Here is a 72,089-nt window from a genome sequence, read left to right as displayed (position 1 = left end):
AATCTTATGTCGGGGCTGGAAGAAAAACAGAATAATACCGTTAAATTGACCTTAAATGAGCTGCTTTGTGGCTTTCTTGGAGAATCCCTTCTAACTTTTCATTGCTAGTCCAAACAAGTCTTGTCTACCAATTTGATTTATTGGCTAGACAGCGCTGACATTGAACTTTGTGCGTGTTTGAAATAAAGCTAATGTTATAGAGCTTTTAAGAATTTAGCTGCATCCTTTTCAAATACTCTTTTGACTGATCTGAAACTCTGCCTTCCCCTCTCGTAAAATATCCTTTTGCACAGCAACCTGTTGTTTGCTACTATTTTTAAGGAGGAACTAGAACAGCACTTAAATAGGATTCAGAATGTCTGCTGAAGGGTCTTTTTGGGACCTAATGTGATCGTGCTGACTTTTTTGGAATGACTCCCGTGAATATCAGTGTTTTGAGTTCTGGATTTTTACGTTGAGGGGAGGAAACAACATATATCTTGAGACCCCTAAGTCAATTATGGAGAAGAAGAAAATGTCAGATGCTGACTTGCCTTTTCTTGCTTTATCAACTCCTTCCACTAAAGTTCTTGAGAACTGTTCCGCTGAGCTCTGTAGCTGGCCTTTTTCTTAACTCATAGTTATTTCCTTTATGGAATGACTAATTGTTTTAAACTTTTTTTTTTTTGCAGAGAATGCATCAGCCCAAACGCTTGTTTTTATAATGCTGATGAGATTTGTCTTTTAAAAAAACCACCCAACTTTTTCTAACCCCCCTCATATTTTGATTACTTATTTAAAAAACACTGAGAAATTAAACTGGCATTTATATTGCCGGCACTTCAAGTGAACAGAAATTGTTACAAAACAGCATTTGTAGGTCTTACTGGTTAGTCCTGGGATTTGAGATATTTATGTATTTGAAGCCAATGTAAATATTACCATATACACATTATATCACTGATACCAAAGATAACCCCCTGTGCTATGCCTGAACATTTATGTGTTATATGCAAAAATACATGATGTAAAAGAAGCAGGTAATTAAACACTTTAAATTTAAATTTTTTGAAACAGCTGGATGCCTCATTGATAATTTGACTGCCTTGAACAAATCAGTATTAATATTTTAAAATAAAGAGAGTAAAGGTTTTTAAAAAAAAAAAGTCCAAGAAATGCTCTTGTATATCTTGGTTTTTAGGTTTTAGGACCTCACTGTGCTGCCTGGATGGGATGAGAAATTTACCTTCTTATCTTGTACTGAGATTGCTGGATGGAGGAGCAGGGAGCAGAAAACAAGGAAATGATGAGCCTGGAACTACAGAGTGGTGTTAGTGCCAGCAGCATAAGTGCTATTTAGTTTTTGTAGGCAAATGATCAAGATATGAGATAAAAGCCTGGACATGACTATTAATCTCATAGAAATTTATTAGAGAGTGTTTAAAAAAAGGTGTCTGGAAGATGGTGATGTTACAGGTTAACCTGCAATGAAAGGTGAGGCCAAGGGCAAGGAATGGCCAACAGGTGAAGAGTGTCAATATGAATCAAGAAAGAAGATAAGAGAGGACTTAGGGTTTATTAAGACCTTGAACTGTCACTGCCACAAAGTGTTTTCTCAGTGAGATTGACCTGGAGTAGGCAGGGAAAATGTGAGGTGAGATTATTTGTAAATGAAAGGGATGAAAGTGGGGCAAGGGTGAGAGCAGGGAGTGTTTCTGACTTATCCTGGGAAACGTGTTCCCAGATTGTGATGGCAAAGAGCAAGAGCTAAGGTAGAATAATGAGATTGGAACTGAAATAGCAGATCTCTCGTTGGCATTTCAGAGCTGTACCACTGTATCATTGCTTGAACATTGTGCAGTGTCTTTGAGGGAACTGGAATCAAGAAGAGCAACCAGAGTGTGTTTGCGCTGGAGAAGATGGGGGCTTGGAAGAGGACAGGAGGTTGAAGAGACAAGGACGCAGGGGGAGAGCGGGCTGGGTTCCCTAGAGCAGGGGTGGGAGGAAGAGTTGCTGAGCAACTTTTAGGGCAGAAAATTAGCAAGGGAGAGAAGAATTAATTTTACAGTTGTCAGTTTTGAGCTGGTGTAGAGGAGAGAGTTTGAGGAGCTGCGCAACAGTGACATGCATGTGCTGGGAGCTGTGAAAATGGGAAGAATAGGGTCTCGTGGGTGATTGTGAGGAAGATCTGAGTGTGGGTGTCAGAAGGAGCTCTGCGGACAGAGCGAAGTGATTGGCAGACTGGTTCCCTAGAGCAGGGGTGGGAGGAAGAGTTGCTGAGCAACTTTTAGGGCAGAAAATTAGCAAGGGAGAGAAGAATTAATTTTACAGTTGTCAGTTTTGAGCTGGTGTAGAGGAGAGAGTTTGAGGAGCTGCGCAACAGTGACATGCATGTGCTGGGAGCTGTGAAAATGGGAAGAATAGGGTCTCGTGGGTGATTGTGAGGAAGATCTGAGTGTAGGTGTCAGAAGGAGCTCTGCGGACAGAGCGAAGTGATTGGCAGAGGGCGAAGTGATACAGGCAGAGGGTTTGTCAACAGTGTGGAAACTGAGTTTGCTGAGTAAAAAGGACTGGGGAAGGGGAGGGAGAGGCAGCAGCTGAAACTGGAAATCCAGCCACCAGCTTGCTTAGTTTGGAGGCCAAGGTCTGCTTTGTCTTCAAGTTGCTGAATAATAATGCCCTTGAAGGGCATCCAGAGATTTTAGATATACGAAATACAGAGATATAAGAATGAGGCATTTAAGCTGCCGCACTGTACCTGGTTTTTGGGCCTGTGCCACAGTTCAGCAGTAGGTGTTCTCTTACTTCTTGCAGTAGCTGGTCAACAGAACAGGCAGGGATTGTAGAAGGTCACACCATGAAACCTCTGTGTCGGACTTCTCTGGTTAGACAGAACTAGAGGGTTCTTGACTAAGCCTCTTCTTGAAAAGTAGTTGAAGAGTCTCAAAAACACACCTGGAGTTTAAAGCCACAAGTGTTAATGTGATGCTTCCTAAATCTGAATTGTCCCAGTGTGTCATCCAGTCCTGTAGTTGGTCTCATTCAAAATAAAATACTGTTTTCTCTTTTTAAAAGGTGTATCTTCCATGGTGGAACAGCAGGCAGTAGAGTTAGAACGGGAGCTTGAAAAAGTGAAAAGCAAGAAAACAAATCTAGGTAATAAATTATTTTTTTTTTCTACTGTTTGATGTGGGTTGCAGTTTAATAAATGACCTTAAGATGCCGTGTTTAGCTTGTAGCAGTCACTTGATTGATTCCAGTTTGTTCTTAACCAAATGTGTGCATTTGCAGTCCTTTCAAATTGTCATAGTTTCTACAGATTCATCACAAGGAATCACGTCTCTAACAAACAAATTTAAGTAGGGAGTCTGGTTTGGAGCTTATTTTTAACATAATTTTAGAGCAAGTGTAAAAGCAGCTTACTTGCATGGAGCTTTTCATATATAATGAAAATATATAAGCACAGGCTTTTCATATATAATGATATGCTTACAATTATTTGGGATAATCTAAGGTGTTACTTTCATCTCTGTTTCTGAATTATTTCTATAGAAGTCAAATTGTGTTTAAGAACAGTAAAATAATTCTTAGCAGCTTTGTGTCTTTTAAAACTGGAAAGTGATACTTTCGGTAATGGCAGGCACTCAGGAGGACTCTTCCTACTTATTCGCAGGCTTGCAGGATTCTTCGTTTATCACCCTGTTATGTGCAAAACTAAGACTGTGGTGAAAAACAGTTGTTGAGTTTTCATTTTAGACACACTAGTGATGTCCAGTGTGTTGGTCTTGCCTTTCTTGCCTTATAAGAAGAAAATACTGTTTAAAGTTGAAATTCCCTCCTGTTCCTTTAGGTCATACTAAAATATTCATGTAAACAGCGTATTTTTAAATTCAGTTTTAAACTTCACAGAACTTCTGTGAAGGGGAAAGAACATGTTATGGTGTGAAACATACCTGTAAACAAGAGAGAAAAATCTACTTCTGTGTTTCTCCCCAGCCTTTCTCTTAAGAGGCTTCATGGCTTTGGAATAGCTTTGTACAGCTCTGCAGGGTGGATATTTTTATGAACTGGTTGGTGTTGGTCCAAGATAAGATTGGTTGTTACCTGTAGTTATAAGGAGCTTATAGATACCTGAATGATTTTTATTTGTTTTATTTTAAGATGATGTATGGTACTAAGCTTCTGTTTTTCTATTCTGAACAGAACGGCGGAAAAAAGCTTCTGCTTGGGAAAGGAATTTAGTCTATCCAGCTGTTATGATATTGCTACTGATCGAGACAGTAAGAATTTGTGCCTTCCCCTTCTCCCCTCCCCAGCAAAGAGTATGAATTCTTTGGTTATTTTTTGGTCATTTGAGTTTCAATATTTTTGAGTGATGTCTTTAAACAATAAACTTCATATTCCTTTCGTAACCATTTTAAAAGAACATTATGAAATCTGGTGAAGATAAATGTATACATTTTTTAAAACATGGAATAATTCTAAATAACAAGGCTGTTTTCTACTTCTTTATAGTCCATCTCAGTCCTCTTAGTTGCTCTCAACATTCTTTACCTGTTGGTTGATGAGACTGCAATGCCAAAGGGATCTGGGGTAAAGTAAACCTCTCTTATGATTTTTATAACTCTAGAAATGTTTTGGAGCCCTTACAAAAGTGCAAGTGAGAACTTCTGCTTTAAGAACATTGAAATTAATGAGCCTCAGCCTTCTAGGTTTTGGTCTTGTGCAGACATAAAGATTTATTATATGTCATGTAATAGTAAGTTCTCAATAAAACTAGTCCAGAACCTTTATGAAGATGCAGTGATTCAGTAAAGTCAGTCAGTTGTCTGGAATTTGCATTTTGCTGATGTCTCCTACTTTTACGTGGTCTAGAAATGTTCGATTCAAGCAACTATGTTAAAAAGCACTATGAAAAGCCTGTCTTCTTACTGTGTTCCTCTTACAAAACATGACAATTTTTCCTCCTTTATGATAAAAATGCTTCAAGAAAGTAAAGAACAGCAGAGTAGTAGTGTCTTTAATTGTGAGGGGTTTTTTCATTAACTTGTTAATGCTTCCTCCTGCGTAGAGGTGTGTATGAGCTCGCAGAGCTCGGAGAGGTTTGGGTGGTGATGGCTGCTCTGCCTGTGGTATTGCAAACAACTAGAAGTGTTTTCCTTTGAGACCTCTTACTTTAGTTCCCCACTAAGGGAGTCTGTATAAAACGCAGCGTGGTGTGCATGGAACAGGAGTGGTGATACCTTCTGTCTCAGCAGCGCCTGGTCTCAGGTTTGGAAGCTGCTGGTGCGACTGTGTAGGGTCGGGGGGACTCATGGGTTAGACCATCAGATGCCCCTTAAATACTGAACTGAGAAGAGGCTGTATTTCATGTAAGATGTTAGGTTTTTTTGGTCCTGGTAGAACTTAACTTTATGAACAATTGCATATATCTTATTAAATGACGCAAAGTGTTTTTCCTCCTTGTAGGGGCCTGGAATAGGAAATGCCTCCCTCTCCACCTTTGGTTTTGTGGGAGCAGCACTTGAAATCATCTTGATTTTGTATCCTTTCTTGAAGAATTCTGTCTGTTAACAAGTATTCTGTCCAGTTTTCTGGGACACTGGTAATTTACTAAGACGCTTGCCCGCAAAGAAGAAAGAGATAGGTCAGTCTTTCTCAAGCACTCGGAGTGTTTTTGTTTTGTTTCTTTGGTTCTTAAGACTTTTAGGACGCTGCTGAGAACTTGAGTGAAACTTGCATTCCTCGGAGGTTCCTTTTTCCTTGATTCTCACAGCTATCTCATGGTGTCCTCTGTCGTCGGCTTCTACAGTCTTCGGTTTTTTGAGAATTTCACTCCCAGGAAGGATGACACAACTATGACAAAGGTGAGGTGAAGGCTGTGACGGTGATGGCCCCCTCCTCTCTTTCTTGCCACCCAAGACAAACCGACTCCTTTAGTTAGTAATTGCCCTGAATGGCTCATTTGCAGTGATCAGTATTTGTTTGTAAGCTGCGTAAACACAAACTGGAAGATTTTCAAAATGCTGAATGAGTGGGAAAAAGGATGTGCTGTGTTTAGTTTGGATGGCATCCATTCACTTGTAAAAAGCCGGGAATAGCAGAGCTTGTTAACCAGCTATAGAAAAGCCAGTGAAAGAACTTTTTTCAAAGGAAACGTATTGCTAATGAGTAACTTTGATTGTGCTAACTGTACTTCAGGGAGCTTGTTTGAAATCTGAAGAACTTGGTTGCTAGAAGTAATACAGAGAAAGTAATTCAAATTTGAATAATTAAACTAAGACTGAGGAGGTCTATTCAGCAACGTTTTGCAGTCTGAGGCTAATTTGACTTTCCACAATTTAGCGCTGGCTTCAGAATAACAAACGCTGGTACCTAATGCAGAGAGAGGAACATGCTCAGGGTTTGGTGAAATATTCCCACAGCTGACAAGGGGAGGTGATCAGTAACCAAGGAACAGATGTTGAATTTAATTATTTTTTTCAATGTGTTTCATTGTTTGGTTATCTTTGTGTTTTATGTGTGTTTTTGTTTTTTGAAGTAATGGATAAAGACATTTTACCATAAATTTTTGCAAGTGAGAAAGTAGGTAAAGGCCTAGGATGGTCATAGTAGATAGATAGTAGGGAGTTGGAATGTTCTTAATGTTTTCTGTTGTTTGTTTACAGTACACCAGGAACAGTGTAGAAATAAATAGTGAATGCACAAATGTCTACCTACTTTGAAGAAGTTTTCTGTTGTTTTCTTTTGGACTTTGATAGAATTAGAGCTGAAGAAAGTGATCCCTTGTGAGAGAAAGTTTCAATTACTCTTTATAAAGGCTTTACAAAAACGAGAGTAAAATCTAACAGCTGTGAATTTTTTCGTACTATTTAAAGTAGTCAACAGGCATTCAATTGAAAGGAAGCTCTTTGTTGTAATTTTTTAAATAATGCTAATCCTGCAAGCAGTTACATACAAAGCTTAAGCTGATGTATCAGTCGTCTGTTCTAAGTCCATGGAATGGTTCTTTTGTAAAAAGTTTGCAGGAATTAAGTAAACAGTCCACACTCTGCAACACGGTAGTTTTGAATTATTTTGAGTCTAAGCATACCTAACACTTGGACTAAAAGCAAATGATTACATATTTGATTTTTTTTAAACTCTTCTCTTGAATCATCATCTTGTGTAATATCATATGGATAAGTGTGACAGATGTAAGCAAGTCTAAATAAAATATGTTGCTGTAAATTACTTTAGGTTCACTATGAAGAAAGTAATTTTCAGGAACTTTTAAATCTTGAGCACTGTTTTTTGGTTGTTTGTTTTTTTTAAGAATCCCATTTCTAATTTAAATGCTGTTTGTCATTTTCAAACAGATCATTGGAAACTGTGTCTCAATCTTGGTGCTAAGCTCTGCGTTGCCAGTGATGTCAAGGACACTGGGTAAGTGAAATGGAAGTATAAAATATTGTAATAAAGGATGTTTAGTTGAGTTTAAGAAAAAAAACCAAACCCACGACAAAACCAAACAGCCTGTAGCTGTACCTTTCATAGGATGCATTTAATTTGCCATCACTTTCAATAGAAAGAGCATGGATGTCTGGTCACCTTTTCTGCACCAACATGAGCGGTGGAATATACATTTTATGTACATAAACTGCAGAACATACATTCTAAAAAAAAGCTAAGAATTTTCTAGAGAACATATTCTTCTAAAAAGGTAGGTCAGATGCTAAACTTCTTAAACCAGGAGATGGTGAGAATAGACATGGAGACTGCTTGTTCAGGGTAGTATAAAATAGTTCCATGTTCACTGTGAAATTAGTGCTCAGTTTTCGTGAAAAAAATACATTTGGAGATTTCAGGTATAAAGTTGGAGGTAATGTTGAGTGCAGATATCTTTAAAAATGGTTAATGACTCTTCATTTAGTAATTTTTTTTATCAGCAATGATATCAGGCTGCTTTCATTTTCCCTAAAATAATCTGCTTGTGTTCAAATATAAAAGTTTTCAAATATAACAATTTGGAATCCAGGATAGTAGAACTGAAGAAGTTCTGATTTTGTTGTTAAGAACTGGCAGTAGCATTTGAGTCGGAAAAACTATTTTAACCAGTTGGAAAGAGAAGATGTTTTGGATCTTCACTTTGTTTAATTAGGAAATCTTCAGCTTGAATTGCTGAGGTGGGATTGCAGAGCCGTTACACGTTGAAGTAGTGCAGAGTATTTGCGGCCAATGGGAATTTCATTGGGAACATCAAACAGAACAAAACAAAAATCTTCACCTCGGGCTGTACAAGTCTTAGGACAAGTTTAGGAGTTTAAGCTGAGGCCCACAGAGCAGTAACCTGTACCCAACAGTTCTGTAGCTGTTGTTCTTTTCAGCCAAAAAACTGTCAAATCAAGAGTAGTTACTGTTTTCCAGCAAACTAGACTGTATTTTCATGCTGTGTGTATCCATAGATGATGAGTTTTATTAGATCACTTCTGTAACAAACAAAACCAACACCTGTAATGCATTTTGGAGGGTTGAATCTTAAGATAGACATTCTAGAGCTTATGTTTTAAAAATCGGTAGTAAAACTTCCCAAAAATGCAAAAGAATAATTCAAGTATTTAAAGTAGTGCAATTTTAAAATATAATGGTATGATAAAGACCGAAGTAAACCAGTTCTAGCACTTAGGAGCAAGATGTTATGTTGAAAAGTTGGTGTGTTAGAATAGAATTTGAACATTAGTATTTTGTCCACTAAGTCACTGCATTCGTCACTTAAAAAAAAAATACAATAAAATCATTGTTAATGATCTGTGAGATTAACAGTTGATACTAAACAGATTCCGTGGAAGCGAGTATACATGCTGGGCGCATTGTCTCATAGGAAACAGATTAATGGTAAAACTCACTTAAAAAAAGACTAACAAATGAAATTCCTGAATAGTTTGCCATAGAGATAAATAAAAGAAGAAAAAAGATGGAACAATTAACACCCAGCTAACAAATGCCCCGTCACAGCTGTCCAAACAGGATTAATAGAGTGTATTAGAGTACAGTGAGTCATGTGGTGCTTTGCAAAAATATCAACATGTGTCGCGCTCCACGCTCCCGCCCTGTGGCACTGAATAGATGAAAAGAAATAAATATGTTAAGCAGATTCATAGTCTTTTCACTTCATTAAAAAAGCAAGTTTCTGGATTACACAGAAGAGACTAGACTTCTTCATTATGGGAAAGGTAAAAAAGCAAAAGTTATCTAATACTGACCCTTTTCAAGTTTTAAAAATGGAAATATGAGAAATTTTCTGTGTGTTTCATAGGTGTTTCATAGCATTCTCATAAGATACAGAGATTTTGGATGTCTCTAACATGTCCTTCTTTTAGAACTCCAGGAAAGTTTTTATTAAACTAAGTTAACTCACCTTTCCAGAATGTTTTAGCCTTGTAACAGTCCTCCTTGGACAAACTTTCCCGCCAGCGCCATACGCCAACCACTGTGAAACAAATTGGGAACAAAGCACTTAATAGCCAGGAATAGGGAAACAAACAGCATTGAGTTTTCTAATGTACAAACATATTTTTAGAATTCTTCCCTTGATTATAATAAAGTAAATAGTGACTTAAAACTTCTTTGTATGTATAGTATAAAAACAGAGTATTTCTTTTTTTTTTTACTCCTGAACAATTCTTTAATATCTGATTTGGTAAACTGTCACCAGTTTTATTGGCTATATGTTTGTGTTCAGTAGTGATGTAGCTTTCTGTTCAGTTACTGAGTAATCTTTCAAATTGCAGTCTTGGGAACTTTTTTTGTGGGCCAAGTAGAATTTTCTGTAAGAAAGTCAGCAAAAGCTTTTTAACCTTTTTCTCCCACAAACTTAAAATCTGACACAGTATCATTTTGGTTTTTTTTTCTGATGAGCAGTGATTTTTTAATTTATTTTTAAGAGGAAAATGAATGTAACTTGTGGACAAGATTTTTCTCCACCTGCTCTAACAGAAGTGTCAGGCTTCATTTTGAGTTTGTCCCCATAAGGCTTGCTCTGTGCCAGCTATTCTTCTGCATCCCTTTGTGGCACGGAGTATTTCTTCCTTTTCCAGAGAACTCTTTACTCCGCGCTCTCGCTGTTTGTTTTATTTCCTTTAAAGGTCTGGAAGCCCATGCGTTGGGACTTGACTTTCTCAATTTCCTTGTAGCTCTGCAGTCCGACCAAAACACTCTCTGCTGCTTTGAAAATATCCTTAAGGACACTGTCTGTTTGGCTTCAAGTGTGAAAGCAGCTCTGTGGTTATTGTCCTTCTCATGTTTGCTGGTTGATTCAGGCAGCTGGTTTCTTCTTGTGTTACCAACTTCTGTGCTTCGTTGGTATCTCTCCCTGCCTCTCTTGCTGTTTTGATCAGCTTCAGTAATTTTTTTCCTTTTTTTTACTTTATCCTTTGAAAATTCTCATTTTCTTTGTTTTGGCATGTTATTCTTAGACGCTACATTAGATTTCCCTATTTTTTTTAACTTTAATTGACTGATTCTAAGCGTGTGTACCTTTTAACACTGTGGCAGCTGGCTGTGAGTCTTGGCTGTCAAGGTACAATGAGATTCCCAAGTGCCAGGTTTACCCTTGAAAGGAAGGAAACTGGCCCTTAAGTCTGTTCTGTCGCTCCTCATTCATTCTCACTGTTGAAGTCACAGTTCGTAAAAGCCCCCAAAACCTTTTAGAATAAGATGATAGAAAACTTGCTTCAGTGGCCTGGGGTGTGCTGTGAAGGAGACCTGTCAGCGCTGTCTTTCAGCCAAACTCTTTCCCCCAGTGGAAACACTCTGTGGCTGCAGTGATGGGTAGGGCTGGGACAAAAAACTGCTGCTGGAAAGATGTGTGAAACTTCCGTTTGAAAAGCAGAGGCTCTGAAAAAAACCACTTACAAAAGCTTAATGTTTGCTGTAAGTTGTTGTGGCTCTCGTGGAAAGGCTTTCTGCTACCTGTTTTTTTGAATAGAGAAGCCATGGTGCGTTTCATCCTTTTCCAGAATAGATAAGGATTTTGTAGAAAATGAGATTTCAAGCAGCTTTCATACCAATACTGATGTTTTTCCTCCTTATATTTATTGAAAGTATACAAGCAGAATTCTCATCTAGAAAAGACGATTTACTTCAGCTCATGTTATTCAACCATTTTACTAGGAAACTTGTGTCTTACAGTTTGAGTAGTCCATGAAGGGGAAAAAGACCTTTAGAATATACAAGCAGAATTCTCATCTAGAAAAGACAGTTTACTTCAGCTCATTTTATTCAACCATTTTACTAGGAAACTTAAGAAACATTTTGATAACTGTGTCTTACAGTTTTAGAGTAGTCCATGAAGGGGAAAAAGACCTCGGGATCATCTTGTGTCTTTAACCATGTGTCTTATAGTGTGTTGTCTGAAAGAATATTGCTTCCATACATAAAAAGAATGAAATTTTTGTGTTTCTTAAATGTAATCAAGGTTTTTGATGTAAATCTTAACTGCAACTTTAATTTAGAACTCCAGGAAAGTTTTTATTAAACTAAGTTAACTCACCTTTCCAGAATGTTTTAGCCTTGTAACAGTCCTCCTTGGACAAACTTTCCCGCCAGCGCCATACGCCAACCACTGTGAAACAAATTGGGAACAAAGCACTTAATAACCAGGAATAGGGAAACAAACAGCATTGAGTTTTCTAATGTACAAACATATTTTTAGAATTCTTCCCTTGATTATAATAAAGTAAATAGTGACTTAAAACTTCTTTGTATGTATAGTATAAAAACAGAGTATTTCTTTTTTTTTTTACTCCTGAACAATTCTTTAATATCTGATTTGGTAAACTGTCACCAGTTTTATTGGCTATATGTTTGTGTTCAGTAGTGATGTAGCTTTCTGTTCAGTTACTGAGTAATCTTTCAAATTGCAGTCTTGGGAACTTTTTTTGTGGGCCAAGTAGAATTTTCTGTAAGAAAGTCAGCAAAAGCTTTTTAACCTTTTTCTCCCACAAACTTAAAATCTGACACAGTATCATTTTGGTTTTTTTTTCTGATGAGCAGTGATTTTTTAATTTATTTTTAAGAGGAAAATGAATGTAACTTGTGGACAAGATTTTTCTCCACCTGCTCTAACAGAAGTGTCAGGCTTCATTTTGAGTTTGTCCCCATAAGGCTTGCTCTGTGCCAGCTATTCTTCTGCATCCCTTTGTGGCACGGAGTATTTCTTCCTTTTCCAGAGAACTCTTTACTCCGCGCTCTCGCTGTTTGTTTTATTTCCTTTAAAGGTCTGGAAGCCCATGCGTTGGGACTTGACTTTCTCAATTTCCTTGTAGCTCTGCAGTCCGACCAAAACACTCTCTGCTGCTTTGAAAATATCCTTAAGGACACTGTCTGTTTGGCTTCAAGTGTGAAAGCAGCTCTGTGGTTATTGTCCTTCTCATGTTTGCTGGTTGATTCAGGCAGCTGGTTTCTTCTTGTGTTACCAACTTCTGTGCTTCGTTGGTATCTCTCCCTGCCTCTCTTGCTGTTTTGATCAGCTTCAGTAATTTTTTTCCTTTTTTTTACTTTATCCTTTGAAAATTCTCATTTTCTTTGTTTTGGCATGTTATTCTTAGACGCTACATTAGATTTCCCTATTTTTTTTAACTTTAATTGACTGATTCTAAGCGTGTGTACCTTTTAACACTGTGGCAGCTGGCTGTGAGTCTTGGCTGTCAAGGTACAATGAGATTCCCAAGTGCCAGGTTTACCCTTGAAAGGAAGGAAACTGGCCCTTAAGTCTGTTCTGTCGCTCCTCATTCATTCTCACTGTTGAAGTCACAGTTCGTAAAAGCCCCCAAAACCTTTTAGAATAAGATGATAGAAAACTTGCTTCAGTGGCCTGGGGTGTGCTGTGAAGGAGACCTGTCAGCGCTGTCTTTCAGCCAAACTCTTTCCCCCAGTGGAAACACTCTGTGGCTGCAGTGATGGGTAGGGCTGGGACAAAAAACTGCTGCTGGAAAGATGTGTGAAACTTCCGTTTGAAAAGCAGAGGCTCTGAAAAAAACCACTTACAAAAGCTTAATGTTTGCTGTAAGTTGTTGTGGCTCTCGTGGAAAGGCTTTCTGCTACCTGTTTTTTTGAATAGAGAAGCCATGGTGCGTTTCATCCTTTTCCAGAATAGATAAGGATTTTGTAGAAAATGAGATTTCAAGCAGCTTTCATACCAATACTGATGTTTTTCCTCCTTATATTTATTGAAAGTATACAAGCAGAATTCTCATCTAGAAAAGACAGTTTACTTCAGCTCATTTTATTCAACCATTTTACTAGGAAACTTAAGAAACATTTTGATAACTGTGTCTTACAGTTTTAGAGTAGTCCATGAAGGGGAAAAAGACCTCGGGATCATCTTGTGTCTTTAACCATGTGTCTTATAGTGTGTTGTCTGAAAGAATATTGCTTCCATACGTAAAAAGTAAAAGAATGAAATTTTTGTGTTTCTTAAATGTAATCAAGGTTTTTCATGTAAATCTTAAATGCAGGAATCACCAGATTTGATCTTCTTGGAGACTTCGGAAGGTTTAACTGGCTGGGAAACTTCTATATCGTATTATCCTACAACTTGCTCTTCGCCATCGTGACGACGTTGTGTCTGGTCAGAAAGTTCACTTCCGCCGTGCGAGAAGAGCTCCTGAAGGCATTGGGTAAGAGAGCACTGACAGTTCCGTTGGTGCTTCAACCTTCCCTTTCTCCAGCCTTGAGACCTTGATGTGCTGCTGCTGAAGTTCTTACAACTCACAGAAACCTTTTCTTGGTGGAAGTTTCTGTGAGTTGAGGCGAGAAGGCATCACTTTGTGTTACTTTGTTCTGGAGAATTGAGAGTGAAGGTACAATGTTAATCATGATACGTCCGTGTCCTTACTGACCCACCGCTAGATTTTCAACCTTTAGAGAGCAGAGAAACACTCCCATTGCTCAGCAGTGATTCCAAAATAAAACTTCAACTTCTGTGTGGGTTGGCCTTTTTTTTTTTTCAAAATAAAACTTCAACTTCTGTGTGGGTTGCCCCTTTTTTTTGTTTGTTTAAAGCAATTTATTAATTCCCTAAAAATAGTTTAGAAGAAGTCTTAGCTGCTTTGTTGTGATGCTTTTTTTTGTTTTTGAGCACCACGTGGTCAGAAAACGTTTGTACAGAACATGCAGGATCCTAGTAAGTGGCTGAGTAAAACCTACACTTGATATAATCAAGATTTTAATCAAATTGTTCACTCATGTTTCTTAGCCATAGAAGAAAGGCTTGAAACATATTTGATACTAAGAGGATAAAATGTATGTATTTAGTAATTGAGTTGTTACTACATCTTATCTTTCCTGATTAAGGAAGCTCCTACCTATTTAGAACCCTAGAGTAGTACTTGCCTAAATTGAGGGGACTAATGGGGACACTTCAGTGTTTACAGTTTTAGCCATAGAAGAAAGGCTTGAAACATATTTGATACTAAGAGGATAAAATGTATGTATTTAGTAATTGAGTTGTTACTACATCTTATCTTTCCTGATTAAGGAAGCTCCTACCTATTTAGAACCCTAGAGTAGTACTTGCCTAACTTGAGGGGACTAATGGGGACACTTCAGTGTTTACAGCTGCGGATTCAGGTTGTGGTGTTGGTTACTGCTGATCAGTGCCTGCCAGGGGTGTGACCGTGGTAAACAAAGTCCAAGCACTTCCTGAAGTGGACTCTGCTGGTGGAGATTACGTTAAAATCAGACCGATTTTAATCAAATAGGGAAGTACAAAATGACTGATAGTGTAGGATTACGATGAGCTATTCTGTGATTTTTAATGTTGAGTTTTGAAGCTCCGGGGAACAGATGAGTGCAGGGGGTGTAAATCTGTCGATTTTTATGCTGAAAATATTTTCAGAGAAGTTCCATTGTTGATTGAGGCAGATGATGCAAGTCTGATGGAGTAGACATTCTCCCCCAGCTTTTTGTTAAGGTCATTTTATGAGAAGATCTTGATTCATCTCTTTAACTTGACTTGCATAATCCTTTTTTTATTTTTTTTTGCAAGTGTTTTGACTGTAAAGGTATTACTTTTCATAACGTAATGGTTGTTGCAGAGCTCTGAAGGAAATAAATTAACACCAGTCTGCATGGGCTCATAGCAACAGGTCTGGTAAAACTAAAGTTTCTGTTTCAAGGCAAATGATGTAAAAATTTATCTTGCTAATTCATGGCACTTTACTGTATTAAACACATAGAGTTTAATAAAAAATTCTATATGTTGAAAGCAGATTAACAAACTTCAAAATGCAGGTGTAGTCACTGGATGGCATCATTCTAGCGGATTTTTTAGGGAGGTTTTTTTTTCCTTTTGCCATCACATATTGTCTGATTTTTGTGTAAATATTGTGATTAAAATGGAGAAGCAAAGTTAATTGGTAAAAGGTTTGCATTTGACACAAAAAGGGAGTTAGAAATCTTGAAGAGCAGAGGTTCCTGACACAACCTGGGTTTGTTTTCAACACCAGCGTCTGTCAAACTGGTGGAAATATTGTGATTAAAATGGAGAAGCAAAGTTAATTGGTAAAAGGTTTGCATTTGACACAAAAAGGGAGTTAGAAATCTTGAAGAGCAGAGGTTCCTGACACAACCTGGGTTTGTTTGCAACACCAGTGTCTGTTGATCTCTTTAACTTGACTTGCATAATCCTTTTTAAAATTTTATTTATTTTGCAAGCGTTTTGACTGTAAAGGTATTACTTTCCATAACGTAACGGCTGTTGCAGAGCTCTGAAGGAAATAAATTAACACCAGTCTGCATGGGCTCATAGCAACAGGTCTGGTAAAACTAAAGTTTCTGTTTCAAGGCAAATGATGTAAAAATTTATCTTGCTAATTCATGGCACTTTACTGTATTAAACACATAGAGTTTAATAAAAAATTCTATATGTTGACATAGCAACAGGTCTGGTAAAACTAAAGTTTGTCTCAAGGCAAATGATGTTAAAATTTATCTTGATAATTCATGGCAACTTTACTGTATTAAACATATAGAATTTAATAAATTCTATATGTTGTAAGCAGATTAACAAACTTCAAAATGCAGGTGTAGTCACTGGATGGCATCATTCTAGCGGATTTTTTAGGGAGGTTTTTTTTTCCTTTTGCCATCACATATTGTCTGATTTTTGTGTAAATATTGTGATTAAAATGGAGAAGCAAAGTTAATTGGTAAAAGGTTTGCATTTGACACAAAAAGGGAGTTAGAAATCTTGAAGAGCAGAGGTTCCTGACACAACCTGGGTTTGTTTGCAACACCAGTGTCTGTTGAAACTCCCAAGAATGGTAACCAAAGCTTGTGTGCTCATTTCTGCCCCATTTTTGTAGGTTGACAGAGTAAAGGATTGTGGGTCTTCCTTGGTTCTTAACATCTAAGTGTGTGATGGTGAAGTCAGGCTGCTCTCACTCCAACATTCATCCTTTGTCATGGGCATTTCTCACTTAAAATGCAACTGAGGGAATTTCACAGTATTAACTCTGTAAGCAGATTAACAAACTTCAAAATGCAGGTGTAGTCACTGGATGGCATCATTCTAGCGGATTTTTTAGGGAGGTTTTTTTTTCCTTTTGCCATCACATATTGTCTGATTTTTGTGTAAATATTGTGATTAAAATGGAGAAGCAAAGTTAATTGGTAAAAGGTTTGCATTTGACACAAAAAGGGAGTTAGAAATCTTGAAGAGCAGAGGTTCCTGACACAACCTGGGTTTGTTTGCAACACCAGTGTCTGTTGAAACTCCCAAGAATGGTAACCAAAGCTTGTGTGCTCATTTCTGCCCCATTTTTGTAGGTTGACAGAGTAAAGGATTGTGGGTCTTCCTTGGTTCTTAACATCTAAGTGTGTGATGGTGAAGTCAGGCTGCTCTCACTCCAACATTCATCCTTTGTCATGGGCATTTCTCACTTAAAATGCAACTGAGGGAATTTCACAGTATTAACTCTGAGCCAGAACTGAATGTCAGTTCGGGCCTTCAGCAAACGGGAAGGCCTGGATCACAAAGTAGAATTTGGTTTGTATGGATTCTTTTGAATACCTGTGTGTGAGAGACGGGGGGAGTCTCAGTTTTTCTGTATTTATTAAACATATAGAATTTAATAAATTCTATATGTTGTAAGCAGATTAACAAACTTCAAAATGCAGGTGTAGTCACTGGATGGCATCATTCTAGCGGATTTTTTAGGGAGGTTTTTTTTTCCTTTTGCCATTGCATATTGTCTGATTTTTGTGTAAATATTGTGATCAAAATGGAGAAACAAAGTTAATTGGTAAAAAGGTTTGCATTTGGCACAAAAAGGGAGTTAGAAATCTTGAAGAGCAGAGGTTCCTGACACAACCTGGGTTTGTTTGCAACACCAGTGTCTGTTGAAACTCCCAAGAATGGTAACCAAAGCTTGTGTGCTCATTTCTGCCCCATTTTTGTAGGTTGACAGAGTAAAGGATTGTGGGTCTTCCTTGGTTCTTAACATCTAAGTGTGTGATGGTGAAGTCAGGCTGCTCTCACTCCAACATTCATCCTTTGTCATGGGCATTTCTCACTTAAAATGCAACTGAGGGAATTTCACAGTATTAACTCTGAGCCAGAACTGAATGTCAGTTCGGGCCTTCAGCAAACGGGAAGGCCTGGATCACAAAGTAGAATTTGGTTTGTGTGGGTTTTTTTTGAATACCTGTGTGTGTGAGACAGGGGGGAGTCTCAGTTTTTCTGTATCGCTTAATGTTTTGCAGGATTAGATAAACTTCATCTGTCGAACAATCCAAGAGACTCGGAGACAAAGCCGTCTGCAAACGGGCATCAGAAAACACTGTGATTAACAATCACCTCCAATCAACAGAGCTGAGAACATCAACCTCATGGCATTCCTGTCATCTCGTTTTTATAATGATTTTTATTTGTTGATAATTTGGGTCCAACCTTGTCTCATTTTTTGATGCTGTGTGCTTCGGAGGAAGTTAGGTATATCCCATTGTTCTCTTTCCAGTGAACTTTTGGTCTGCTTGTTTGTTTCCCAGTGTGTTCATGCAGGAGGTGCCTTGAAGCCTGGAAGCTGAGGAGAATAATGCATTCCTTTTTATTTGTTGACGGTCTCACATCTTCAGATCTACACCTGCTCCCGTTTGAACGCACAGTACCTCCTGTGTCACAGCCACAGCGACACACAACAACTTTGGGACTTGGTTAAAAAAAAAGATACACTTGAAGCCCTATATGACCCTTACTGGAAACGTAAACTACCTGGAGTAGGTGTCCTTGGTGGTAGATAACCAGTTCCACGGGGACTGTGTTAAAAATGGCAGTAACAGGTAGAGATGAGAGCTGGCTCCGTGCTGGAGGCAGCGGGCTGTTGGCAGCGCGATGGCACGAGGCGTTGGCGGAAGCCGGTGTTTTCAGTGTCCTGTTCTCAGCCACAACCACCAGGCTGCGTGACTGGCAGCCAGACAGTGTCTTACTGAATAGAGCAAAGTACAAGATGAAGATTAACTTCAGTGTTAAATCTGAGCCTCGTATGCTTTGTAAAAAGCTGTGTAGACCCCCCCGTCACAGCTCTTACAGTTCTGTAAGCTATTGTGCCACGGAGGTCACTTCCCCTACCGCGTACGTCCCTGTAAAATCCTTTATGAACTACTGTGTATAAGCAGTACTTGTAATCAATGCAAGTAGCACAGGCCGAGGAGGCTGCAATTGCAGTTTTTTTTACATTCTTCTTTAATTTGAAGTAAATTATTTCTCTGAATTTATACTATAGTTACCAGGATTTCTGTTTGGTGGCGTAATCCAGTATCTTTCACTAGCCTGTTTTTTAATGTACACATGAACATGTATATAGGCCTATATGTGTAGATATTATAAATTAAATTCTAAGCTTATAGAGATGACATAGGTGGTTTGGCAAGTAAAACGTGTGTTTTCAATCTTTGTAGTATGAATTTCTGCGCTGTTAAGAGTTTAACTGCTCAGAGGCCTTAGATTCAGGATGGCACAGGTGGGTGGTAACGGCCTTCTCCTCAGCGTTACTGCAGCCTTAGGAGTCCTTTACACAGTTCATAGTAAAGAAAAAAAAACCACCAACAAACCCCCAAGTAAGTATTTGAAATCTGGTCGTGTTTTTGTCCTGCTCTGCCACAAGTGATCTTCAAACAGATGGGAAAGGGGAGACCTTCAGCGTGTTACGAAGTGAGTCAGATGATGTTCCTGTTTGTTTCCAGTTTCTGTACAAGAAGTCTGTCTGTCTGTAGTTCGAGGTCTCACCTGAGATCAGGCAGTGACAGCTAATTAGCTCTCCAGTGTGGTTCCGAAATAAGATAAACCTCGTGTCAGAAACTCTTTGGCTGTTCTCCTGAGGTGCCCGCTCTGGGCTGTAGACCTGCTCTCTCTGTGAATGTCAGCTTTTATTTTTCTTTTTTTTTTTTTTCCTGGAGTGCTTCAAAAATCAACCTTCAGAACTCATGAGGATTTCTTAGTTTCTTTTGCAGCTGCCTCTTCTGACTTGAACTGGGGTGTAATGTAAATACTGCTGGAGTAACTATGATGCTAGGGAGTTACCCTCTTTTTTTTGGTGTGTGATTAGTATAAATTCAGGGTTTATGAAACGTGACTCTTGATGTGTTGTATTGAGTCTTGGAAGACTTCAAGTAAAATTGCTCGATTTCACTAAGATCTACAAGTATCTTTTCTGTTGTTTAATGCTGACATTTTAGTGAGAAATCTTTATATGAGTCCAAGTTCTGCAACCAGGAACAGAGAGCTGTAATTAGAAGTTGTTTTAAAATGTGTTTACATTTAAAATACTGGGAGATTTATTATTAGGGGTATCATTCAGGTATTCTCAGAGCTTGTAGCCTTATGTATTGGCATTAGAGTTAAAAATAACTGAGAAGTATCCACTTTTCCATGCAAGTAATTGTGTGACCAAAATTGTCCTCTTGTCTTAATGTGGCGGGGAATTGCAGCGTGTGAGGCTAATTACCTTTGCTAGAATACTTCTATTGCAGTGTTAGTCATTTAGATACACTCACTCTGTGAATCTGAGGAAATGAATTTAAGGAATCAGCGCAGGGATGTGAGCCAGGACAGGCCTTGCTCTTCGTGCTTTTGGAGAGATGTTTGTCCTGGCACCAGTTGACCCAGGGTCTTAGAAGAAGATGGGTTTATAACGTGTCCATGGCTTCTGAAAGGGAGTCAGGCCATCACTTCAACTGAGCAGAGGCGGTTCCTGCTGATGAGCAGGTGGGTTTCAGGCAGGACTTCACAACTCTCTTTCCAAACCAGTGTTAGAGGCATGACTGGTCCCAGCCTCCTGCAGCCGGGTGCTGGGGTTAAGCTGCCTCGGTGAAGATTTTATGCTGAAACACAGAGGGTGGGGAAAATGCTGTGTGGCTTCTGAGGTGGATGAGAAATTCAGAACTACCCTGTGCAGTCACTGACTGTTCTGGTTCAAAATCAGCTGTTTATATTGTGACACTTGTCCATGTTAAAATACGCTTTGCCTTTGAAAATGACACGCTTACGCAGAACTTCTTTAGAGATACAGTGCTACAGATGTACTCCGTGTAAGATACAGGTCGCTATGTACTTTTCACAGAAACATATGGTCACTTAAATACAAGCAACTGGTAATTCATTAATGGATATTGACGATACATTCCTAGTATTTTGACTCATGTAGAGTCAGGTGGTCTATACCTTCAAGGTATATACAGCTGATCTTAGTAACATTAACATCTGCCTCACTTCTTATGAGGCAAAAAGCACATAAATGCTTCCATCTTCAACTAGATACCACACAAGACCAAAAATTAGATGTAAACTGAGTGTTTTAAGTTAGCCGTTTCTTGGCTTTATTCGGTGTTGGTAGCACAATATTAAATGCAGTGGGAGAACTGTAATATTGTGGGGTTTCTAAGCGTAAAGCACAGATACTTATCACTTTAAGCTAAAAGACAATAGTATTGGTTACTGTACAGGTAACAGGTTTTGCATTCATAGGAAGCTTTGTTTACTGTCTGTAATGTGATGTTTATCTTTGGCCCTGTTCCTCCCCTACCCCTTACCCTGTGACTGTTTTAGTGTCATAGAAATTAAAGGATTTGACAAGTTGTTTTCCTTGTCTGCTTCCCGAGTACCACGGGTGGCACCAGAGGCTGGTGCTGAGGCCGGGAGCTCCACGGGATGGACACACTGGCGGGTGCTGCAGTGAGGCTTTCTCCATGTGTCACCAGGAGTGACCAGTGTGAAGGGGGCTGCAGCCCCCCTCTGTCCCTCCGGGTCTCTCCTGCTCCCCTGTACCTCTCTGCCGCAGCTGATGTCACTTCAGGTGCTCACATGTGCCCACTGCTGCCTAGTTCAGATGAGATGGCCCTTTTCTTAAAGAATTTATGATCTAAATTAGAGACAAATAAGGTAGAAACACAGAGCAATTGGCTGCTTCATGCATCTGACTTTTCTTTGAGTTTTGAGAGAACATTCTAGGTTATTTTCCTTTCTTGTTCTTTTCCTCCTCTTGCAGAAGCGGGATGGGCTCAGGTGATGTACGTGCAACAGCTGAACCTTGTGCTTAGTGGACTGGCACCTACCATTTTGAAATCACAAATACGGGAAGACAGCTAAATCCTGTTATTTTAAAATCAGAGTATATGGAAACCAGCAATTTCTTAAAATTTAGGTAAACTCATTTAAGCAGAAACAGTAGAATAAGGCCATGGCAATAATCTTTTTAAAAAGCAACGTGCTTAGTTTTGTTTAAAAAAGACTTGATGTGAACTGTGAACCTTTAAATGTTTTAGGGAAATAAGATCCACTACCCCCTAGTGTGTGAGTATTTTTGTTATTTTAGTGCTAACTGGAGACAACATTGCAAATACTGATTTCCCTCCCCAGCCCCTGAATTTCAGGCTCTGCAATCTTGAGCTGAATATTGAATGTACTGTTGGTGAACAGGCGGGTTATTTCGGACACATTCACAGTGCTGGAATGTGACAAAAATGCCACTTTGGAATTCATCCCATTCGGGGAGAACAATCAAAGCCAAGGGCCATCACCCAGATGGTGACAACCTCCGTCACCACCTTCTGCCTTGCCCAGTGCCCTCACCTCAGTCAGTCTCTGGCACTGCCACAGGAAGGGGTAGGGGTGATGCTCTGTTTCTGTCCAAGATCAGCCCGAGGTTTGTCCATCTGCCACACGCAGTTCTGCCTGCTGGATTGGGTACTCTCAACTGGGATCACAGACTCCCAGTGTCCCAGGTGATGGCTGTGCATGTTCTGCAACTGTAGCTCTTCACTTCCAGCTCTTGTTTCCTTGGGTCTCAGAAGCCCTTCAGGATTTCCTGGTGGTGAGTTCCTGTGCAGTCTGTTCCGTGTTGGAGTGGCTTCTTGCGCTCTCAAGAATGCAGCACGGTTCTGGATAGACTCTGTCCAGACATTTGGACAGACTGGACAGACATCTGGAGAGGATCTCCTACAAGTTTCACTTCAACAATTAAAACCTGATGATGCCAGTCAGAATCGTAGGAAGGAGAACACACATCTTGTGGGGAATTAATACTACGTGTGACTTCCAGAATCCCCGCTGTGCCCAATAATGGAGCTCACCTCTGCAGACAGTCTGTTTTCAATTCTTTTTTCTAGTTGATCTTTAAAATTCCATATTGCTAAAATTATATTTAAAATCCTTATGTTAATGAAATTCAGGGGCTGATGAAACTTGTTTCTAAATCTGGCGTTAATTCTTGAAGACGTCTAACATCTTGCCCTGCTTTCCTTTTTCATGGTTTCAAGCCATTCTCTACCTTACTCAGTGGCGTTGATGTTAAGAACAGATTCTCTTCTTGATGTAGACAAAATGTGAAAGAACAAGAAGAATCTACATAGATGTGTGAGAACACAAACCAGCAGGAAACTTAAATGGGAAGGTTTTTTGAAATGTTTCACCATTGAAGCACCTCAAACTCTTCTTTCAAAGAGGAAGAAGAAATGTGTATTGTTAGCAAAGGAAAGTTAATTGTATGTTCTCCAAATACACCAGTAATTCACTAGCACTGAAAGGAACTTCCTAAGTTCTTCTAAAAACTGGGTTTGTGTTTCACAGTGCAGTGGTGTCCTTGATTTTAAATTTGTAGAAGCCTGTGGACTTGTGAAGATGGCTCTTACTCCGTTGCAGAAAAGCTGAGGATACTCGTGTGTTCTCTATCACTTACCACATTTTTTGAAGTAACTTTTTCATTTATTGCTCATAGATTATCGTTTTTACATACATAGCATTAAGAGTTTTAACAAATAACAGAAGGTGATTCCAAAAAGGCTAAGTGAAATATCCTGTAAATGTTGATCATCCAAACATATCAAAATCCAAGGTATTTAAAAGCTGTAGATGCACTCAGAAGTCGCATAGACACAGAAATTAGGAAATGCCAGTTCTTAAAGACTTCAAGTATCTGACTGTTTGTACCTACCTGAGCACTTTGGGACACTGCTCCTAAATGGCTTCTAAAGGTTTGTTGTGTGTTAACCACAAGTGTTGCTGTTGGTCCTGCCCCCCGTTACAGTAAGTTTTATTGGTGGCATCACTGGACGAAGCTCCTTTCAGAAGCAGTGCTCTATTTTCCATTCCTCGTGTGTTCAGCGCTCCCATAGACACAGCTGCTGGTGTATCAGGGCACTTGCTTTGATTTTAATGTTTTTCTTTTCCCTGTATAAAAGTCTGTACAAAAGTCTATACAAAAACATTCCCTAGTTAGAAATGTTCTTCCATTAAGAAAATGTTAGTATTTATTCGTTCATTTGTACTTGGTCTGGTTTTTTCAAGGAGAAAATTAACTGGTGTGTGACTTCTCTTTTCCCAGTCTGGGCCAAAATGCTTAGATCCACAGAATCTGTGAGAGTCACTTTCTCCTCCCAAGTTGGGCCACTGTTTGTTTGTTTGTTTTTTAAGTTGGTGTCAAAGTATTTCTGTCTTACTTGGCCTGACTTCTATTGCTGTAAAAACAAATGCATAGGAAATGAAGATACATTTGGGGCATGGATTTGAAATCTTAAGGAGATTTCAAGATTGGGACACGTATGCAAAACATGTCTGGATTTCCTTGACTTTCTTGTGGGGTTGGGAACCCAACCCTGCATTACCTAAGCAGAAAACATGCATTGCTTTTGTCTGTGGAGCTTTGTCTCTTAAAATTCCTGCTGAGGAAATGGAGACAGTTCTCAGAGTGCTGCTGGGAACTCGGGATCACGGCATCGGCTTCACGTGGACCTGGGTGATGCAGCCATAAAAACCTGGGTCTGACCTAGTGCTTCTATGGATGTTGTGACTGCCAGCACTGTGACAATGGCAGCAGGCAGCTTCTGTCAGGCACTTCCAGGTCTTCACTGCAGTGTTGCTGGTTCAGATTTCTGTTTACGTAACAAAAATAAATAAAAACTACGCACAATCTTAAGGGTGTGTGAGGCTGAGAGATGCTGAATGGAATTGGCCCCTCGTGGTCTGGTTTATGCTTAAGGCTCTGCAACCTCCACGCACTCCAGCACCTGGTGTTTCTTTCCTGTGGGCATATCGTGGACAGAGGGAAAATAGAGCTGAAAAATTACATTTTTAGCATGACTTAAGTCAGAACAATTTTCTTTGTACATATCCCTTCCTAGTTTATTTTTCAGTCATCCAGAAATCTGTTTTATAACACTCTCAGTTGCAGACACTTTGCTGTGTTACAAAATTAAATGGCAACACTTGCCGCCTTAGGTTGAATTTTTTGTGCAAAGCGGTGTTCATGTGTGTTTTCTTTTGTTTGAAATGTTACACTGAATGTTTTGTAGGAAGATTATTTTTTTTTTTACCATGTTTTCAATAAAGTTAAAGTGTGATTCATAGTGGAGTTGCTTTTTTTTTTTTTACACTTTATTTTGAGCAATGACAAATCTCTGTGGGATTCTGAATTCTCCTGTGAGTAGCTGGGGTGAATGGTGGCACTGCTCTCTATTCTTCCTTCCTCTCCCCAATTTAACACGCTTTTCAGATTCTCAAATGGTCAGGTTTTAAAAATACATGGTGTGTGGTACGTGCTGGAGAGCCCTGTACGTTCAGAGGTGTTACAGCCCTCTGCTTACAACAGCTGCACCACTAACTTGAACCCTGTACTTCAGGGGAGTGGGGCTTGTTTACAGAAGAGTATGCAGATTATGATGTATAGGTCATTTTCAATAGCTTAATAGTTTGACTGAAGGGCAATTTTTATATATTAAAAGCTTGACCACTGGGTTTCCTAAACTATTTGAAACTTAAAACAGCTTCACGGAATCAGCTTCAGACTTCCCTTTCCCTTTCATGGGAGATTTTAGGCCATTTTTAAGGTTCAAGAATTGTGTGGCTGGAAGGGACCTGATGAGGTTCAAACCCAGCTATGTTATTCCTGGTGTGTAACCAGCCAGGCCGGGGCTCTCTGCGCTGTCTCTGGGTGTTATGTTCCAGCTTTGAATTGTCTGAGGTTCCCTACATGTCCAATGTGAGTGGCCCTTGCCATGCTTTAAGCTTTAATTTGGTTCTCAAGTGTCTGTAGTGAGAGAAGCCCTTCTTCTTGCCCCAGCCCTTTCCATATCTGAGAGGTTACATTTCCCTTTGTCTTCTGTGTAAGAAGGGACTCTGATTCTCTCAGCTGTTGAACACAGGCCTCGTGTCACCCTCTGCTGCCTCTTGGGATACTCCTGAATTTCTAGAAACATGGAGCTCAGAACTGGACACAGAAACCTCCAGCTTGAGCTGGAGCTGAATTGCTTGATGTGACTCTCTTCTTGGCAAATCCCATGTCTAATGCAGGTTCTCTTAGTCTTTGTACCAGTGTTTTTCTGGGAAATGAGATGAAATTACCGTCTGCAGTTCCTCAGGATTTCTTCCCTCCTCCCCGGTTTCAAGTCAGGTTCATCAATTCCTGGTCCTTTTGGGTGTTACAAGCTCTTCATGACTTCCTAGAGAAAACTGAAATCTCTGAAAGCCCCACAGCCAGTCCTTCTGGCTGCCCAGAAACAGTCTGGTCTGTAAAACACTTTAACAATTCCCTGATAAAGCCTTTCCCTCTTCAGCTCCAGAGTGTAAAGCCGTACAGTGGGTACTGTGCTGAGCACTTCCCTTGATGTGTGACAATTCAATCCTGTCAGTAGAATTTGGAAGTCCTCTATCATTTGTGTGGTTGATCAGATATTGCCTTTTTATGAAAAATTAATTTTCTTATTACCATGAGATGTTGCTACTTCATTTTGCTTTAGCTTCTGATTTCTGTCTTTATGTGCTCCTACTTTTCTTACAGATGAGGTGTGGTGACCTGACTTAGTTCCAGCAGTGCACAGCTGAAAAGTCATAATTATGTTTTTATTTCTCTTGACGGTGGCCAGTACTTACTGGTTCCATGTTTCTCTGAAGTTCTAAAATGATCGTGCATCTCTGAAGGCTGCTTTTCTCTACCTACAGCAACCTGCAGTTGGTCAGAGTTGTTCAAGCAGAAGCAGCAGCCAGAGTTCAAGTTAATAAACCTGGCTAAAAAAAAGTGTTTCTTGCTCCAACTCCCAGCTGCAGTTGAGGAGTCCTTGTGCATGGGACCTGCGCTGCAGCAAAGGGGCTGTAAAAGCCAGTGAGAGATACCAGCAGGGTATTGCTGCTCCACTCTGGGAAAGGGAAATGCAAATGGAGGCAGGTGGGAGTGACAGGGGAGGAAGAATGAAAATGCTGGAAGACCAAAGATGAAACTGAATATAAAAGGGAAGCAGCAGCACCCTTCTAACTCTTATTTCTGTAAATACAAGGCGAGTACTATTGTCCATACAAATTCATTTATTCTTGGAAGATCTGGCTCTGAAATGGCTCCAAAGAAATACCCGTGTTGTTAGCTATGATCTACTCAATAATTCTTTATGAACTGTAAGTTATCAGCACATGAGGATTTTCTTTTGATAATACGAGCGACACAAAGGACACATATGTCGCTCTCCCAAGGAAAACTCTTCAAATGCTTGAAGACAGGTCTGATGAAACAAATGTGAACAAGAAAGCAAAACAACCTGTTGTGAAAACTGACTGCTGTTTCCTGGAGAGAGATGGGTGGGATGAACTGTAGGCCCGAGGGGCATGATACAGATGGGACAGTCAAGTATCTCTTGCTGAAATGCCTGAGTAAAAACAAACCAACCTGTGGTGAAACACTGGAAGGTAAATATAGTAGCAGTACATTAATTCAAATGTTTGATTGTAAAGTTTCTTTGAAAAACTATTAACATTTGGGTTCTCAGTTTTGTCTACAGCCTCTTTGGACTCTTTCACTGAGCAGCAGAGAGATGCTGCTGAGGTAAATCCCCAAACTGTAAAAGCTCTTTAATATTTCTGATTTAGAAGAGATAGACCAAAACTTCAGAAACCAGAAAATGCTCAACTGTGCTGAACAGACTGCTATCCCTCAAAAGGACAAAACAGAGCTTATAAATGCAAAACTATTTTAAAAAAGAAAAGCAAACCAACCTGCATCTGGATCTTCTCCCAGTCAGATTCACTTATTAGTATTTCTTTTCCTTCCAACTGCTGAAACACATGTCGACTTGCGGCTATAGAAGAATCTATCTCAGAAAAAAACTCATCTAGGTTGATGTCATAAGAGCTCAACAGCCGACTGCTGATCTGCTGAACCTGAAAAGAACACCAACTACTGTTAGATTTGGAGTTACTTACAGGTAGTCCACGAGTGGATGAATTGTGAGCAACTGGACACTTTCTTTCCTTGTCACCATGATATCTGGAAGTACTTTCAGGAGCCACACAAATCTTAAGACTTTGCTTTTGTGACTCTGCTCATAAGTGCTTTCAGGCATTTTTCAGGACAATTTCAACCCCTGTACAGTGCCCGTGCAGCGTGCGCCTTCCTTATCCATGCATTTCCTGGGAGTGATCCTTGACAGGAAAACAGGGAGGATAGGCTGGGAAGCGGGAGATGAGGTGGCAGAAGGGTTGCTGTCAAGGTCAGACAGCCTGACGTCACCTCAACATAGAATCATAGAATAGTTAGAGTTGGAAGGGACCTTAAAGATCATTGAGTTACAACCCTGGTTTCTTGCTTGTTTGTTTGTTTTTCTTTTTGGTAGCTTTTCTCAAGCAGGACATGTGCTCCCTTACAACTGCTGAGATGACCCTTCATAACATGTATCAGAATATTCAAAGTGAACGTTTCTAGACCCAAATCCCACAAACCCCCCACAAACACTATCTGAAAAGCTCACTTAACATTCTAAGATTTTATTTAACTTTGAATTTCCTAAAGTTCCTTCAAAAACTATGAAAAAAATCATCAGTTAATTTAAAAAAATTAAAAAGATTCATATAATGTGCAAGTAGGAAAGTGTCTTCCAGTAAAACCCATAACATTTCTCAATAAAGACTATAAAGACCAACATTACAAGTGTCCCGGTACAGGAAATGCTGAAAAGTAAGATTTGATCCTGTGTATTCTTTTTATTTTACAGTCTTATTCACTATTAATTGAGACCAGTTATGACTTACTGTATTTCCAAATAATCCCTAACACAACAGGATATTGAAAGGATGTATGCACCTGTCGGTTCAAATCAGATTTAATTACCTTGTTAGTTAATGCTGATGTATCAATTTAACGTAACTTTAAAAAAAAAAGAAAAGAAATAAAAGAAAGGTTCTCAAAGACCCTGTGTTTAGCCTATGTATTTAAATCTCAATGTGCCAGGAAAAGCAGCAGCCCCTTCTGTACTCTGTGGGAGATTCCATGTCCAGCAAAGAGCAGATGGGCAATTTTGTGTTCCCCTCGTGACTGTTCACTGACAAGAAGGAAAAAATTCGGATTCTGTCCCACGCAAACACGCACACTGACCTTCAGGGGTATGTGTAAAACAAAAAAACCCAAACAAACAAGAATTCCACCCTGGGCCTCCTTCAATATTTACACTTTGTGGTCTCCAAACAACCCCAAACCATGACACTGTGGGCATCCTGAATGAGACGTGAAATACTAACGTACCACACTTTAATCAGGTTACGTCTTAAATACATAATCACATTAAAATATTAAATTAAACAATTAGGTTTTATCTGAACTGTTGTTACCGAGGTTCTAGAACTGAATCTATTCCACATTGCAATTTAACTGCTTTCGTGATTTTATTTTAAAATTGACTTAAGGAAGAATATGGTAGGATTACACCTAAATCTTAGCAAATTCATGGTTTCTGTTCAACGTCAAGGAAAGGTTGATCCATTTGAGAACAATTTTGGTCCTGATTTATGCTTGGTCTTCATTTATATTGGTACCAAACCTGGAACAGACCCAAACTATTTCCTTAAGAAAGGGGGATGTAATAGAAAACCATGATGCTGCTTTCTAATAGGCTCTCAGGATCCCAAATTTGAGGAAAAACAACCACATTTTAACTCTGCCCTTATCCTGTGTCTATTTCTGTGAATGTGAGAGCAACACAGCATTTGGCAAGTTTCAGGACTAGACCTGTCTGTGCGACTGCTGAGAAAGCTGACCAGTGAGGGGAGCTTAAAGCAGGGAGCCGAGGGGGCTGGGGCTGCTCCCCCTTCCCTCTGTGCCGGTGCTGCTGGTTCCTTTCACCCTGGGCAGGGAGAAGCCCCATGTCCCTTTCTTCCCTGAGCTTGCACTTGTTTCTCTTCCCTGTTTCACCAAGTGATCCTAAAAGTCCTCTCATGAGCCTCCTTGAGCAGAAACTCTAAGAGAGGAAAACTGTTCTCCAGCCTGACAGAAGAATCTATTAAGTTCCCCTGCTGCTAAGATATTATCTGCTTTGAGCTACTCCTGTATTTTCTGCAGTATGACCTGACCCAACCCGTGTCCATCAATCAGCAAATAACGTCTAAGGTCACGAAGAAAAAAAAAGTGTAACTGAAATTTAACCCCAAACTTTTGCTAACTGGCAAATCAGTGCAAACTATCAATGTGAACAGAAAGGAAATACGTATTTTGTGTAATTTTTTAAGCATGTTCTAGGATTTAAATATTAAATTCTACTGTGTTTTAATGCATAGTACTGAATAACCCTTTTTCCCTAGAACAACCGAAACAGACTAATTGTATTTTTTTCTGAAAACACCGTACCTCTATATTTTTTTTATGTCTGTGACTTCTTAAAACTTGAATAGAATGGCACAAACTGACTATCTGGAGTTTTCTATCGGTATGCAAAACTACATCAGTCATCTCTGCAGCAGCACAGACTATGATAAAATAAAACGATGAAACAAAGCACTGAGGTGAACTTTGTCCACAGGGAAGCCTTTTTAAGTGATCCAATGTCAGCAAATTGCTTACTAATGTGTTGACTTATGGCAGCCCTCAAAAGTAAAATGAAAAGGCTGGAATTTACAGCATATCAATGAATCAGTTGATAAGCTTTTACTGGTTTAATATCCTCCTAGTTTTGCTGCTTGGAGCCACTTCAAGTTAGCAACAGAATGTTTACCATCTCCATGTGATAAAGGAAGTCAAACGACTAAACAAATTCCAGGACCATTATACTGTTTGGTGAGATTTAAATTAAAATCGTTGGGAGAAATTGTGTGGAGGGGGGAGGAAGAAACTAAAGTCAACTACATCATTTCCCAATGACTTACCTTGCTTCCTAAACAATGGCAAGATTTTTAGCAAAGCTGGAGATAATGTAATGCATTTGTAAAGATTTAATTGCACCAATAAAAGACTATGCCACAATTAAATGACATACAGAAGTGACATTTATAGGTAAGATCAAAGAAATTCACTACCTAACATGCTGAAGCAACACCCTGCCTTCTGTGCATAGTAGTGCTCAAAAGTAGCCTACTTTGGTTTCCGTGACCTGTCTTATCTCCTTTGATCTAGATTATTAAAAAATTTAATGATAGGTGTAATAAAGGCTACTGTAGGACCCTGAAACAAGTAATATGTGTCCTTCCTAGTACTAATATTTCAGATCTTATTTTTTATTTTGTGATATTTATTTAAGTGTATGAAACTTGACGTTTAACCTTTGTGATCCTTCCAGAGGAGGTAAGGTTATTAAAAATTAGTTGTTTTTTTTTTTCCCCCAATTGTGATGCCATCTGATTATGCTAATGTTTAGGGAGTGACATTTTAAAAGCACAGCACAAGTTTGAGAGGCAAAATTTATTTTAAAAAAGCTTTTTAGCACCTGGAAATGAATAGCTCCTTGTGAAAAATTTCTTCAGTGTTTTCATTAACCAACACTTAAAAGTGTAAGAGCAAACAGCAGGAAAACTCATCTACAATTCCCACTTGAAAGCCACTAAGGGAAGTAAGAATATATCCTTTAATCACAATTGATATTGAATTAATTTAAACCTAGCTAATCCATAGGAGAAGACTTCATAAACGTATTCCTCATAGAAGGTGGAAAAAGTGGTGCCCATTTTGTTCCCTGCAAAATCCTGAGGTGTTACATATGAGAATGATTTCCTAATGCTATGGATTAGATATGGAAACTGTGTTAAATGAAGACCTTCCCATGGCTTATAATCCTGGGATGAGATGTGGGCAGTCTATCAGGCTGTCCCTCCCTACAACAGGTATGTAATACAGGGGCCCTAAGAGCTCCCTAGCGTTGTTAGTAGCTTGGCAGACTGCTATACTGGAGCCACCTGAAGTTCGGGGAGAGAAATTTTAACAAATGACACTCAGCTCCAACTTTCAGCATATTTAGAAGCTTTCTCCAACTTTCCTTCACTGAGACTCTGTTTATAGCTAAGCATGGCTATAAAGCCACGGAAAACGGACAACCTTACTAGGAAAGAAGCACATGACTGTTCCCTCACTTCTTCAATGCCGAAAAATCTGTTTCTGTTGTCTGTTCTCATCATGAGGACAGTCACAATCCGTTGAAGGATTCACTTCTTCCAAACCTAAGTGTTTGAGCACTTTCAAGTGTAACACTAGCTACCTCCATCTTCATTTTCTCTGTTCCAGGACTTTGCATTGATTGCAAAGGTAGCATAGCAACCAGTGAGCTGTCTCAGTGTTTCCCCTCTCTCCCCTACCACTGTTAGCACACAAGCAGAACACTGGTACCAGTTTTGTTGCACCACTCTTCCAGGTCACCTCTAGGGTACCGATCTCACTGTCATACATAAAGGCATACATATAGCAAGAGGGTTTCTTTGCCTCCAAAGCTCTCACCAACAGGATACAACCAAGTAAGCATGAGAAATAATGACAGATGGTAACAAGCCTTTTCTGCAAGCATTCTTCTGTTTAGCTAAAGCAATGATTTAAAAGGAAACAAACCACAAACAAACAACTGATTTAAGTACTGTTTTAAACCTACCACTGATTTAGCTTGCAGCTTGGTCAGAGTATTTTCCTAGTTGCACACACTAGCTATATTTTCATGGCTGTCCTGTGTGGCTTCCTTATCTCTTAACCAGGCTGTTTGGTGATCTGGAGTGGGAGATGGCATCTCTTGCTCCCTGAGGGATGGTTTGGTAATTGCTGAAGATGTGTCAGAGCAGTTTTTGTTACTGAAAAGCTTGAGCTGGCCGTTACTAAACTGGGGGAAGACTCGAAATTGTCAAAGGAGGGCTTGAGGATTGCACAGGGACTCCACAGCAGCTGAGTGTCTAAAGGCAAGCAGGGTCACTGCACAACACCTGCACCTGATTTGGCCTCGTTTGTTTGAGGTCAGGACCCTAATTTATAACAGGCTGACTTGCATCCAACCAGAAGTTAGAGAAGGGCTACAGAAAGCTATGGAATGGAACTACCCAGTTCAGTGTCCAGTGAAAGAACTATGTCAGTGAAAGGAAGTTATGACTGTTTATGGATTTATTTGTTTCTCCCCTTCCTATGCCCCCTACATATAATTCTATAGGAAAACAGATTGCTGTGATTTATCAAGAAGAGAAGGGAAATACAGAGCCTCACAAAAAGCCCACTATTTTCAGCCTAGGCAAAAGGCAGGCCTTAAAATTAACTATTTAAATTATATTCCTGACTCTGACATTGTAAAGAGGATGGAATGAACAGACTAACAAAACAACTGAGTGCCTCCAGTGCTGCCTGTTTTATATGAATAAGAAGGACTAAATTAAAAGCTAGAGAGCTGATATTCAGGAATTTTTGATTTAAGGGGGCTAAATCAGACCAAAGAAGCAAATGCAACATACCTTTTCCTCAAAGAATTGCTTTCTTAATTTGCTATCTTTAGGAGGCACTGTTCTTCTCAAGTTTTTATACCATTTTCTAACAATATATCCCCTCCAGAAAGCTTGAATTCTGTAAGACACAATTTTGCTCAAGAAGAGGAAACTTGAATGAATGTAATTTTACTATTTATATAATAGTATAATAATTTATATAATTAGTAGTATAGTATTATAATTTATATAATTTTTTTAAACTTTGACTTTTGTAGCACATTCATTCTGTCTTGTTTCTTATTATATTAAAGTTTAAACAGATTCAGAACATTATTTAGAAATAAATATCATCCAGTGCCAAGACCTGTAGGAGAAGGAAGGCTTACCTAATAGCACACTTTATTTTAAACAAGCGCGCCCCATCGTGTATTACTCTGGTGTGATATTGCTCTTTTCTACACATCGGACAAGACTTTTTACCTGTAAATTTTTCAAAGGCTTTCAGACATGCCTGAAAAAATAATTGCAATTACTTACAATATATCTCATATCATTGGAAGATGAAACAGGATAGATTACAGAATGGAAAACAGTTTATTCATCAATCCATGAACACTATATAAGATGTGTATTTTATAATTAAAATGTTAAGATAATTTTGTAAATCTCCATATATTTGCATGAAATGTCATGAATTAAACTATTCCCGCTTAGTGTACAAATGTATAGCTCAGTTACAAACTATGTATTCTCATATGGTTTTAAAAAAGGTAGTAAAATGGAATAAAGTGCTTCATCATAAAATAGACTTAAATTATATTTCTTACCATAAAAATCTGGAATCAAAATTACTTTTCAACATGATTACATTTAATTCATTAAGATACTTAAGTAGTTTAATTAAAATACTCATGTATTATGTGCTTCAATAGTTATATAAAAATGTACTCACTTTATGGAATACGTGGGAACATGAAAGCAGCACCTGGTTTTCAAATGAAAAAAAAACAACAAAACTTAAAGACTTGAACAATTCTAAAACCTGAAAAGTAAAAAATGCTGACAAGAAAAATTCTGACTGCCTGAAAGGTCATCAGTTTCTTTTTGTTCTTACTGCGGTCTTTCTGGTGAAAATAAAACTAGTTTTCTATAGAAATTACTTAATATACTACACCTTAAACCAATATGTGAATTTTGTATTAAGAACACATGGAGTGGCAGAAAGCTGGAAATGCCAATTGCTATTGACTGGAGGAAAAGATTATAAAACAAGTACTTAAAAGGAAAGCTGATTAATTTTTTTCCCTTTTCCCCACAGAGATGTTAAATTTCAAGAAGTGATATACATCAAATGCAGCATTTCACACATACAAAAAAACAAAAGAGAAAGCATGTTCACAGGCTACAAGAAAACTTCACCTTTATCTGACCTAAATTCCCACCAAATGCTGATGATCTCCATCCTGACAAAAGATATAGAGTTGGACAAAAAAGGCAGTTGGCTCTTAGAGGAAGGAAAAACTGGGAAAGGAGTGAAAACCAGAACAAGTAGTGTGCACTATTGAGCTGGCAAACACAAAAGGATTAATGGCTAGCAGCCAGCTGAAGGGAAAGCTTTCAGATACAGTGGCTTTTTTCCCTTGAGGGAGGAAAGCTAACGAAACACTGAGGACAAAAAGAATTCCAGAGGCATTTCCCTTTTTGTGCCAAATCTAAAGTAACCTTTTTAATGAGTGCTGTCTTTTGCTCCCTCTTGTCAAGCTTTAGACTTTCAGGGTAGCCAGAAATTGGCAGAATGGTCTTTTGCCAGATCCATCCCACCTGTCTGTGGACAATTGTACACCTTCAGTTAATGTTGCTGTAAAAGGAAGCAAAAGCCCTGTACGTAAGGTTATTGAAAAACCTTGATTCACACCACAATCTTTGTCGTAAAAAGTCTTCGAGAAAAATTAAAAAGGGAACAGGCAGAAAAAAAACCAACATAAAATGCAATGTGGAAAGAAACTTGCAAGCAGTTGGGATAATTCTTCTAATTACCATCATCACTTCTCTGAAGCAGCCCTCCTCTTCAATCAATCACTTGTCCTTTTTGCTTAACATTGTCAAAATGATAGATGACAGAATCTAATAAAGCATGATGTATTTACGCCTGTGCTACACACATGCATTGAATAAAGCCATCAAGGTAAAATGCAAGCATTTCTTCTGATAACCTAAGGAAGCAACTGACTGATATTAAGAGCACACCCACTTCCAGTTTCTAAATAGAAATCACTATTCACCTAAACTGCAAAGTAACAAAACTTGTGAGAAAACATAATATATCTTAAATTTGATGATTAGTGATTCTGATGAGTGAAGGCTAGGATCATATCTAATAGGAGTTTAAATGAAGCCAAAAATAGCCTATACCTGCTTTACAAGAACAGATTAGAAGGCTGATTTCCTTCTCATCTACTGTCTTAATTTCAGAAGTGAGCAAACACTAACAACCCTTCTCTACCACAATACATCCAAAATACCTTCAGAGTTTACTACTGATAGCTGGGTCCAGCTATTAAATGCTAAACGGTGTCTTAAAGTAGAATAATTTCTTTCCTTTCTTCCTCCAGCTCATGATTTTTAGCAGTAACTCTGGGAAAAAAAAATTTAAATTCAGTTGTGTAGTCCACACAATTACACAGCTATACATGTACCTGAGGCTGAAGTGCAAATTCTTCCCTGCATATTGCACAAGGCTGCATGAAGTCTCCATGCTGGATGGATCTCTGCTTTATTTTTACCCATTCTTCAGCTGTCAGCGGCAAGGAAGGAGGCTCAACTAGGCCTAATTTCTGAGCTGTAGACAATAACAACAACAAATCCCACTGGCAGATGCAGACAATGGATTTATTTAATGTGAAATTCATTGATGATGCACTTATTTAAAAATACTTTATACAGAGACTTCATACAGATTTATTGTCAGACAAACTACTGGCAGGCAACGTACTTCTTACTATTAGTTAGTTATTCAGTAATTGTCAGAATCTCTTTTACAAAAAGAATTTATACTGAAAAATATTAAATTTAAACTTTCATTTGCTGAGTAATTTGAATTATTTTGGTACATTTCCACGGACATTACAACAGGGAATATTAACTAGTCAATATAACAATATGCAGTAATTTTGTTTGTACAAACAAAATCTCTATTAGAATTCATTTGTGAAGGTTTCTTCAACATTACATTTTTGTATTCCCAAAAATAAACAAAATGGTATAACAAAAAACTGTTGGCAGTGCAAAACACTGAAGTATAGTGGGACTGTGACAGACGCAATGGAAATAAAGAGCATAAAGAAACAGTAGATGGATACAAGACACCAGTGATAGTGTCACCGTGATAGCTGAGCTTGTCGGTCTCAAACAGTAACTGTGAGGTGCCTTGCTGCATGTCCATGTGAAACCTCTGTCTTCTCAAAAAGGGAATCAGTCAAAATACTTTCAATATTCCCCCTCATCCCCACAAACGGCAGGAAAAGTCCAGTGTCAGTATCTCATTAGTAAAAGAAGATGCTAGTAGGTACAGCAAAGAATAGATCTTTGTCATTTTGAAGACCAGAGGAAGACCACAAGCTTGTGGACTGACCGAAGTTCATGGAGGAATGTCCAAGGTATGTGTAATAAGCCAATAACATGAGTCCATGATGAGGCCTCAACAGTATTCGCTAAAACCAGAAAGGAGGAGGGACATGCAGTAGCTGGAATGCAAGCTGATGACATGTAGATGAGAGTTTTAGATCTAAATGGGAAGGAAAGGGTCAACTCTTTCATGCAGACCAAAATCTTTGCATAAAGCTGACATCAATAAGCAGCACTAATTTGCTGTGTATAAGCTTTCAAAACCCCACCAGAGACTGTGCATCCAAACCCTACTAGTTAGTCACAAAGAGAAAAGGAATCCCAACACACAAAAGAAAGGAGTTTTGGTGATCTCCTTGCTCAAGTATCTGATTAACCTAGGATAGGATTTGTTCAGTTTTGAGACAAAAATTCCTCTTTTGAGCTCATCCATCTACAGATGTATATCGTTAGTCATTTAAAATTTGCACAGAACTGTCTGTGGTCTTTTTAAAGAACCTTTGTGAGGTACTAAAGGAATTAAAAGGGATACTTTCTTCCCTTTAGTCGAACTATCTGCCTAACTTACTTCCTTGTGAGGTCACGACATCCTTCAAGCGTAAATCAATTTGATTCTGTATCTTAGAACAACAAGATGGCTTTCAGATTTCAAGCTGGGTCAATTTATGCTGTGGGAACAATGAGGAAAAGTACTTTCTCCGCACATGGTTTTGTTCACATACATCCCGCCTTGTTACTTTTGTTACCCTTGTAAAGGTGTCAAGTCAAAAGTAAGCAGTACGTGCAAACCTGAGTATCAAAAGAAAATTTGCAGCAATGAACGCCACAGATTACATCGGTGGTCACGTATGAATTGTCTTAGAGTCATGATGCTTCAGTTCCTGGACAACTCACACCCAGATGCAAATACAGCACCTCCACACGTGTGGGAACTCACAGGCTATGGGCTACAATTCGAACCACCCCGGGGCAGGCAGCACAATGCATACACATGTATTTACAGCATCATCATTTCAGAGTGTAAAATACACGCTGTATTAACATAAAATAGTGTTGTCTATTGATTTTGGTGCAGCAAAATGCTTTTATCTGGCACTCCTGATGGTGAAAAATAATTTGAGGTTTAAGAGAAATATGAAGGATCCTGCAAGCTTTTTAGGGTTTAAAAACTAGTTCAGAGCATACATTTTGCTTAAAGCTTATGTGTGAATTGCTGAAATTGGTAACTGAGTGATAAGGAAGTTTTCCTAACCAGGAGTGCTTTCCCTCTTGACCATTCAGCTCTTGAAGAGCCTATATTGCACAGAGCAGTGTTTCTGCTATGAAAGAAGAATGAAATTATAAAATACATGATAAAAGTTTCAGTAAAAACACATATCAAATTTCATTTGACAGTAATACCTGAGAGTACCAGTGAATAAGGAAACAAGATCCCATTTTGATAACCCAATATACACAAGCGATGGTCTTTACGATGAGAAAATCTCGATACACAGGGAGTGAACAAGATAGATAGCAAACCAGTCACAGCATGAAAGGCAGTATCACAACATAAAAAATGCCTACCCTTGATTTTCTTCCAAGCACTGTGGTCAGAGACTGTTTTAAGGAAGACAATGAGATGGCTTTGTGGAAAGCCTTTTGTGTACCCTCAGGGTAAGAAAAAATGCTTATTTAAAACTTTCACAAATGGATGATTAAAGCTGCCAAATAGGAAGAGACTGGCGGCAAAACCTAACTTCTAAATAATATAAACCATATGAGATATTAGCGAGGGACAGGTTATACAGGTGTTTAGAAGGAAAGCTTTTGTACAACATAGCTGATGAAGGAAAACTGGCAGCAGGACACACAATCAAGGATATGTGGTTGAAGCAAAAGGCTCTATGAAGATATTCTCAAAGCAGCACTTTGAATAAATACAAGCAATGAAAGCCTACATTTATCACAGCTCAAGCCATCCAAGCTTTCATCCTTATGCATCAAGTTTACAAGCCCAACCCATTTACTGACACACCCATTTACAATCGAGCTATTTATCCTGCAATGAACATTAGCAAAGTGATTACATACATTAGCCTTTAAACTGTTACTATTTGATTTTAGTACTCAAGTCCCCACTGAGAAAAATTTAATGATAGAGGCCTGTGAGATTTTGTTTGATTACACACAAACTCAAGAAGAAAAAGTTTCATTACATTATATTTTCAAAGTGGTTTCACAGCTGTAGGGCTTAAACCACACAATTCTTATTAAGAAGAGAAAGCTTGACCCAGGCATTTTAAAATAACATAAGATTATAAGTGAAATTATTAATAAGCAAAACCCAGAAACAATTGAAATTTAAAAAAATCTTTCAGCACATTCTTTTGAATCACTTGCACAAGCAGTCATATGGGACATTTCAGTCAATGCTGTGATTTAAAGAGAAAATACTTCGTCTTTCTTATAATTGCAGAGAACATGCTCACACTTGGGCTGCATTTTTTCATCACAACTTTCAGCTTCCACAATCACTCATTATTTATATTTGCATTAACCCCAGTACCTCTCTGCTTTTTTTCCCCCAGTATCCTCTTCTCTTTCAAATTCCTCTTAAAAAAGAACCAAAAAAAAAACCCCTCCCATCTTTAGAATTGTAACCATGTAAACATAGTAATAATCATCTTGTCTTACTACCTTTGTCCTATCACTTGTTACATTCACTTGTTGTGTATTATCTTAAGTTACCCTCTTAACCTTCAGCTGATTCCAAGAGGCAGATGCCTGTGCTTGTACAGAGCCTCATTGATTTACATGGTTCTCTTTAGAGCCGGGACTACTGTGACAGTTACTATAGCAAAGGCAACATGATCTTCAGAGAGGCCTAAGGGCATTTGTATGAAAAAGAGTAAATAAAATAAATATTAATGATGATGAAAGTTTATTATGCTTAAAACTGCAAACTGTTGAGCCAGAAGGTCCTTTAAGAAAAGCTAAGTGACAACTAAAAGGACGGAGACAAGGAGATATTCACAGCAAGAATACTGTAGAAACCTTTAGAAAAGGGAAATACAAGAGCGAAACCGATAGGCAGGAAGCACATTTGGACTCCTGGTCTGATAAGATGCTCCCTGGCTTTGTTTATTTTAAGCAATATTGTCTGTCACTGCTGTACAACTGTATTATTATAATACTATTTAAAAGTGAGTTTCTCACCAGGCATCATTCCAAGCCCTCACATCTGTGACTTTTATCTTGTTGCATGTTTGCTTCTAAATTTGAAAAACGTATTTAACTACAGGTGTTAATTCTTCTCAGGTTTAGCCCCAGGACCATTGTAAAAACAAACCTTTTTAACTTTGAGTAAAGGTGGGTATATATTAACAAAGAATACATTTAATGCAGCACTAGTAAATGTCTCTTTACTGAATAAGGAATAAAACAAACCATTTCAAATAGATTTTAAAAAAATCTTAATACCAAAGCATTCCCCCAAATAAATACAATATCTAAATCACTGATGTTTGCCTAAGAATATAAGGTAAAGAAAGTTATGACAGTCAATATAGAAAACATATTAAGAAAGTGTAAAATACTTCCCGCCTCTTCATGGAAGAATTCTTCATCAAGAGGCACTAGGTTCTTCATTTTTACCTTCATTGTCACAAGAATATTTTTAATACATGTCAGATATGAAAAGACACTTTCAACCCACTGATGGCAATTCCACTGTTTAAACAAGTTTTTACCTGATGGCATAAGCTGCTGAATTTTTACAGATTTTAAAAGTAGATTTTATGCTGGTTAGCATTAAATTATTTATTGAACAGAAAGCATCCTCATTTTTACTTTTAAAATAATTATTTTTAATATAATTATTTTAAATAAAAGCAAAAATTTAAAAATCAGAATATAATGGTTTACCTAATGTTAGCCTTGGAGGACTGGGATCAAGAACATACTCCTTTTCTGTATCTTCCTTGATTTTGTGCTGTGTGCTCTTTTTTCTTAGTCCAGTATCCACTACTGCTCTGACCATTTCTTTGTTCACAGGTTTGTAAACGTTCTTGGTGTTCCTTGTCCTTGACTTAAAAGGATCTGCTAATGAAAGATCCTGTAGGTGATGACTGTGTATTATATGATCCTGTAAAGCAACTGCAGAAACTGCTATATTTTCTCGCTTGGAGGAGCGGCCCTAAAAAGGAAAAAAAAAGGTAAATAATTATTGTTATAAATGATTTTAAAACATATATATAATACTAAATTCTGCTCTTAGCCAATGTTTTTGACTTGTCAAAGGCTCTTATACACATGCAACTCCCATACTTGAAGCCTAACATACAATTACCATAACATGAAATTTAAGATTGATGTTTCTGACACATGGTAGTTTTAACTTAAGAAGGCAAATGAAATCTTTGATTTATCATTTATATTAAATAAAATAGCAGCAATTTTTAAATTTTAATTTCTGAGGCCATAATTATTATATGCAATAAACTCATTATGGACTATAAAAGTTTGGCATGCCCAAACACATTTTTACTTCAGTATAATTAAAAGCAGTCCTAAAGGCTAACCCTGCCTTCCAGAACACTAAATATAAACAAGAATATATTCTTTTTATACAGGGAATGGGCTTATCTATTCCTCCATTTCTCCCCACCCTTCTGCCTTATTTTAAAAGTTGTGAAATCATACCTTGTAGAAATCACGATGCTCCATTGATAATCTTTAGCTGTTTTTACATGAGTCGCTGTGGGTCTACAAAGACATATACAAGAACTTGAATTTCTCAGCAGAAGCAGCCTCGTCAATAGCAAAGAGAAACATTCAATTTCACTCCCATTCTCCTAGGCCTGCCACTGGGGACAGCTTAACACCTGTTCCAGGCACAGAAACTAACTCTGGATTCACAAACCATCAGCTGTCCCTGGCAGCCTCATCTCACCCCCAGTTGGCTACCCATAACATACATGGAATAGCTTAAAAATGAATGGCAGTAATCACAAATTTCAAGCAACCGAGTTCAATTTCAATTGAACCAAAGGCAAAATATGGCTGTCGCGATAAATCCCAGATCTGCCAGATTAGTTTATGGTAGACAAGCCTGTGACACAGAGTGCAAGGATGACGTTAACAGCCCTTTGGGGCTCAAGCTTCTCCACTGCAACCTCAGCATCCTCATCAGTACTGCAGGGCAACCTGTGGTGTGGCTCGGCAGGGGAGAGGATGCTGGCAGAGGGCGAGGTGACACCCTGTAACGCTGGCTGTGGCAAACACGAGCCACCGCTTGCGACGCTGCTCTGTTTGGTGCACATTTGTTCCTCCTGCTACCACAGACAACCGTGTGCTCCCCGAGTTAGGACACCACACCGCCTTCCACCTCTGGGGGAGCAGAGTGGCACCGCCGTCACCCTCACGGCTCTATTCCCGGGCGGAATAAGGGCCTCGCCCCCTGCCAAACAACCAGGCTGCGCAGCCGGGCAACCTCACGGCACCCCCACCGTTGCCCCCGGCCTCGCGCCAGCTCCTGTCCCCGGCCTTGTTGCTCTTTTTCACCTTTTTTACCTCACAACCCGCGCCCGGACAGAGGCCCCTCAGCCCCGGGGGCCGCCGCCTCCGCGCCTCCCGCCTCCGGGGCCACGTTGCCAGGCAACACCGCTCCCCGGCCTGGCGGCGGCGGGCGGCACTGCTGCGCGGGCGCGCGGGCAGGCGCTGTGAGGGCGGGCGCGAGGAAGGGCGCTCGCGAGAAAGGGCGCTGGAGGGCGGGCGCCTCGCGCCGCTCCTCGCCTCAGGGGCTGGCCCAAGGGTGAGAACAGCCGCCGGCCCCAGTGGCTGCTCGCAGGGACGTCCGTGATGGTTTTCCCCCAACACCAAAGCTCCATGCTGCCCTCTGACCTGTCCTTGCTGGTTAGTGTAGTGGTTTCGCCTTTAGCAACAGTGTCCGTGTTGTAGCTTGGTGGTTGGTAGTGCATACTGATGGCTGCTCTGGTCTCCATGTGAGTTTGAACTTGAAGAGTGTTTTTCATGCTTCATTTTTCATTTTTTAATGCATGTTTTTAACTTAAGAGCTTTTTTTAAACTGGCAGGTGGTCAGATGAGAGTGAGTCCCTACGATTACTACACATGGAAGGGCTTCCTTCAGCAGTGGCCTTCTGGCAGAGCTCTCCAGCTTCTCAAAGCTTTCCTCTGGTGGTCCAAGGCCAGGCTGGATGGGGCTTTGAGCAACCTGATCTAGCAGGAGGTGTCCCTGCTCATGGCAGGGATGTTGGGACTAGGTGGCCTTTAAGGTGGCTCCCAACTCTAACCGTGCTATGATGCTATGGTAGCAGGCATGCACAGTCTTTGGCCATCTGTTTAAGTAGCCTCCCTGGTTTGTGATCAACACTGAGCCACTATTTGTGTTGCATTAGTGCTGTTTGGCTGCTGTTTTGTGATCCACTGGGGGTCAGTTCAGTCATGGATGGCTCTGGCATAAAAACCACCTTTGAGGTGATTATTTTGATAGTCGTGATAGCACCTCTTCCTAAGCATGGCTGGGTGGGGGACTTTACATTTCCCCCTCCATTTAGCTAAGTCAGGGTGGCCCATTTGAAATTACACATTAGTGGCTTTAAATTTTAAGGCAAGCTACACCACTGCCATTCTGCATGACCTGTGTGTTTTTGTCAATTCTGTACAGTCACCATTATTAACAAATAATTTATATACAAAGAGAACAGGCGAGCGGTGCTCATGTGAATCAAACTAAACATCGTTGTCACCTAGTGTCCCATCTTTGGCCATGGCACCAAGCAGATGGCTCAGGGAGATTGTCAGAGCGGGGTTAGTGTACAATGTCAGTTCCTTCAGGGACTTCCTAAGCTTCAAAGCGTGGCTTCCCTCACCCAGAAGCACTGCCCGTGTTTTTAATAACCACTGATCTGCTCCTTTCAGATCCAGAACTATGCAAAGGTACTGTTAACCCCTAGTAGGAGTGTAGGCTTCCTCTGGCCATTTTCCTGGTTGTTCACACTTGGCGGCCCTTGATTTCCCAAGAGGAGGACAGGTACAGATGCTGCCTCAAGTTTAGGTGTGCCATTTCTTTAATCTTCTGGGTTCAAATAGTTGTCAGAATCCTTCTCAGCTGCTACTGACTTCAGAAATCCATTTTCTTGTGGAATTGACATTATCTGAGCAAAAGCAGTGAGGCTGTCCTGAGAGTAATCGTTCGAGCAGCATATAAATGGAGTGATTAAGCCACTGGATGCACTTATTCTCTGTAATTATAAGTAATTACTTTAAAGTCAAATCTGCAAATGAGAATACCACTGTATACTGTAGGGGAAGATATAAAAAGCAACTGAAGTGGCTATCTTTAAAATGACATTAAATCACTGATTGTTTCTAAGGTCAGAAATAAAAAGATAAAATAATGGTTTTTAAAGTGAGCTTGCAGGTTAACCTGACACCAAACCTGACTTAGTAATACCATAAAGGGATATTTTACAATATAAAATTTTGAAGATTTTTAGTAATAAGTTTGAATTAGCAAATAAAGTAGAAAACTTGATTTTCTGCTGTCTAAAATTTAAATGAAAGTGTAAATGCTGTAATATTTGCAAAAATAAACCCATTGATATGTAGAAAAATCATTAGTATGTATCAATTTGAATACGAAAATGCTGAAAAATAACGTTCGTACCTATTTTGTTTTCACTGTTTTGTGCTTGAACTTGGTCTAGCATTCTTGTGTCTTTTCAGTATTGCACTACCTTTTCTTTAACATTTTTTTTTAAAGGAATCCTTGACTGAGTTTCTTAAAGTTGCTAATAGCCGTCTTTTAAAATAATGTTTGCCTTCTCTTCCATTTCTGTCATACCTCATTAAGGTGATCCTGTACACATGTATGCTTAATTAAGGCTTTTCATTAAAATAGGCCTTTAATCCAGAGGTGCTGGCCCTTAATTGAAACTCAGAGAAGATTAGTGTCGTCTCTTATTTTGGTTTTCACTTTTACTATACTTCCTACTGCTTCTAAACTACAATGTCTGTATTAGCCTTAGCTGATATGGTCAGGAAGAAATTAAAATTCATACTGCAATCTTCTGGAGAGTAACATGGCTCAGTAATTGCCATTTCTTATTAAGTGCCACCTTTTACCATGAGCTTCCACTTCAAATGCAAAAGGTTGCTTTAAACACTCCCAAGGACATTAACATAATGAACATGCTGCCTGTTTTGAAGGTGACTAATAAGTGACTAATGATACCTGGTTTTATCCATATGTATAATTTTTAAATGTTAATTGTATGTTTAAATAGTGCTGAAATCATGAATCTGTCTAGAATGATTGAGTTTTACAGAATTCTTTTTAAGAAGATTTAGTAAAAATGAGAATTTTAGCCACAGGTTAGCAGCACTCATCTGAGGTACCATACAGTGGCAGTAAGTTTTAAAGCCTTTTTGAATGAGTAAGATGCAGATTCAACAGCTTCTGGTCTTCAAGAACAAAATGCACTAGCTGAAGAGCTAATTCATTTTCTTCTTGTAGAGCTGCAACCGAGCATGGTACTGCTAATTAGGAGAGGCAGGTGGCCTGCTGCCATCAATGGCAGGAGAGTAACTTTTCAGGTAGAACTGATAAATTGAGTGAGTCGAATAAACCTGGTACAGAAACAGCGATGCTAGCAAAGGTTTGACATAAACTTTCTAGGATAGTAACTGGAATGAGCTTCACTGAAACTGGGTCTTCGTAACGTGATATTGTCTGTAATGTTTTTACACTTTGCCATGTTAGGGAAGTGCAATAAAAATATCAATGTATTTGAAAAGAACGTAGAAGTAAATGATAGGTGCTTACATGATAAGTAAAGCCTGTGCTGTAAACGGCAAGAATAGTGAGTGCTATACCTTTTGTAAGCTTATCCCTGGAAGGGTTGTTATGTAGTATTGTTACAGTGATGTTAGACTGTGTTATTGTCTCCACTCCAAACCAAGCTCCAGGGTGTGGACAGTGAGTAGGATGGGTAATGACCTTTGCATGTGTAAAGATACAGATTTTCTTTTTTTTTTTTTCACTACAAATAAGGACGTTTATACTGAAGAAAGTGTACAAGCCAATAATTCTTGTAAGAATCAAGTGCACTGCTGTCATAAATGATGAGACCTGAGTCTGAATGTGTTAATGAGGAATTCTAGCTTGAAATACTTCTGCTGGCTGAAGAAGGCAGGTTTTGGCAAATCTGCACATGTGAGCCATGCCTTTGACTCAGCAAGGAACACTATGTCGCAGAGCTTTGTAGTTGGCCAGTTAAAGGGGTTTTTTTAAGAGAACTGAGTCAGACATCCTTAATTATAAAAATACAGCGTCTGCTCTTTCTTCTCAGAAGTTTGAAAATGTTTTACCTCATTTACTATTTGTTCACATATATATGAAATATATATGTGTTTATATGTGTGTACAGACACGTACAATGTATTTTTCATTATTGTGCTGTTTGTTTACTTTTTTGCATTTTCTGTCAGTTTCTGCTAACTTTCAAGCTTGTGCTTCCAACACAGTAGGAAAGCTGCATAGTTTGAGTTTGTAAGGGTAGTAGGGATGTTATTAGGTCCATTTAAAGCCCTTTCAAGTCAGTGAAAAGGTTTATAGTTGAATTCAAAATCTGTTCTATTTGGTAAAAGTTATTTCCTTCTCAGGGAAGAAAAGCTTAATTTAAAGGGAAATTTGTGTATGTACATTTCTGGAACTTTTTTTTTTTTTTGCTTTAATAATGTGCATATTAGGATTTATAGATCTGAAGTGCTTTATGTTTGTAAAAACTTTCAAATATTTTATAAGAATGCATTGGAAATTACTTAGGTAATGTTATGTAAAAAGAACAAAACCAAATCACCTAGTTTGCAATATTTCTGATGCCTGTGTATTAACTGTGGGTGCTACTGGGTTGTGTAATACTGTAGATGTGTGAGTGTTTAGTTTTGGATGTATCTGTGTAGTGCCGCATGTGTAATTTCCTGTTAGATGAATATTTGCTTAATGCAGACATTTTCCACTTTGTGTGAAATCTGTTTAATTATGTAAAGGGGGAATTTTGTACAAATGTGTACTGTAGAGTACAAGCCTCGAGTTCATACCATTGTCAGCATTTAATGCGCTGATATTGTTTCTTCCTCTCTGTTTGTCTTTGGAGAGGTCATCATTCCTTGAGGATGAAGTAAAGCTCTGGTTCCATCACTGCGGTCTTCAGAATTAGCACTGAAAACACAGGATTCTTTTCCTGGGTTGATGAAAGTAATTTCTTGTTTGCTGTGTCAAACAAAGCATGCTATTTGTCACATTGTGGTCTGTGTATCTTTTAAGAAGCTTTCAACTTTGATCTGAGTCAAGGTACACTCAGTAGCACAGATGACAGAAGTAACAAACCAGTGATGTGCATTGTCATTCATACAAACTCTTTAAGTCAACAAATACTGAGACTTAGATGTAGAAAACCATATTGCTTTTGAGGGGGCTTGTGCATTCTTGTGAGAAAACGCAGACCTTTGCTTTTCTTGTTTCAGACGAAGGTGTGGAACAATTTATTAGTTAAGGATTCAGTTCAGTGTCTGCAATCAAAAGGTGCCTCTTCTCGTCCAGATTCTGGCCCTTGCTTATATTTTCTAGGTAAACAGTTTCATTTAAAAGACATTGTAGAGGTGGGCTCAGTAGCACATAAAAGCTGCTTTCTTCAAACTGTCATCACAGAGTTTTTCAGAGCATGCTTTTAATACTTCCAGGGCTGGAGTTTGTGTCTCTTTCTCTCCTTCTGTCTCCCTTTTTATGTTAAATGCTATTTGAAACAGAGGTGCTCTTTTAAATGCAACTTTCACCTGCTTTTTACCTGATCTGTCTGTAGGGAAATTCACCTTTTGTATAACAAGACAGAGGGTTAGAAAACTGTTTCACAAAATTACCATTTTAAGAGAATGCAAAAAAAGACCATTATAACAAACAAGCGGTTGTTCTGAATGATTGTGTGATTTGGAAACTTAAGTCTTGCCACATGTTAAAAGTTTCAGGTTTGAGGCGCAATTTGATCATCCAGTCTGACCTTTAAGATTGTGCAAGGAATTTTATGCAGTTAGCAAAGTTTTGAACTTTAAACATTTGATTAAAACATATCTTTCAGAAAGCCATTCAGTTTTTGTCTAAATTTTTGTCTAAAAATTTCATAACTTGGGGGGTGTTGTTTGTTCAAGTGGTTAATCATCATGGCTGTTACTCTTTATTATATCTCATTTGAATTTGTCTGGCATCAGCTTCGAGCCATTTGCTCTTTTTATGCCTTTCTCGGCTAGGCTGAAGAGCTCTTTATTAACTGGTATTTTCTCCTTGAAAAGATACATTAACACTGTCATCAAGTCATCCCTCAATTTTTGTTGCTAATCTGAATGTATTGGGTTTGGCAAACCGCTCTTGAGACATTTGCCTAGGCCTAGAATATTTTCCTGTCTTTTTTCCACCCTGTGTATTATACAGATTTTCAACTTAAAAAAAATTAAGGTACCTGAACAATATAGTATTCTGTTCTTTGTTTCATGAACAACTTGTACAAAGCAAAAATATTTCTTATTCTTTCTTAGTACTATATGTTTCCTGATAGAACAAAAGTGTATGCAGCAAAAAACATTCTTCACAAGAAAGAGTATTTTTCCACAATTTTGCTTTTCTCAATGTTTTCGGATGAAAATGTCCTGTTTCTTATGTGCTGTTCAAACCTCTCATCTTTGCAAAATATACCCAAGAATAGGACATATGGTAAGCAATTGCAGCTGTGATGCAGCAAAAGTTAAAAGACACTTTTAAAGAGGAACATTTTAATAAAATAGTAAAACATAGTAGAAACTTAGTAGAAACCTGCTTAATAAAATAGTAAATACTGATATAAGGAACTTAAAGGAAACTCTGAGTAGGGCTTAATGTCTGGCATCAAGATAAAATGGGTATAATTTATCACTTGTGAAATATGGTGCTCATGAAAAAAATCAATGAGGTACAATAATTCATTTCTGTATACTGCGTAGGAAAGACAGACTGGGAAGTGGAAGTGGGAGGTTATTCTATAAATCCCATAGTTGTTTTTTTTCAGGCAAAAAAGTGAAGAGTGTATGGGACTGTAAGAGAATACGTGGGCTAAATACTGCTTTGACTAGGTTAAGTACAACAGTAAAGAGCACAAAGCAAAGACTCTTTTATTCTCCAATGGGACTTTAAGGAGAATGTGAGTAGAGGTAGATGACACAGTTCAATGTCACGTCAAAATGTGATACACAACACGATGTAAACTAAACAATTATAAACCTAAGATTTGTAACACATCTAAAACTTGGAATGCAACTTTTGGTGTGTTTTTTAAATAATAGGTTTTTGTTATTATTTCAAAGCCGCATCACTGTAATACAAGTGTAATTAATCTCAAATAAGTCAGAGGAAGTCTGAGGAATGTTTTGTGTTACAGTGATAATGTGCTGGAAATGCACGAGGAGTCACCAGGGCACAAAGGGAACAAGCTGAAAAGACAAAGAGCTTATGCAGAAACAGAGTATTTTGATTGTTCAGAACTTCAGCAGAGCAGATCATGAGAAACTACCTGCCCGAGCGTCTCCTATTTACAAACAGCAAGTGTTGCCAAAAGCAGTGATGTATAGACGGGGCTTGCAACAGCCCATGGAATTAAATGACAGTGAAAGTCAGAACATGTGGCATTCATCCAAGGAATCTGAAGGAGCTAAAGAATGGCTAACTGAATTCCTATTAAAACTTAGGTAATTAATCAGCAAAATGTGATACAATAGAGGAAAAGTGAAGGTAGCCAGCTTCGTACAAAACTGTTTTTGGGGAAATGGTTCTGAGAATGATTCCAGGAATTAGAATGGAAAAAAAGGGGAACCTTTCTTTGGTGTCAGGGAACTTAATTGATAAAATCGTTAAAAGATAAAAAAAACCTATAAAGAACCTGGCTGGAGGATAATACCAAGGAGAAGTAACTGTGACTGTTGCAACAGTATATCTTGCTGCTCCAGCCTTATAGCAGATTTTAAAGGTTAACAGTTTAATGGAGAAGGCTGGCAATACAAGAGCATATATAGTTTTATCAAAAAGTCATGAGTTCCACAAAAAATACTAGATGAGGTTTTAGACAGTAGCCAGTAACACAGCTAATCATAAAAGAAAAACTTGATAATTAACGTGACGCAAATAAAGCCAATGTGGGGGGAAAAACTAGGTTGATGATAGAAAGCAACAGATTTTAGTAGAAAAGTAAATCAGTTGGTGGAATGTCCTAGGACGGTTGCGAAGGTGTCTAAACTGCTGTTGAGGCAGAGCATGGGCCACCTCTTGTTGAGAGGCCGGGCAGAGTGGGTCTGGGAGCCCCAGTGGCCACACAGGCTGCTCGGTGCCTCCCTTCCCACACCACGGCCGGGGCCAGCGCTGGTACAGAGCTTTTTGTGCTGCACCCTGTTGTGAATTCTGTGTTCGGAGGAGAGGCTGGGAGTGGTGACTAATGACATCCCAATTTGCTGATGAAACAAAATAAAACGTTTTATCACTACGCTTCCAAGATAAAAGCCCAGCCTCAAACACAGGAAGGGTCAAGGGGGAAAATAGAAATGATTAGAGGCATGTGGGGAGCTTCTTTACAAGTAAATTAACAAGAATGGGCCAGATTTGCAGCTGATGAAAATTGGCACAGTTCCACTAGAATCAATGGCACCGTGCCAGTTTACACCAGTAGAGAATCTACCCCAATGCCTTTTTAATGTGAAAAACCAGGGTGATTATAGCAGAGACCTACAGTAAAGCAACGTAATTACAAAAGCAAGGCTGCGAAGGTTAGGAAGTGCCAGAATTGATACCACATGTGTCTTTAGAGATGCATTCTTTTTTGAGTGTTGGTTAGGATCAATTTCTACAGTCAATGCAAAGTTTCTTCCTATATTTTGCTGCAGAATGCAGATTTCTCCTGTCTCATCCCAATTTTCTCCAGTGTAGCCTTTCCTCCTACCTTTCGCAGTTCCTTTTCTATTAAAAAACATGAGGGAGGTTTTCTTAACTGTTCTGCTTAGGCACCAAGGAGTGAAAAGGGGAGCAGTGAGAGCACAGGAGGCAGTTCGAATGCCCGTACTGCTGTCATGATGTGCCTGCTCATCTGTTGTCTTGGCCAAATTAGCTTTAAGGTGAGGAACTTGCCTCCTGCCTCTAAGTCTCTGCAGCATACAGCTTAGTGGGAGCTGTAAAATCTTCCTGGAAAACTGAGTTAACACTTAGGTGTTTTACCTACACTGAACTTCTGGCAGACTTGGGGGTCTTGTTAAAACTGCCTGAGTTGTGTCGCCCAGATCTTGGGCTGCAGTGGAAGACTAAAGACGTAGCTTTTCTGATCTCAGTCCCTGTGCTTCTTACACTGGTATCCTCTGGTTGCAGAAAAAGTCCCACATAGACTTTCAGGACAAGGATAGAGAACAGTCAACTGCTGGGGTTAAAATATAGTTGATGTGGTTTTATTTTCAGAGCTCTGGGAGGATGGAACATATTAGCAGTAGACAGAGGCTTTAAATCTGCCAACTCTAACAAGACTCCCTTGAGCATGTGTAGAAGGATGTGCCCAGATTTTATCTCTTCAATTGTCAAACCAACAATATCAGTGAAAGGCACAAGTTTTTGAATGTAGACAAAACAGTTTTTCCACTTACACAGAAGGCTTTCACAGAAGCTTTCCAGAAGATTTTCTTCCTGAGACAGTAACCTGGCATGGAAAACAATTGAAGTTTGGCAACAACTTTCAGTTGTAAGTAACTGAAAAGATGAATAATGAAGTGGTGTTAAACCGCTTAATTATAAACATAGTTACCAGCTAAATAATTTGCATAGTGAAGACATGCTTGATGCAGCTAATTGCACTTCCTGATACAACCTGAAATAAAAGGTGAATTAGTGAGAGGGAAGCACAAAGTTAATGAGAGTTAATGCGATACAAGAAAATGTGCATATAGATATTTCCACATGGGGGAGAGAGAGAGGGAATCCACGTTTCTCCTGTAGGGCAAGCTACTGCAGAGTAATAATTCCTTCTATAATTCATTTTTTTTCCCTGTAAGATTTCAATTTTTTTTACCAATCACCATTGCTTTATTAACTCTGAACGCAATCTTCTTGCTCATCTCCTTTGCTCTTGTGTCTTCACCTTATTATTATGCTTTTTGTTTTGGCTCGAGTGGAAAGTCGTTTAAGTAGTCAATGTGTCCATCTCCGAGCGGAGAGGAGGAGAGGGATACCTTAGACCCTGGCTATTCATTTGCTTGGCATTGTTTGTGGCTGCCATTGCCTTGTGTGCATGTCCAGCTTGACAGGGTATGAGCCATTTTGGGGGGAATAGGTATTATTGAAGAATAATTAGAGATGAGACCATTAGTATCCAAAATTATTTGTTTCTAGTAATAGTAACTACAGCTGCTATAGGAGTTCAGATAAACCCAAGATTTTTCTCTTGGCACTGTATTGCACAGTAATAGATCTTTTTCTAATGTTAAATTATTTTTTCTTTCACATAATTTTTAATCAAAATTTTTAATTTCTATTTTAAATGCCTATTTAAATGTCTATTTAATTTCTATTTTAATTTCTTATTAAAACAGAGCTAAAATATAATAAAGCTGCATCTTTATTCTTCCTTTAACATTTCCTAATGACCCTGATATTTCTAATCAGTGTTTATCTCAAATATGGAAGAACCAATAAAAAATTTGTTGTATAGGAGGCACAAATGCTGTTGCTAATAATTTGGTAGTGTAGCTATTGTGCCTGTGTGAGGCTTATGTGCCTGAGAGAAAATAAATATTTATTCCAAGTATATCTGTTAATCTAACAAAAGTTATTAAGTCTCTTTACATATATCATCTCTCCTAAGCAAAGCTTTGCATATTTTTTTTTCCTAAAGGTTATATTTTGAATTCGGAAGAATGAGGAAAATCAGACATTCTGTCAAAAAAATGCTAACATTTATGGTAGTCTGTACAATTAAAAAAGTAAATCACAATTTAGATTTAGCCTTTACACTGTCAATACTGGTATAAAGGTAGCTGAGTAGTTCTTGTTGAATGAGATTTTCTCTAATGTTTAAGCCACCAATAAAACCCCCAGTTAAGCCCTTCATAGGAAACTTAAGAATTGACTGATGGGAGTCACATGGTTAAATCAGTGCTTGTTATTCATAATTTATTCAATGGTTGATGGAAAAAAATTGTCCAATTATTTGACAAATACTGCTTGGCAAGATGATTTACAGAGAATAATGCAAGTATTTGTTGAAGAATTTAAAGTGACAAAAAATGCCAAAATTACGGCCTTTATTCTCAATGCAGTGATTAGAGCTGATTGAATGATATTCAGACAGTTTGACTAATTTTGAATAGTCCTTACACAGGCAATATTCCCATTGACTTCAGCTGGAATTTTGCCAAAGTAAGGACTACAGGATTGGGCCTTTGAGTGTAAATGTCTTGAAAGGGTCCCTTTATAAAGCAGCAGCTTAAATTCTGAACTGCGATGAAAACCCATTTTCACTTTTCTCTGTTACTTTGCCTGTTCTGTGGAATTGCTCTGTATGAATGTTAATCCCATTCCCTCTTTATCAGCAGAGGGTGCTATGGGAGTTTTGTGCTCTCAGGTAGCCTTTTGTTTATGCACAGTTCAATCTAATTTAAGTTGAACTGACCATTTCAATGGGAGTCAAGTGTGTATTTAAATGGTGTGTGGGAGAGCCATAATTTAATGGCAAACCATTTCCTTAATTGATTCAAGTTAAAGAAGGGAGACTTTTTAAAGTGGATAGTTTCAGATTCCTGGCCTCTACCCCCATACCCTCCTAAATGAGCCACTGAACATGGTCTTCTACTCTGACGTGATAAATGATAGCATTTTCATGTAGTTTTGAAAGGCAGGTTCAGTATTCCAAGTTACTAGAAATGTATAATGAACTAATATTTTTAAATACAAACTTTTAAAAGTTCCTGATTTTTTTTTAATACTGGAAGCTTTATTACAAAAAGGTGTTTACAAATCCCTGACACGGAGGTACTCAAAAGTGGAAAATTGTTTTTTGGTAAGCCAGTATATCATATGCTTTGTTACAAGTGTGCTAAGGTTGTAAAGTCAAGTGTAGAGAAAACAAAAAAATACATAGGCAATCCTAATTCTTGTAATTTTTCCGATTGTTCTTCCACATCCTGACAGGAATATTAAATTACATGATTTTTTCTACTACTTTTTTCTATAAGTCGTCTGCGCCTTTAACATATACAATAGACAACACTGAATAGGAGCTTTATGAAATGTTTCTTTTTATCTGAATTGCTCAGTGTATGCCTCTGAGTTATTTGCTGCACACCATTCCATCCAGCATTGAATGCATGATTATCAGCTTCCTCAAGTACCTTTCTATAGTGCTACCATAAGAGGGTAATTTATTAATCCTTTGATTAATCACTGTTTAATGTATTTTAGCTATTTAACACACAGGGTCAGAAAAAATGGTGAGTGCAAGGTAAAAGTGATCACTAATTTTATCAATCCAATTTGAGATTCCTTAAATCTGATACATTTCAGAATACTTTGCACATCTTACAGGGAAAGCAGATGTGTAGCTGCAGTTGTGAATTCTCAGCCCTTTCATAAATCAGATTCTGTGATCTCAGAAAATCTGGATTTTCAGAAATTCAGGGCTAGACAGCCAGAGTTCAGCAGTGAAAAGTTCAGGGTGATCTTGTCAGCATCATACAGGCTGTGGTCAAAGCTGACCAGACCTCTGTACTTGAAGAGGACATTTTTAAACCTTAAGAACATGTTTTTTCCTTTCCTCAAGCGCTGCCTGTTTTCAGCTCCTGCTACAAATGAGAGAGGATCTTAAAGATGGCAGTCTCGTTTCCTGTGTAGTTGTGATGCGTTCCCAGGCTATTGGCGTCTTGGTACACTGCATGAAATGGCTTCAAATGGATGAACATCTAATAGTTAAAAACTGCCGAGGTGCTGAAGTAAAGTTATAGAGGGGTGTGTTGGCTGGTTGTTTTGGTTTGTTGTTGTTTTGTTTTGTTTTTTTTTTTTTTACCCCAGCCTTAATATTTATAATGTCATCCTGTGGAGGGAAATAAAACTTCAGAATTGTTGGAAATGTTGTTGTAGAGCTGCACTTAGAAACGTAGTGATTGCCTGAGGTACTGGCAAGGCCAAAATCCTTGGATGCACTGGACAATCTGCTGCCATTTGTTGTTCTTCATTATGTGACCCAACTTCTGCTGTTCACTTTTTAATTGAGCTACTTCATCCAGTCATCCCCAAACTTTGCTACCTGTTCCTCATTCCACTGTGATAATTTGCAATATTCCTTTCTACCCATGACCGAGGAGAGGAAGGATAACAGACGGAGGCAATAAAAAGCACAGGAGGGGAAAAATTTACTGCTTTCATTCCTAGGCAGTGGGCCTGGTGGCAGCGCACAGGCAGAAAGGTTTGCAAAGGTCTGCCAGGGGATGGACCTGCAATTTGGAAGGACATGGCTCACACGTTTCAGTTGGCCCAACAGGTCTGAGCGGGTGGAACTTGCTTCTTATTATCTACTACACAGTCAGCATTTCCACTTGGGCTGTGTGGGCAGATTTGTAGAAGCTCATAACTTGGCTGAATTTGTGGACATTTTCACAAGAACAACAGAATATTGATACTATGGCAACTGATATGCTGTGTTTCCAAATCCTGATCTGAGTCATGGAGGGAGCTGTAGCATCTCCACCAAACAGCTGTTAAAGGTGTTTTTTATTACAAAAAAAAAAAAGAAAAAAGGAGGCGGGAGGGGATGGGGGAAGAAATGTATTCATCCTCTCATCCCTGAGAAAGTGAAGAATTGTTTTAGGTCAACATTTCTCAAAAAGTTCATCCTTAGTCAGAGCTATTTTCAAAACTTTCAGCCCAAAGCCTTAAAGATTGAGGGAGCCGTGAGCTCCTGGAAATATGGTCTTTTAATGGAAAGTCTGAGACAGCCTTGTTTAAGATCACTGTGCTCTGCAGATGCTGCGTTCTCTACTGTAAGCCGTAATCTGGCCATGAGAATATTTTGTTCATTACTTTTGTAGTGCCTCCTAAACCCCTTAGAAATACCGGTTTTGATTTACTCCGGTCCTTGTTAGTTCTACTCCACATGCAAATTTTGTTTTCTCTGTCATCGTCAAAAGCCTTTTTATCTCTGGGTTTTTTTAAATAGCAGTTTGAAAACCAAAGGTGACATCTATATTGTTTGGGGAAACAAGTGTAAGATGATGAATTCCCCCAAAATGCTTGTAATAATATAAAAAAATGTTGGGTTTCTAAATTGAAGACTGTCTATCTTTTTTTTTGTTTGATACTGTAAGTAATGAGTGTGCTTCACTTCCAAATGATTTAAGTGGAAATTTTGCTTGTTTTCACAGTTGTATTCTTAGTGCTTCTAATAATAGAATTTTCTTGTAGGTCAAGTTAATGTCATTCCGGCTTACTGGTCTCTAGAAGGTGGTCCTCCTTTCCAGCTACTAAGGAATAAGGATGTAATTGTTAAGGATATTACTGTGACATGGCTTTTAAGTACAGAAATGAAGAATTTCTGTATTTAAGTAGGTATTTAGGAAAAATGATATAATATTCTTCTTATACTAAGTGCTAGAGGAAAAGATTTGGCTTCTTGTTTATTTGCTTATATTCAGTGAATTGGAAGAGGATTATAAGTGGTGATCTGTACTAGAACAAAACAGACGCAGATAAAGTCTAAGTGAAAGAACTGAATCATAGAAGATTTCCCAGGAAATCTCTTACCCCATTAGATTGTTCATCCTGAAGGGACTAGTAAAACACAGTGAGTGACCAAGCCCATCATCGCTTGAGTAAAAACCAAAGCTGTTCAAATCATGTTTGTATCCATACTTCCATTGTGGAAAAGAGAGTGGTCAGTTTTGGTTATACTAAAACTCTTATTTTCTTAGGGCCTGACCCGTGCTTTTAGTTTGCTTAAAACTGACATTTCCTGTGTAATGAGTGCATTGTCACTCAGGACCTTATCTGAAAAAATGCTTGAGCATGTGCTTAACTTCCTGCTTGTGAGCCAGCCTGTTCATTTAGCATAAACATCTGAATGTAGGTAAGATTCACTTCCAGGTTTGACCCTGTGGGATTGTGACAGGTTACTTGCAGTGAGAGTGAGTTAGGGAGGTCGGTGTCCGAGGTGTATTGCTTGTGTAGTCTTTGCTTGGGAGCTCCCTATGGTGGGCTGTGAGACTTTTAGTGTTGCATCTTTAGAGATGACTGTATTTCGGTATCTCAAGTAATTTTATTATTCAAATATTGTGTATGTTTTTTCTGTTTCCAAAGCCTCTAAACAAAACCTCAGCTTCTCAAATAATTTTAAAATTAGTAATTCTAAGACGAAGTGTTATCTGGAGCTCTATATTTTCAGATATGGGATAACTTTTTGTTGATAATGTGCATGAAATCTTTTACAAATAAGGGACTGGTCCCTCCACCAGTGAAGGCAATGTTATCTTGTAATTTGCTTTTGTGTACCAAGATTTTGTAGACCATTTTTTGTATACCCATTGAGAAGGTTAAGTGAAGATTTTTCACTGCATGTAAGTGTTAGGATGTGTATGTGTTTTTACTACTGCTATAATCCTCTGTAAGAGTTTCTGAGCATTGAAGCATAAGCACTCAGGAGAGAATAAACTGATAAAACTGTACTTACTCATCAGGAGGAGGTTTCTTACAAAGTTCTGTAGCCTATATATATTTTTTTTTAATTTATTTTTAGTGTTTTTATTGTTGTAAAAGTCTCTTTAACCTGCATTTCTGCAGGTTGCAATAAGGAAGCCAGCAATTTTCCCATATGCTTTCCTAGTTTGTTCAGATCACTCACAGACTTGGTACTGCTCTTTCCTTTATTTTAATTGTTGTTGAGCTTTTCTGCCACTCTGTGTGTTCTTATTTTATGTTATACTCAGTGTGAGCAGAAGCTGTCCTCATATTGGTCCTTGTGGTGACCTGCTATTCACTTCATCTTGCCCTATGCTTTTCCATTCACAAGGACCTTCCTTCTTTAATATCCTCCCAGTCCAATAAACAGCTCCTTCCCAGTGCTGGGGATGTTTAACTTTTAGATTAGGGAATCAAAAGGCCTTCTTAAATCTCAGGCAAAATATTTCCAAATCTGTTTAATATGGGCATTTATCAGATCCACACTGGCTGTAGTCAGTGACTTAGATAACACAACAAAATCAAAACGCCTAGATGTTAAAAGGGCAGAGCATTTACAGTGTGAATTGGGAAAAGTGCAAAAGTGGGTGCTCACCTTCTGATAAATCTTTATGAATAAACCCTTTGCAAATAAAATAAAACAATTTGGAAAAACAAATTTAAAAAAATAGTGTGTTTTTTCATACGGTTTAGTGTGTTCACTACCTTGATGGCTTCTGTCAGGAGGGAACAGGTAAAAGAAGACTCCTTGTATATATATGCTAGACATATGCTAATGTGCTTGCTCATTATTTTGCAATAAAGCCTTATAAGGAACTGGGACTTAAAATTCCAAATCCCACCAGTCTGCTGTTTCCTTGATGCTAAAGGCAGACCGATTGGGACCCCCATTCAATAAGCGGTGTAGGAAATTGCAATTTCTTCTGCTTATGGAATCTTAGACTTAGTCTAAAGGCCACCTGACGTCATTATGTATTGCGTTATCTCCCAGGGCCTTTATCCTAGGAATTCCAGGAAGTCATTTATCTCATGATACAATAGCCTTTGGTCAACAGTTTGTACCCTTTGTACGAAAAGTAGATAATGGCCAGTACTAACAATATTGTCCTGGGAGTATGGGTTGTAAATCCCTCCCAGGAAGTCTGGCAAATACCTGGGTATTTAGCATGAATATTTGACCAAACTCCATTGAAGGTAGCTTATGCATGGCTTTGTGCGTGGCATTGACGGTGGTGTAGACGCTGTGCCAATGCACTTAAAGTTTGAGTAGATGTTTGCCAGCATAAACTCCACTCATCTAATTACTGACCACATTTCTCTAATGTGGAAAAATGTGGTGGAGAAAATCATCCACAGTACAGTAGCAATTCCATTACCATTCTTGAATGTTAGTCAAGGACAGCTGACACTTTGTCATCATGAATTTCATACTGCTGATGTTATCAGGTTGCTGCTTAATTCCTCATCTGTCACCTTCGACCTTATCCTAGTACTGGCTGAATAAATGCACACCCTTCCTTTGTAAGCATTTTTAGAACAGTCAAAGAATTTTCTTATATTTCAGTTTTTCTGTTTGTAGTTACCCACTACCATTCTTTAAAGAGCCTGTTGATATCACATTTGTATCATCCCCATAAGTGAAAGAACGTAGCTGATATTGGAAGTTCAGAAGCATGGAGTGTTTTGGTGTTCACTTTTCCTTGTTCTACTGCATTTAAAAAACCAAAACAATTCAACTTCTGTTACCTTTTTATTTAGTGCTTGGAGAACCCTTGAAAATTACTTTCCTGGCAATTGCTGTCTGTTGTTCAGTCTCAGCTGAATGAGTAATACTGGCACAGGTAGGGAAAGCAAGTGCTAAGTGTTACCCTGTATTATCCCTTCCCTGTTCCTCCCAGACCGTGTGGTAAAACCAGCAACCCTGGAGAGACATAGTATGGATCTGGACATGGAGATCCATGATTCACACAACCTTCTCTCCACTCATCTGTTGCTTTCTGTTGCTTGAGAGTCCTTGAAGGCCTAAAGGCAACAAGCAGTGAGAGTTAGGATTCAGATGGAGTTTGGGCTGTAAGTATCTGGACCATGACATATTACGAGCTGAAGTATGACCACCAATGTATTTCCTAGAGATACTGATGTGAATAATCAGAGGGGAAAGGAGCTGGTTTTTGTTAATGACTTCAGAGACGTAAAATACTCAAATAGTAAGATAGTAACAGCATCTTGAGGCATCTTATGAATTACTTTAGATTGGAATGGCCTGATTCAAAGTGACAAGATCTATATTCCTTCAGATTTGGGGATCTCAGAGATGTGTCTCAGTAACACAGTCTGTTCTTTCTCAGATTTTTGCCACTATGTTCCTGTTTATCTGCCATAATGAAACTCTTAAATAAATTAAATTATTTGGAAGCCACCTCTAAAAAACACAGCAAATTTTCTTGAGTATCCAACTCTAAGGAGTCCAAGAGTATGAAAACTCTTTGTTATGTTTTCATTGGGAAGTGGGAGAAGGACTCTGTGTTCAAACCCTGTTTTAATGCTCTGCAGTACGAGTGAGCTAAGGAACAGTGTTTCTCCGTAGTAACATTCTTAAATAAAATGCAGAAATATTTTTTGATGTCTTTGCAGTCTGCCCAGTATCGTCAGATGGATTTGGCTTGGTAATGAATGGTATCCTATATCCAACCCTTAAGCAATGACATGATGTTACATACTGTTATATTTTGTTGGCAGCCCTAAAACTTCTCTCTTCTGGGAAGAAATTTCCCAGGCTATATTCTCACAAGAACTATGTTTGAATATGGATCTCCCTGCTCCTTTTTTCTTCTGTTCAAAGAAAATGTCAGCTCTCTTTACAATTGGCCAGGAAGCATTTGTAAGAGGTTAAGTGATACTACAAATATTCCTTAATTGAGTTTAGATGCATTCCATGCATTTTTACACCAGCATCAAAGAAAACATCTTTCCAAAGATAAGCAGCTTCTTCTCATATTTCAAAAAATCATCACGTATTTTCATCAAGCTTTCAGGAATGAAAGCTACTGGACTGCAGTGTTGTCATAATAAAAAAGAAAGGTGCACACAGAGGTTCTGTGATCCAAAGGTGACAAGTGCTGAACAAATAGCGCGTGAAGACGTCTTCCTAGCTGACAGCATCCGTCTCCATCAGTTATTGCTCTTGTACTGGTTCAGATATGTTTGATCAACTTTCAAATGATTATCCTGGCAGGAGCAGGTGAAAGCAGTCATGATACTTTGATTCAGAGTAAAGTACAAGGCAGTCTGAAGGAACCTTTCATTAGCAGTTGATACTCGGTTGACAGTGAGATTCATATGAGGCAGTCAGGATGAAAACAGTTTTTCATTTCCCTCCTTAGTAAGAGAGGTTTGGTCAGGATAGTATGGGTGTAGTGAACTTCTACTTAGCGACTTGTGTACTAATACATCTGGTGTTCAGATTTACCACTGCAAGACATGAGTGGAGAAGGAAGGCCTCCTCTTCTTTGTGTACCATTTGTTTGTTTGCATATAATATTTTCAATGAAGTGAAATGGTTATTCTTTCACTTGGGATTAATTTTTAAGAGCAACTTTGAAACACCTGTTCCTGGGACAAAACCAATCCAATTGTCTGTGTGCAATTTTAAGGCTCTCCAGTATCAAGCAGATCAAACTAAAACCCAAGCTAAACCTTCCCAACAAGAAGTTAATCATATCAGTGGCAATAATTTTATCCAATTAAATAAATCTTTTTTGCAGTTTGTAAATCATTTGGCAGGTTGATTCCAGTTTCTGTGAGTGTATTTCTTCTTCGTAAGCATTCAGCAAATCATTCATGGCAATTTAATTTCATTTTATGGCTTCTCCTGGGGTATTTCCCCGCTGTATCTTTCAATGTATACTTTGGGGCTGGTTACCTTGTACACATGATAATGGCTTGGCTTTCTGAATAGATTACATAGAGCTGTTGATGTACATCCCAAGGTGTTCACATCAAGTGTGTGTTGTGAAAGTCTCTGTTCATGCAAATGAAAATGAGTTCAGATGAATATGCATGAATGATGAATGAAGAGATTAGAAACATAGTTAGTCTGAATAGTTTTTGGAATATGAATACTTTTTTTTTCTGTATTTAACCAGCTCCAGTGTGAAATAATTTAATTTTATTGACTAACAAGTTTTCAATTCTTATCAGCACTGAAGCAGATGAGGTCGTGCCAGTAACTGTAGAGGGGTTATGGTTTCATTCTACGTTTCATTGTTTCATTTAAAAACTCTTGGAACCTGCTTTTTTTTTTTTTTTTTTTTTTTTTTTTCATTCAAAGCCACCTTAGACAAACAGAAAGGAATAAAGGCTCCATAATTCCAATGAGAATCAGGCCAGTGGTGTATTTTCATATCGCTAGTATCATAGAGTCATAAAACACTTTAGGTTGGAATATCATCTAGTTCCAACCTCCCTGCCACGAGGAAGGACACCTCCCACTAGACCAGGTTGCTCAAAGCCCCATCTAGCCTGGTCCTGAACGCCTCTTTTCAGCATTCATCTGATTTCTTTGTCTCATAATTTCATGCACCTTCCATTTCTTTTACCTGACATCCTACCGTTTGTGTCTTTTATTCTGTGTCCATGTCTTCATCACCTCCGATACTTTACAATATTATTTGACCCTAAACTTTAAGTGACATAACCAGCTTAATCAGATGGTTGGGTTTAGCTGGCTATTAATGTTAGCTCATGACAGTTGGTATCCTGTACACATTTGAGAAAGGAATGCCTTTTGTGTTATACCACTTTATATTTTATTTCTACATCTTCCCAAATATTCCTATTTTGTCACTATTATAACCTATTAAAAATACTCTCCTCCACTACAGCGAAATGTGGTTTATAAAAGTAAATAGATGCTTATGTAGGCTTTAATGGTTGTAATTTTTTGCACTTCCTAATCCCAGTTTTGTCAAAAAGACAAACTGTTCAATTGCTCTGTGTTTCCCCTGAACCATGAGTGAGGTAAGATTGAACCGTGTTGGTGCATTGTGAGAGATGAAGGCTGCTTGGAGAAGTTGAGCTATTAAATAGAGTAGAGAGGGTACAAATAGCAAGCAAAATCCTAAGTTGAATTTTTTACTTATTTTTTTACTTAATTTTATTACTTAACTGTGCCACATGTGCACAGTTGCATCAAAATTAGATTAGCTCCTCACCAGACTAAAAAATAATGAGATGTTAAAATAAAAATTCTGCATAGCTAGATTCTACAGGACTTCTGCTTTTTTATATTAAAAACCAGGAACTCATATGAATAATTTACATTTTCAGTAATACCTTCTCAGTTTTTCCTGCAAGTGAACAAGACCTACCATGAGTCAATGTTTAATTATTTATAAAATTGTAAAAGGGTTCCAAACCTTATTCTGGATGCCTTGGCATGCTATTCTTCAGTAAGCATGTGAAAGTAGAGTTCTCTTCTGGTTTCAATAAATAGTTACAGCAAGCACGGTTAACTGAAATGTGCTCCTACAGGCAACACCCTCAAAAAGGTATTCCTTTAGAGACAAAATCATCAGGAGCTGAAAGGCCCCAGCACCTTTGTGGCCATTGTACACTCCGGTTCGCAGCACATGTCTGATTGAGAGCCCTGATATCTTCAAAGTTTATTATCTTTGTTGTCCATTTTTATGGTCTTTGGTCACTGCATTTGCAAATACCCCTCCTATGTCCTGACAACTCCTTTAGCAAAAAAAAAAGTGCATGAGGAAAAGTCTCAAGTCATTTGGTTTTTATTTGCTGTAATAATGAGCTGCTTTATTGACTCTCCATTGCTTTTTGGTGAGGAAACTTTGTTCTAAAATATCTTACATTGCTTGGTTGTAGTTTGATGCTCAGGTCAGCTGTTGTAAATTAAACATACAGCATTTTCCTTCTAGGAGATACCTGGTTCTTGAGGCAATGGGTATGAAGAAATGAATCATCTTTTGCCTGATTCTTGTCAGTGTTCTCTTGATTCTGATCTAGTTTCTGGCTGTACTGGCAATGGTCTTGAAAGCTATGGAAAGCTTCTTAAAAAAAGGAATAATTTGAGAGACACGTTGTGTGAGGATATTTTAAATATGAATGAATTTTGACACAAGAAGGTGGAAACTTTAAAATTCCAACCCATACTATTCCACCAAATGCCTAATTCTCTATTACATGTCACAGTTTGAGAATCTTCTTTTTTTTTTTTTTTTTTGATACTGGCACATTAGCGGGCAACTTAGAGTCTTTGATCCGTAAAATGTCAATATTCACTCTCAATGTAAAATGAAGAAGGAATATGAAGCCCAAAGGCAACCAAAAATAAATCAATAAACTTTCAGGTGTTATAACATTTGAAGAAGTGGGGGTCTTTTCAGAAAAGCAGCATTTTTCATTCCCTTGACAGATTTACTGGTCATCTTGAGGGTGTACCATTTCAGATGAAGCTGAGGCAGCACAAAGCAAAATGCATCACAGATTTGAGCCATGTTGGCTGTAAGAGCAGTGCAGAGTCTGCCCACTTTCAGCTGTCTTTAGGTAATGGTGAGACATTGCAGTGATAGTGCAGATGGCGAACATTTTTTCACTAGAAAAACTGTAGTAAAAAGCTGTTTTCTTTCACCCACGTTTACTCCATAGGGCATATCCTTTTGCATGCATAGCTGAAGTGGTCGTTATTGTTATCAAATGGTTGTCCCATTTCTCAGTGTCACATCTAGCACTTCACTGCCACCAGGAGAGGTCATGTTTGGAAAGTGTTTGGTTGCTCCCATGCGCTTGGGATGGTTAGGTACTGTAGAATTTTGGAAGTTCAACCTGACTTTTTTCTTTACTTAACCATGTCTGTTTTCCTTTACTGAGGTTGACTTTGAGGATTTATTTTTTTTGGCCTTCCTCTGAGAAAAGAGGACACCCAAAGCTTTTCTTTACAGTATATGTACGTGAAAATGTGAAGAGAGATCAGGCAGAAAATTTAAATGCCACCACTTGCATAGTCTAAAATTGTAAATCCCTACAAAGTGAGGCTAATTAAAGTCCTTGTCTTCCCCAACTGACTATTCATACTCTGTCTTACTCCAAAAGCGACAGGTACGTGGGGGATTAGTGAGTGCCTGCATGATCAGATATTTGGCATCAAGTAACAGAGCAAGATGTCCAAACTTCTGTGATTCATTGGAGCTGTTTATGTTTTTCCAGCTGGAGTAGGCATTCCTCAGCTGGGAGAGCAGGGAGGGAAGTACCCTACACCTCCAAATCCCGTTTACTTTCTCCTTTCCCACAGGAGACAATCGCTTTGTTGAGAGACAAGGTGGTTAGAATTTAATTGCAATTTAATTACCCCTCATGTATGCCTTTACAGCTGAAGGAAAAGACAGCCTCTCAGTTAGTATCTTCATGTGTTCAAAAAGAGCCCATTGAGGCTTTTAAAAGAGGTCTATAAAATTGGGGTGCACTTTTTACACATACAGACAAGCAGGACACCCGGGCTTGCTCTCACAAATGCCATGGGGCAGCACGGGTTTTTTCATGAAAGATGTTATATCTCTGATTAAAACTGTAAGATTGCTGAGACAAGATAGATATTTTCATCAATGGATTAACACAATACTAATGAAAATATCACTAGTTTTATTTATTATTTTTTTGATGTTGACATGTAGGGTGAGGTCTTTCCTCTAGGTGCTGTACAAACTTGAAATAAATAGACAGCCCCTCTCCAAAAGAACTTAATATCTTAAATACTCTCTTAGGGGGAAAATTTTCAGTTAAACCTCTGATAATCTAACCTATTCTGTGGCCATGGTCTGTTTTAAAAATATTATAGTTATTAGGCTGGTAAAGACTGCCTTTTAGCAGGTTTTTATTGTGCCACTAGCTTGAAAACACTATTATTGTAATATGATTTTTATTATTACAATCAAAGATTGGCTTGATTTTACAGGATTGGGTATAATTGGGTTTTATAGAAGCCTTTATATGAAGTTCAAATATTTATCTGAATTCAAAAGCACGTGTGGAGGTATAAGATTGTAGTTTATTCAGTGTACCTGGTGCAGAGGTGGGGTAAAAATATGTGTAACAAAGTAAATGTTAGAACCAGCATTTTCTGGAGAAGATTGATGTGTAGTAGATACAGCAGAAGACTAAGTTTCGGCGATCAAGTGCTGCTTTTTTGTTGTTGTTTTCATTGTAAAATGTTTTAAATTCTTGTGTGAAAAGGCCTATGTAAATGCTTAGTATTGGCTTGTTCCCATTTCTTCCACTAGCTCCTTGTTTAACTAGGGACTAATAATCACTTAGCTTTTGTATTGCTGAGTTTACTCATGAATGTATTCACTATGAGTATTTTGTCAGAGGTGTCTTGAAGTTCCATTTCTTTTTGTATCTGAGGATAAAAGGCTTTATTTTAATAACTGTCTAATTCCTGAAGTACCTCTGATATATTAAGTAAAACAGTACACTATTTTTGTAGTGTCTTCTATTAAAAATACTAAGCCCTGAATGTATTTTAGAATCACAAGTTTTCTTCTTCATATTTAAGGAATGGGAAAGAAAGATGTATGCTAATAGAAATTTTGAAATACTAGAAAGGCTGATGGTAGCACACTTGGTGCATCTACAAACAATGCTCTGCAAGGCTCTGAAGCCTGTGGACTACTCATTTTAAACTGCAAACCACAAAATTTAACCTCAGACACCCTACGGGATAGTTGGGCACTACCTGAACAAAGTCCTTAAGGAAAGTGACAAGAAGAATACTTTGTGCTTACAACATCTTCCCACTGGAATGGCTTTTGGTAGTGCATTTTCTAGATAGGGAAATTGAAATAAGGAGGAAAGGTGAGGCTGCAATGCAATGAGACACTAAAGCACATCTTTATTATGAATGATTGCTCTTTAACTTAAAATTAAGCATATGCTCATGTGTTACGCTGCTCTGGGGCTGAATTGCTTGGTTAAGGTCGTACAGCAGACAGTTCTGGCATTTAGACTGTTGGAATCTACTGATTTTCACAACTCTGCTCTTTTCCTAGATTGTGGATAACATCAACAGCAGAGATGAGAAAAGGCAATCATTAGAAAAGAATAAACCTGGCCAGCAGGTAATTAACACTTTTACAGAATATGACATTTTCTATCTTTACTAGCATTAAACATCCAAGAGACACTGATGGTCATGGAAGAGAATATACTATGAGAAAAAAAATGGAGTTAAAGGCATTCTGTTTGCAATATGTGCATTGAAGAAAGACCATTGAACTCTTCCGAGAAGAGTAAAGTCTTTAGTAATAGTGTCATTGTGTTATGGTGTGGTTATTATGCTCTTTGACATTAATCCTCAGTAATGCTGACTGAAGTTTGGGGCATGCAGCTGTATGAAATAAATATGTGCATTTGCCATAGAATTCCTGCGGATCAACAACCATTTTTTACAAAAAAGTGTATACTGTTCAACAGACAAACATATTTTTGTACTTTTATGAGACTATGTAAATTGTTTGGTGCAGTGCCAAGATATTTTATTGATATCAAATTGCCCCAAAGTCCAGCTTTGGGCTTTGGAAGGGACCAAATAGTTTCTGAAGGTTTTTGGTGTTTTTTTTTTTCTTTTTCCCCCCTTTTTTTTTTGACAGGATTAAAGAATGTAAAGGACTATTTGTACTAAACAGATTAAGCTGTTAGTAAACATGTCCCCTTTAAATTAAGTGGTGGTGAGGACAAAGGAAGTGCTTTGTTGTTGTCAGATGGATTTGTCTTAAGTCAAATGGGCAAACAAGTTAAACATCAGTCCTCTTTAAATCCCTAATGGCTGTGCAGATTAAATCTCAAAAGGTCTGTAAAATGAGTAAAAAAATTAAATTGCTTTACTTCTTCCCATCGTTTACTTTAGCTAAAGCATTTTTCTTCTTCCTTTTCTTTTTTCTTCTCTTTTTTTTCCTCCTCATCCAGCTTTAGAGAACTTTGTTTTCAAACTGCATTAGCATACAGACAAATATTAAACAAGAATTTCACTTCTCTGCAGTCTTGTCACTTGTGATGAATACATCCTTGCCCGGTAAGTGCTGGTGACACATCATTGTGGCAGCTTCTCCCTCTCAACAGAAGGATAATTAATCTTGCTATCAACACTCCTAAACAAGGGTAGCTAGTTCAAAGTTTTATTCCATAGAGCTGCTTTGTGTGGGGTGGGATTCCTTCATTTGAAATGGCTGCCTGTGAATCATGGCCCTTCCTGTGATTAGCTTTTCGTTAATGCTGGGGGTGTTGATCTGTGTGGGAACAACAAAATGAGCAGGCTTTGTGCTGTTCTGACCCGGCACTTTTATGCCTTAATAAAGTCGGGGGGTGCAGCATGCAATTCAGAAAAGATACCAAGAGCTAAGGTGGCCTTGTAGCAGTGTGGGAGTGAATTCAAGATGTCATTCTGTGGATTCTTCTTCCATCCAACTGACTACAGTGGGAATTTGAGTGGTTTGATTTTTGGCAGGAAGAGATCTGGGGTGAACGTGTTGCTTATACATCCCAGTTATGAGCGTGAAAACATTTTCTGTGCCCATCCAGCAGCTGTCAGCATCAGAAGTATTAGAAGGGGGACAGACTGCTGGCTAGCTAAGCATTTAAGACTGAGTATTCACAACTTTTTCCCCCATGAATTTCATTATTCCAGCAGCTCTGTGATGATGAAAATCCAACCAACAGAGTATTTGCTCCAGTTGGATTTTCATTCAGTTTATTAATGATAAAGAAACCCAACTTCATGCATATTAAAGGAGTGTTGATTGAAGGTCACAGAGGTGTTAGCTGTGGTGTCCTGGCTAAATTCCAGTTGGCTAATTACAATCTGCCTTCCTAAAACTCCCTTGTAGTTTCATTATTTATATCATTAGCTCTTTATATTTTGTTCCAAACTCTTAGTAGCACGGCTTTATTTTTGTTGAAGAGCTTTCGCTGTTGAGCATGTTGGTTCATAAGACGGCAAATGGTGAAGTCAACTTTCTGCCTCTTTGAATGCAGTATCAATGATACAGATAATAGGATTTATACATATATATATATATATTTGGCAGGAAGAGATCTGGGGTGAACGTGTTACTTATACATCCCAGTTATGAGCGTTCTGTGCCCATCCAGCAGCTGTCAGCATCAGAAGTATTAGAAGGGGGACAGACTGCTGGCTAGCTAAGCATTTAAGACTGAGTATTCACAACTTTTTCCCCCATGAATTTCATTATTCCAGCAGCTCTGTGATGATGAAAATCCAACCAACAGAGTATTTGCTCCAGTTGGATTTTCATTCAGTTTATTAATGATAAAGAAACCCAACTTCATGCATATTAAAGGAGTGTTGATTGAAGGTCACAGAGGTGTTAGCTGTGGTGTCCTGGCTAAATTCCAGTTGGCTAATTACAATCTGCCTTCCTAAAACTCCCTTGTAGTTTCATTATTTATATCATTAGCTCTTTATATTTTGTTCCAAACTCTTAGTAGCACGGCTTTATTTTTGTTGAAGAGCTTTCACTGTTGAGCATGTTGGTACATAAGATGGCAAATGGTGAAGGCAACTTTCTGCCTCTTTGAATGCAGTATCAATGATACAGATAATAGGATTTATACATATATATATATATATAAATATACATACTATATAATAATATATAACATAAATGTATAATAAATAAGGCTGTATAAGTGGGTATACATCTAGCACTAGTAAAAAGCAATTGAGGCATGTTTTACAATGTAATGTCACACTCTGTGACTGTCATTTGCTGTACGAGAATCAGATGGCACACATATGGAAAGGTGTATCTTTTTGCTGTTTTCTTCCCGTTATCTAAACACATCATTTGATAGGATTTCCTCCCCCACTCTCTCATTTTGAATTGCATGCTACTTACTCCTGCTTGCCTCATGCTTTCTACCCTTCTGGCAAGTGTCCTTTTTTTGTAAAGGTTTGTTGAACCAAGCAGGTCAGATGTGTGATATCTTTTTGTTGCTTGTCTCATACCAGTTGCTTTTTCCAAAGCTGTGTGAGCTATCTGTGGCCCTTCTAAAGGGATCATGCTGGGAAATACATATGAATATATTTTCTATTTGATGTTGCAGAATATGATTGCCCTCCACTCCAGACAAATCTCTGGTCAGGCCTCCCAAAGCTCTCTGTAGGAGAAAGATGGGTTCTGTGCTTGGTTCTGAACTCAAGCAATCACGTTGCAGCTTGCAAAGCTGATCCCTAAAGTTAAGTGCCATTTGGTATCTGCAATATTGTTTTCACACTTACCAGGGGTCGCACATCAATGGTGTTGTCTGGTAATAACAGACTAAGATCAAATTTGGCTGTGGTCAGTCCTGACTTTACTCTTATACTCCACCCATGATTTTTGACTGCTGAAGGTCCACTGTGAACACTGATGGAGGAGAAGCAGTGAAGCAGCTATTTAGAAATGGGTTCAAATGCAGTTGAAATAATTGGCTCTAGAGATTAGGTCCATGCTCTTAATTGAAAAAGGGAAGGAAAATGATTTATCAATTATTCAAGATGTTTTCTTTGTACAAAACACTGAGGTTTTTTGTAAGTATTCGTGTCTCAATATAGTGTTTTTATTGAACTATTAAATGTAATTAGAAACCAAAGGTAAATGGTGTCTCAGTGAGTCAAGAAAGCCATGCAGGAGCTGAGTGGTGTCTGTAGCATTCTGAGCACAGTCAGTTCCTCTCCAAGCCTATCTAAGGGTGATTAGCTCTTTACTCACACTTACTTCAGCTTGTTTCTAAGTAATGATGATTTACCATTTTGCTAAATGCTAAGCAGCATTTGTTTGACAGACTGCAAAGTGCAGCCTTAGAGAAAAGCAGGTAAAGATTCACTACAAAGGGCCTGTCAAAATACTTCTAAAATACACTGTCATAGTGTTAAACAATTTATTAATAAGCCTATTAATACCCAAGGATTTTTTGTGTGTGTCTGTCTTGAGGTTCTGTTAAAAACATCAGTGTTTAAGATGCTATCCACACAGGCTTAATGCCAGGGAAAGCAATCCCATTAAATTGGACCTCATAAATATTTCATGAGGTCCAATTTAAAATTAATCTTGGCATGAAGCCAAACCAGGCAGTATATTTGCTACTGTATTAAAAAGAAGCGGCAGATGAGGTATTTTTTTCACAATAGTAATCTGACTGGATTTTTGCACAATCCTAACAATTTTTTTAATAATACAGCTGTTGGTTTTGGCAGGAAGAAATGCATTTCTTTTATCACCCCTTCATGCAAGAATCATACTGCAACTAGCACATTTTAAATGTCGTCATTCTAGAAGATTATTTTTCTGTTCTAGTGATGAAATCTCTTGTTTTCTGGAAAAAAATCACCTTGTTACTTGGAAAGAAATAATCAGATATGTAATTTAACAGTGAGAGGTGTAGGTTTCTTTGGGAAAGGGCTATGAAGTAGTCAATTTTCAAAAGGGATTTTGGCAGGTTGGAAGTTCTCAATGTGAGTCTGAAGTACCTAAGTCAATTGGGAAATAAAGTTTAGGTTTTTAAATCACTTTAATAGAATTATGAAATTTACTTCTGGTCACAGTGTTAGTAGGCAAATTGGAAGAACTGTGGTTTGACAGCAGTTGAGACTCAGTACAAATATATCCCTAGGTATGATAGAGATCTTCTTTTGCAGAGACAATGTGTCCTGATTTAATGCCTCTCTCAGTCAATCGGGGTTTTAATCAGTGGGTACAGAATCACATCTCATAAGATATAGGCAAAGAAAGGGCAACACATTTTCTTTGCTTATTTAGGAGATCAGATGGTTTCTGGGGGACTGCCTGATGGGAAAAGAATTCAGGCTGCAAAAAAAAAAAATTAAAAAATAAAAAGTCTCCTACTCTTGGCAATAAGCGTCAGATGAGGTCTCTAAATAATTGCTCATTTTTGACAAGAATATTAAGAGACTCTTTCTTTTCTGTCTTTCATATATTGCTTGTTCTCCTAGTCTGTGACCAAATTCCAGGCTCAAGAATTTCCCTTATACATTTGAAAACACTTAAAACTGCATGTGTGAGCAAAGGGGATAAAAAATAAATACAATGACAACATAAGAGCTTGAGTAACAGTTTGTGTTGTATGGCTTTAAAACTGGTTTGAAGATGAAGAAGAAAGCCTTTTATGCTGGAATAATTTCTGGGAGACACTGGTAAGGAACAAGATTACAGGGTGTTTAGAGATGTGCGTTTCAATAAGAGCAATCACCATTCATATGCATACGTTTCATTTAAATGCATTATATACACTAGCAGATTGGGAGGCAATCCTGAGACATTGAACATAATTTATTTGGATTTGAAGAAAGCCTTGCTTTTGTGCCTTACAATGGATTTGATTTACTAAGTCAGGAGACACAGTGGAAGCAAATTCAAATGGACTTGCATTTATCTGAGGAAAGGGGAAGAACAATAATATCAATGTGGAAATGGACAAGGGTAATGTGTAGGAAATGGCATGGACTTCAGCTCACCT

The 72,089-nt window shown here is 38.4% G+C and overlaps 2 protein-coding genes across 3 annotated transcripts in view; one reads left to right on the top strand and one right to left on the bottom strand.

Annotated features, from left to right (window-relative positions):
* The window catches only part of LMBR1 (limb development membrane protein 1), a 71,078-nt gene extending 52,790 nt beyond the window's left edge, over nt 1-18,288 (top strand). For both annotated transcript variants that reach the window (XM_014945012.1, XM_014945013.1), the window contains 8 exons: nt 3,055-3,135; nt 4,183-4,259; nt 4,495-4,572; nt 5,449-5,522; nt 5,756-5,846; nt 7,338-7,404; nt 13,476-13,637; nt 17,725-18,288. In XM_014945012.1, coding sequence (XP_014800498.1) covers nt 3,055-3,135; nt 4,183-4,259; nt 4,495-4,572; nt 5,449-5,522; nt 5,756-5,846; nt 7,338-7,404; nt 13,476-13,637; nt 17,725-17,807 — 713 coding nt within the window. In that variant the 3' untranslated portion in view covers nt 17,808-18,288. The remainder of the gene's footprint in view (nt 1-3,054; nt 3,136-4,182; nt 4,260-4,494; nt 4,573-5,448; nt 5,523-5,755; nt 5,847-7,337; nt 7,405-13,475; nt 13,638-17,724) is intronic.
* An 8,444-nt stretch (nt 18,289-26,732) lies between these two features.
* Nucleotides 26,733-41,480, bottom strand: RNF32 (ring finger protein 32). The gene is made up of 8 exons (XM_014944905.1): nt 41,450-41,480; nt 40,673-40,943; nt 35,839-35,981; nt 34,095-34,127; nt 33,529-33,653; nt 33,170-33,278; nt 27,491-27,655; nt 26,733-27,144 (listed from the first exon to the last, which is right to left on the bottom strand). Exons 1-8 carry the CDS (start codon nt 41,471-41,473, stop codon nt 26,905-26,907), a joined length of 1,110 nt encoding a protein of 369 aa, XP_014800391.1. The 5' UTR covers nt 41,474-41,480; the 3' UTR covers nt 26,733-26,904.
* Nucleotides 41,481-72,089: the final 30,609 nt, after the last annotated feature.

The sequence above is a fragment of the Calidris pugnax genome, unplaced genomic scaffold, assembly GCF_001431845.1.
Source record: "Calidris pugnax isolate Ruff unplaced genomic scaffold, ASM143184v1 scaffold54, whole genome shotgun sequence".
NCBI lineage: Eukaryota > Metazoa > Chordata > Aves > Charadriiformes > Scolopacidae > Calidris > Calidris pugnax.
Note: the sequence above shows the minus strand (reverse complement) of the source record. Positions and strands in the feature narration are given on the sequence as shown.

What these genes read in the sequence shown, in the direction of transcription:
- RNF32 (XM_014944905.1), bottom strand. Translation starts at nt 41,473, where the DNA reads ATGGAGCATCGTGATTTCTACAAG. An exon ending in AGCAATTCTTTGAGGAAAAG is followed by an intron (nt 27,656 to 33,169) that starts GTATGTTGCATT and finishes TGTTCTTTTCAG; the next exon opens with GTTCAGCAGATCAGCAGTCG. An exon ending in GGGAGAAGATCCAGATGCAG is followed by an intron (nt 27,145 to 27,490) that starts GTTGGTTTGCTT and finishes GTTTTTACTCAG; the next exon opens with GCATTTCAGCAAGAGATACT.